This window comes from Pseudophryne corroboree, chromosome 10, assembly GCF_028390025.1.
Source record: "Pseudophryne corroboree isolate aPseCor3 chromosome 10, aPseCor3.hap2, whole genome shotgun sequence".
Taxonomy (NCBI): Eukaryota; Metazoa; Chordata; class Amphibia; order Anura; family Myobatrachidae; genus Pseudophryne; species Pseudophryne corroboree.
This window is the reverse complement of record NC_086453.1, coordinates 165,477,691-165,549,779: the sequence shown is the minus strand read 5'-3', so window position 1 is coordinate 165,549,779 and position 72,089 is coordinate 165,477,691. Positions and strand designations below refer to the sequence as shown.

At 44.6% G+C, this 72,089-nt stretch overlaps 1 long non-coding RNA gene across 1 annotated transcript; it reads left to right on the top strand.

Annotated features, from left to right (window-relative positions):
* The first annotated feature begins 20,318 nt into the window (after positions 1 to 20,318).
* On the top strand, positions 20,319 to 40,625 carry LOC134965118 (uncharacterized). Its single transcript, XR_010188327.1, has 3 exons — positions 20,319 to 20,473; positions 40,389 to 40,467; positions 40,565 to 40,625. It is a non-coding gene; the product is annotated as an uncharacterized LOC134965118 (long non-coding RNA).
* Positions 40,626 to 72,089: the final 31,464 nt, after the last annotated feature.

The window sequence follows — 72,089 nt, the reverse complement described above, 5'->3', positions numbered from 1 at the left end:
CACCAAAATAAGGACTGCTATGGGTGAGGGGTGATGGTGCTGGGAAAGAGGTGCAAGGTCAGATGCGGAACCAGCGGTGGTGCTAGGGGGCACCAGCCAAAATCTTGCCTAGGGCATCATATTGGTTAGGGCCAGCTCTGACTGCATCCCTTTGCTGAGCGGCTAGCGCCGGCCTGCTTATATGTGTCTAGTTGCACCCAGCAATTACAACACAGGATGAATGGCAAGTGTGCAGGTTTTCTTTTAGTGCACAGTTCATCAGCTACACATTCAGCCATGCATGCACGGTATCCAGACTATAGATCTACACTAAAAAGGTCTACAGTCAATTGGGTAAATTTACTAAGATGGGAGTTCTATTTAAGATGGGATATTGCCCATAGCAACCAATCAGATTCTACTTCTCATTCATCTAGCACCTTCTAGAAGATAATACCTGGAATCTATTAGGTTGAACTCCTATCTTAGTAAATTTACCCCAAAATGTCTACCACAAATGGTAGACATGCATTACTGTAGGTCAACAGGGTCAAAAGGTCACCAGGGTCAAATGATCAACATGTAAAAAGGTAGACAGTTCAACAGGTTGACAGGGTCAAAAGGTTGACATGACAATGGTCAACACACATATGGTAGACACAAGTTTTTTTAATGTTTTGGGTTGTTTCTTTTTTCAACTTTTTCATACTGTACCATCCACATGGTCTACGATAAGTAATAGTCACCTGTGCTTAGCGCAGCAGTAGTGGAGCGATGCCACTTGCCAGAAGCATGGTGAGTGAAGCGAGCCATGCGAGGGAACGCAGTGCACTAATGGGGCTTGTTTGTGGCAGAAAAGTGACAAAACACCCTCCCCCCCAAAAAATTGTGTCTACCTTTGTTGTGTCAACCATTTCTGTGTTGACCATTTAACCCTGTTGACCTTTTGACACTGTCAAACTTAAGTACTGTCTACCTATTCTAAGTTGACCTTTTTACCCTGTCAACCTTATGAAGCTGTCGACCTAATGCATATCTACCATTATTGGTAGACCTATTGACTGTAGACCTTTTTAGTGTACAGTAGATGTAATAATTCACACCTGCATGCACACTACAGACAGGAGACAGATGGGTGCAATGCTTCTCAGTAGAGATGAGTGAGTTCGGTTCTCGGGTTTTCCCGCCTGACTTGGAAACCAGAACGAGGTAAAACATCATCATCCCGCTGTCGGATTCTCACGGGGTTTGGATACCATATAAGGAGCCGCATGTCGCCTCCATTTTCACTCCAGTCCTGGAGAGTGTAGTGAGAGGACGTGTCTCTGTCCTCAGTATCTATGCAGGTGGGAAAGTGGGGTGACAATTATAGTGCTGTCTTGTGCTGCTCAGTCCAGTGTCTTATGCAGCATCAGTCAGTCGAGTGACCAGTCACAGTGGTGGTGTCCTCTGCTGCCATATGTCCAGTGCTGCTGTATAAATCCCTTACAGTGTTGCTGTGTTGTCCTGCATCAGACCAGTGGTAGTGTGCTGTGCATCAGTCAGTCCAGTGATCAGTCACAGAAGTGGTGTCCTCTGCTGCCATATGTCCAGTGCGGCTGTATATTAAGACCCCTAAAGTGTTGCTGTGTTGTCCTGCATCAGACCAGTGGTAGTGTCCAGTGATCAGTCACAGTGGTAGTGTCCAGTGATCAGTCACAGAGGTGGTGTCCTCTGCTGCCATATGTCCAGTGCTGCTGTATAATAAGACCCTTAAAGTGTCGCTGTGTTGTCCTGCATCAGACCAGTGGTAGTGTCCTGTGAATCAGTCAGTCCAGTGACCAGTCACAGTGGTGGTGTCCTCTGCTTCCATATGTCCCGTACTGCTGTATAATAAGTCCCTTACAGTGTTGCTGTGTTGTCCTGCATCAGACCAGTGGTAGTGTGCTGTGCATCAGTCAGTCCAGTGACCAGTCACAGTGGTGGTATCCTCTGCTGCCATATGTCCAATGCTGCTGTTTAATAAGCCCCTTACAGTGTCGCTGTGTTGTCCTGCATCAGACCAGTGGTAGTGTCTTGTGCATTAGTCAGTCCAGTGATCAGTTACAGTGGTGCTGTTCTCTGCTGTCGTATGTCCAGTGCTGCTGTATAATAAGTCCCTTACAGTGTCGCTGTGTTGTCCTGCATCAGTCCGGTGGTAGTGTCCTGTGCATCAGTCAGTCCAGTGATCAGTCACAGTGGTGGAATCCTCTGCTGCCATTTGTCCAATGCTGCTGTATAATAAGCCCCTTACAGTGTCGCTGTGTTGTCCTGCATCAGACCAGTGGTAGTGTCTTGTGCATTAGTCAGTCCAGTGATCAGTCACAGTGGTGGTGTTCTCTGCTGTCGTATGTTCAGTGCTGCTGTATAATAAGTTCCTTACAGTGTCGCTGTGTTGTCCTGCATCAGACCAGCGTTAGTGTCCTGTGCTGTATATTATTTACTCCAAATAAAGGGGTTATTACCATGTAATCCAAATATAATTTTTACAGGGTTAGCCCTGTGTGGTGTAGGGGTATGCTCTCCTGTGCAGCATATTGTGTTATACAATATAACTCCAGAAAAATAACGGAGAACAAAAATTTGGATGATAAAATAGGGAAAGATCAAGAACCACTTCTTACTAGTGCCGAAGCTGCTGCCACTAGTCATGACAAAGATGATGAAATGCCATCAACGTCGTCTGCCAAGGCCGATGCCCAATGTCATAGTAGGGGCCATGTCAAATCCAAAAAGCAAAAGTTCAGTAAAATGATCCAAAAAAATTAAATTAAATGGTCTGAGGAGAAACGTAAACTAGCCAATATTCCATTTACGACACGGAGTGGCAAGGAACCGCTAAGGCCCTGGCCTATGTTCATGACTAGTGGTTCAGCTTCACATGACGATGGAAGCCCTCATACTCCCGCTACAAAAATCTAAAGAGTTAAGATGGAAAAAGCACAGCAAAGAACTGTGCGTTCTAAGATGGTATCACAAATTCCCAAGGTGAGTCCAAGTGTGTTGGCGGTTGCGAAGCCTGACCTTCCCAACACTGGATGGGAAGAGGTGGCTCCTTCCACCATTTGCACACCCTCTGCAAGTGCTGGAAGGAGCACCCACAGTCCAGTTTTTGATACCCAAATTGAAGATGTCACTGTTGAAGTACACAAGGATGAGGATATGGGTATTGCTGGCGCCGAGGAGGAAGTTGATGAGGAGGATTCTGATGGTGATGTGGTCTGTTTAAATCAGGCACTGGGGGAGACCCCTGTTGTCCATGGGATGAATAAGCCCATTGTGATGCCTGGGAAGAATACCAAAAAAGAGGTAATGACGTTAACCACCTAGGAACATCCTCCCTTATACGTCACCTGCTGCACATTCATCAGAAGTCAGTGTCAAGTTGTGAAACTTTGGGTAAGAGCTAAGCAGTCCACTGACACCAAAATCCCTTCTTCCTCCAGTACCCAAGCTGCTGCAAGCCACACCACCAACTCCCTCAAGATCAACTTCCCCCTCAGTCAGGAACATCAGTATCCTGCAGGCCATGTCACTGGCAAGACTGAGGAGTCCTCTCCTAACCGGAATTCCTCCGGAGGATCCTTGAGTGGTACGCCTACTGCTGCTGTTACTGCTGCTGTTACTGCTGCTGGGCATCAATCGTCATCCCAGAGGGGAAGTCTGAAGACCACTTGTACTACTTCCAGTAAGCAAATGACTGTCCAACAGTCCTTTGTGAGGAAGATGAAATATGACAGCAGTCATCCTGATGCAAAACGGATAACTGAGGCCTTGACAAATATGTTGGTGTTAGACGTGCGTCCGGTATCTCCCATTAGTTCAGCGGGACTTATAGAATTGTTTGAGGTAGTGTGTCCCCTGAAGGGTATCGATTATCCACTCCTTTGGTGATTGAAAGAAACCGCTATAGGAACATACTCTGCACACTTCAAGTAAGCATACGTGTAAGTATGTCATGTTAGAAGATACCTGTTTTTTGTGGATTTCACACAAGTCTGAAAGATACCTTTATATGCGTATACCTGCCTGTGTTTATGTAAGCAAAAGTAAGCTTTGTCTGTATTTGTGATCCATCAGACAATTCGGGTGGTCCTTTAAAAACTCATAAGACACAAAGGAGAAAGGGTCAGAACATCACCCGTATATCTCATTTACCTATAATACAAGGTTCAGGAAAACCATTACACATTGGAATTGTTTATCTTTTTTCTTTATATACCACTGTTGAGAGATACATCTATAAAAGCAAGTGAAAAGGGTGCACTTTGGAAAAATTGAAAGAAACCTTTATAGGAGTTCGTTCATGTATTATAAAGTAAGCAAGAAAGTGAGCATTCTGTGTTTTTAATCAAAACACTCTCCGGGTGGTCCCATAATACCATATAAAGACACAAAGGAGTGGATAATCGATACCCTTCAGTTACGCCATATTCCTCACATTTTGAAAAGAACTACTACACATTGGAGATTTTTGTTTTTGTTTTTTCTTTTACATGTACCTGTTCATGGAGAAATCATATTGAGACTGCAATTGCGATCTTTGGGACACTCAAAAACAAACCGGTCTGACATTTTGTGTTTATATACCCATCAAGTGTTGTAGCGCATATGATATAACCTTTTACATTGTGACGTCAGAAAAAGTGCCCTCAGTGTCCTAAAAAATTCAGTTGTACCCACTGTCCACTTAACCATGGACATGTGTACAAGTGGAACAGGGCAGACTAAGGACTATATGACTGTGACAGCCAGGGCCGGATTAACAATGGGGCGGATGGAGCTGCAGCTCCAGGCACCCCATCAAAATAGGCCCACAGTATAAGCTGTGCAGCAGACAGGAAAATGTTTTCCTGCTACAGCAGCTTGGCACTGTCTGTCCGAAATCTCCCCGCACCACCGAAAGAAGGCAGTGACCACCCCTCCTGCGGCGCCGCCTGATTAAACACCCGTCACGGCTGTAGGCGGCACAGTGAAAGGCTTCACTCCCCTGCGCCGCATACGATTAGAGGATGCGCCGAGTGACATCAGAATGCGCAACCGCGGCCGCGCAGCATTCCCTGAAGGAGGCATCGGGACTGACGGCTCAGCAGCAGACAGGGAGCAGAACCGTGAAGACTAGGACTTTTAGCAGGCTGACCGATCCTCCTTAGGTGAGGTGTCACGCAGACTGCTATTGCGCTGCATAGAATGTCATGATGTACTAGCTTTTAATGTACTGTAATTGACTAGTCGTTTTTTGTGTAAGATGCTTTTCTACCTGCTACAGTATATACTCTAATTGCAACTTGCTAATTGCTCTGTAAGCCAAATATACAAGATAACATTTACTGTATTGCAGCTATAAGTTTCAAATGCAATAGATTAGTACTATAGTCAGTAAGTGCTATCTTGTTTTGTTTGATTTATGTATTGGATTGCATCCAAAGACACTGCACCATGTGCTACTAGCGATGTACCTGCCAGGCAATAACATGTCCATTTTGATGTTAGTATTTCTACATTGCTAGCTAAAAGGATTTTATATATATATATATATATATATATATATATATATATAAATACACACACACAGACATACACCCACCCACACACCCACACACCCTATTAATGCAATTTGACCAGGTACCCACATAGCAGCCATGTAAACCATAGCATATCATTCACAGTACAGCAGTACTCTTGCCAATAATTTCACCTTCAAACTATATAATGTATGTCAGTGTGGAGGTGGAATTATGCTGCTGTAATGTTATATATACTGGCACTCAATCCCAAATGTAATGATCAAAAACCTCTGTGCCCTCCATCTACTGCATCAACCAGACTATATAGCCAAAAATATATAGCAGCACTTGTAGGACTTAGATCCGTAAAATAAAAATTTGGTGTCTAGCAGAGATTAACTTGTGGGTGCTGGACACAGTATTTTTATCTTCAGATCTAAGTCCTACGAGTGCCGCTATATATTTTTGTCTATATTACTAAATATCTATCTATCTATCTATCTATCTATCTATCTATCTATCTATCTATCTATCTATCTATCTATCTATCTCTTTGTTTTGGCTGGTACTCCTTTGAAAAATGATTAGCTGCATCCTGGTGCCCTCCTATTGCGTCTCCAAAGTAGACGTACACAATATAACCTGACTTTACAAATGTGTTCATACTGATCCGGAGTCAGGATAGACTCGACTTCGGGTCAGCGTGAACACATTTGTTAAATCGGATGTTTATCTATCTATCTATCTATCTATCTATCTATCTATCTATCTATCTATCTATCTATCTATCAATCAATCAATCGCACAAGCAGGCTGGACTTCATTAAAAGTTCAATCATAATTGCCTTGGTTCCCTTCCAGGTGTCACAAAGGAGCTCATAAATAGAATAATAGCAAAGGTGGCACTCACGGGTCTCTCATTTAAACAAGACAACAAACAAAAGTCTTGTTCCGTTCAACTTTTTGCCGTGGAATGCCGGCCTGCTTGTGTTATATAGATAGATAACTGACCACTTAACAAATGTATTCACGCTGACCCGTAGTTCAGTGTATCCTGATGAAAATCATTTCCCAGTGACCGCACACCTCAGGCCTGATCTACTACCAACTGTAATTTGAACCTTATCACAAAGCCACAGCTGTATCACTCCACAATTGTACACAGTACCAGCTCCCAGAGAGACGCTGCTCACAGGGCAGCAGGGGCGGATCCAGAAGAAAATGAAAGGGGGGCACCATGATTGGGTAATGGTAATAGTCATATTTACATGTACCTAAGGCACGTGTGCTCCCAGATAAGGGGTGTGGTATCACAGGGGGCGTGGCCTCACAGAATACGCCATCAGGTAATGATTGGCTGTAGGAGTGCATCCTGGTTTATTGCCAATGTTTCACCCTGATGAAAAGGCTGATTGGGCCTTGAAATGTTGGTCACCTGCTCCATTAGTTATGGGAGCCTGGAAGGTTGGTGGTGGTAGGTGCACCATACCTTGTTATGGGCACTGCAGTGAGACTCAGACTGCAGGACACGAACTGCCCATCTTTGATTAGCAGAAGCAGCCAGCTGGATCTCCAACAAGCAGCATAAGACTTTTGCAGGACAGCCCTGTCACAATCACACGGGCCGCCTTCTCAAAGCTGAGTCTGAGTGTGACTGCACCTAGCATGCTGGTAAAGGAAGTGGAGGTGGAAGCGCTGGGAAACTGTGCGATGCAGTGAGGGCTAATGAAGCCTTCTGCGCCGTCATAAGTAACAGTCTTACTCGATGCGGGCATTTGAACCCGCGCCTGGGCTGGACTCTGGCCGGCTGGCAGTGGGGGAGGTAGGTTGCGGTGTGAGCATGAGGAGGCTGGAGCTGCAGCTCCAGTCTCCCCATTGGTTACCACACGGACTTGCTGTTAGAGCAGCGGCGGGTCCTAGTGCCTGCCGGCTCTTTTAACAAATCTGACTGACAGAAATAGCAGTAGTGCTGCTGCTGTTCTCTTTTTGAAAAAAAAGAAAGAAGTCAGAAACGACACGCCCCCCCCCCCCCCCCCCCAGATCCGCCTATGCAGGGCAGCAGCACATCACTGCCTCACTATGGGGGTAATTCCAAGTTGATCGCAGCAGGAAATTTTTTAGCAGTAGGGCAAAACCATGTGCACTGCAGGGGGGGGGGGGCAGATATAACATTTGCAGAGAGAGTTAGATTTGGGTGAGCTATTTTGTTTCTGTGCAGGATAAATACTGGCTGCTTTATTTTTACACTGCAATTTAGATTGCAGATTGAACTCACCACACCCAAATCTAACTCTCTCTGCACATGTTATATCTGCCTCCCCTGCACTGCACATGGTTTTGCCCAACTGCTAAGAGATTTCCTGTTGCGATCAACTTGGAATTGCCCCCTATGACTGATATTTATGACAGAAACATTTCCCAAAATGATATCACATCAGGCCTCATCACACATGACTTATACAATGATCTATAAACCTCACACAGCCAGATGCATACACACATCACTCATATCCACACTTATCCAAAATAAAGACACCAACAACCGAATTATGGCATGAAAGGGGTTGTCTTTTATTTAAGAAGAGAAAGGCCTATTTAAACTATACTTAGTAAAAAGTCGCTCTTCTAAACTATGGTGGCAGGGAGAAGAACGGTTAAAAATATGCTCAGCAAAAAATATGGAAAAATATGTTACAGTATATCTTTTACATATACACATACACACACAGATATTTTGGATGAAACGCACTGTGTCCTTGAACATAGTGGGGGGAATTCAATAGTTTCTTGTGTGCCTATAAGTATTGGGTACCTGGCAGCTATTCAACTTTAATGCAAATGGAAGTGAGTGTCGCTGGTGTCCATTACTTATCATGCCCTGGGTTTAGCTTCATAAAGTTGCTAAAACCATCTAAACTATCGACATGCTGATGAAACTGCAGTTTGGGCGCTTCGACAGCCAACTTTTCTCAGATTTCTACAAGGCTGCGGGCAGAAATCATGCCGTCATGCCCAATCGGCAAAACAATAGTTCTGTCAGGTGCTCAAAAAACAATTGAATTCCCCCCCCCCCCCCGTGACTCTCTCCTTCCTCTCTGTCTGTATATCTACAGATTTATATATCTATATTCTCTTTATCTATCTTTCTTGAAATATACAGTATATACAGTATTTCAGGGCTAGACATACTTTTCTAAAATCTAGTGGCCAGGCTGAAAGTGTAGGTGCCAGACCACACCTTCCCCCTACCAAAAAAATAAAATATCCCTGCATCGCTATCCCCTCTGAAGCTGCAATCCCTGGCCATGCACAAACCCTCTTATCAGAGAGCTCTATGCAGCTGGAGTTTGGAGACAGCAGACAGAGCAGGCTGCGATGGACATGAGAAGTCAGCGCAGGCTGGGACGGACACTCAGCACCTGCACACATGTGCATGAAAAGGCCACTGCAATACATGCATGCCCACTAATCTCTGCTGGGGATGAAGAGAATCTGATTCCTCCCTCCCTGCATAATCTGTTAGCGACGCACCAAAATCTAGGGGGCCATAGCGACCTGGCTCCTGGGATTTGTTGAGTCCTGATATATATAGATATATCAATAATGATTTATATAGATAGATTTTTATGTTTTTCAAACACGTCTACACACATAAATATAATACAAATACGGCACTGGTCACACACACATTTCAGTAGCCTCCCACTCTCCACCCCACACGGTGCTGGTCACACCCCACACATCCTGCACCAGCACACAATAGGCCCTTCATAAATTTCAGCTCCAGGCCCATGAGAACCTTAATCTGGTCCTGGTGACAGCTCACTGGGTAGATGCATTGCCTCCCGCAGCAACAACAGCAGTGGCACCAGTAGCAGCATCTTGCAAACGACAACTTGTTACTAGACAGGCTATGCTATGTATCACCGCTTTCCGTAAGAGGCACACTGCTGACAACCTCTTACAGACACTGAGGGACATCATCGCGCAATGGCTTACCCCAGTTAGACTTTCCTGGGGATTTGTGATATTGGACAACGCCACCAATATTGTGCGTGCATTACATCTGAGCAAATTCCTGCACGTCCCATGTTTTGTACGTACTATTAATTTAGTGGTGCCGATTTTTTTTTTCAAAATGACAGGGGCATGCAGGAGATGCTGTCGGTGGCCCAAAAAATTGCGGGCCACTTTCGAAATTCAGCCACCATGTGCCAAAGACTGGAGCGCCAGCAAACACTCCTGAACCTGCCCTGCCATCACCTGAAGCAAGAGGTGGTAACAAGGTGGAATTCAACACTCTATATGCTTTAGAGGATGGAGGAGCAGCAAAAGGCCATTCAAGGCTTTACATCCACCTACGATACAGGCAAAGGAGGGGGAATTCACCTGACTCAAGTGCAGTGGAGAATGATTTCAGTCTTGTGCAGGGTTCTCCAACCCTTCAAACTTGCCACACGTGAAGTCAGTTCAGACACTGCCAGCTTGAGTCAGGTCATTTCCCTCATCAGACTTTTGCAGAAGCAGCTGGGGAAATTGAAGGAGGAGCTAAGACGGAGCGATTCCACAAAGTATGTGGGACTTGTGGATGGAGCCCTTCATTTGCTTTCAAGGGTGGTCAATCTGTTGAAATCAGAGCACTACATTTTGGCCATCGTGCTCGATCCTAGGTTTAAAGCCTTAGTTGTAGCTTTAATTCCAACAGACACAAGTCTGCAGAGGTTCAAAGACCTGCTGGTGAGAAAGTTGTCAACTCAAGAGGAACATGACCTGTCAACAACTCCTCCTTCATTTTCTCCTGCAACCGGAGCTGTGAAGAAAAGGATAAGATTTCCTAGCCAACCCACTGGTGGTGATGCAGGGCAGTCAGGAGCAAGTGCTGACATCTGGTCCGGACTGAAGGACCTGCCAACGATTGCTGACATGACTACTGTCACTGCATATGATTCTGTCACCATTGAAAGCATCCAAGTAGACATATCAGACAGTCCGTATGTATACTGGCAGGAAAAAAGGCAATTTGGATGCCCTTGCACAAACTGTATTTATTTTACCTAAGTTGACCCCCCTCCAGTGTGTACTCCGAAAGAGTGTTTAGTGCAGCCGGTAACCTTGTCAGCGATCGGCATAGGAGATTACTTCCACAAAATGTGGAGAGGATGATGTTCATTAAAATTAATTATAAATTCCTCAGTGAAGAGTTTTACTAGCAATTGCCTCCAAAAAGTACACAGGGACAAATTAATACTCTGTGAGGAGGATGATGTACACACTGAAATGGGTGAGGAATCAGAGGATGAGGATGAGGTTGACATCTTGCCTCCGTAGAGCCAGTTTGTGCAAGGAGAGAATAATTGCTTCTTTTTTGGTGGGGGCCCAAACAAACTAGTCATTTTAGCCACAATCGTGTGGCAGACCCTGTCGCTGAAATGATTGGTTTGTTAAAGTGTGCATGTCCTGTTTATACAACATAAGGGTGGGTGGATGGGCCCAAGGACAATTCCATCTTGCACCTCTTTTTCATCTTTGCATCATGTGCTGTTTGGGGACTAGTTTTTTAAAGTGCCATCCTGTCTGACACTGCCATACAACTCCAGGGGTACTGCCGTATAAGTCCAGTCCAGTGGTGCTGTCTTGTGCTGCATCAGTCCAGTGGTGCTGTCTTGTGCTGCCATAAGTCCAGTGGTGGTGTCCTGTGCTGTATATTATTTACTCCAAATAAAAGGGTTATATACATTACTTATATAATTATCCAAATAATTTTTACAGGGTTTGCCCTGTGTGGTGTAGGGGTACGCTCGCCTGTGCTGCATATTATTATAATAGCTCCAAATAAAAGGGTTATTATCCAAATAAATTTTTCATGCTTTGCCGTGTGTGTGTGTGTGTGTGTGTGTGTGTGTGTGTGTGTGTGTGTGTGTGGTTTAGGGGTACACTCTCCTGTGCCACCAATATGGTGTGTGTATTACATCTGGGCAAATTCCAGCGCGTCCCATGTGTTTGTGCCGCACACTTGTGTCGCTTAGCTTAGCAGTCATACAACTACCTCATTGCATCTCATTTTCTTCTTTGCATCATGTGCTGTTTAGGGACTAGTTTTTTTAAGTGCCATCCTGTCTGCCACTGCAGTGCCACTCCTAGATGGGCCAGGTGTTTGTGCCGCACACTTGTGTCGCTTAGCTTAGTCATACAGCTACCTCATTGCACCTATTTTTCTTCTTTGCATGATGTGCTGTTTGGGGCCTAGTTTTTTTAAGTGCCATCTTGTCTGCCATTGAAGTGCCACTCCAAGATGGCCTGGGTGTTTGTGCCGCACACTTATGTTGCTTAGCTTAGCCATCCAGCTTCCTAATTGCAACTCTTTTTCTTCTTTGCATCATGTGCTGTTTTGGACCTATGTTTTAAATCAGCCATTCTGTCTGCCACTGCAGTGCCACGCCTAGATAGGCCAGGTGTTTGTGCCGCACACTTGTGTCGCTTAGATTAGTCATCAAGCCACCTCGGTGCAACATTTTGGCCTAAAAACAATATTGTGAGGTGTGAGGTGTTCAGAATAGACTGGAAAGGAGTTGAAGTGAATGTTATTGAGGTTAATAATACAGTAGGATCAAAATTACCCCAAAATTATGTGATTTTAGCAGTTTTTGTATTTTTATGGGTTTTTTTCAAAAATCACCCAGATCTAAAACCAAAACATGAAAGGATGGTTTTGGCAAAACCAATCCAGATCCAAAACACGAGCATGGAACCAGAACCAAAACACGAAAAGTGCCCGCCGCACATCTCTACTTCTCAGTGATGAGTAGTCTAGTGAGCTACAGTTAACAGCTTGTGAAGAGATTTGGCTGCTATACACAATCTCACATTGGCATACAGTTACACACGCAAGTTCTGGGGAAAAAAATATCTTTGAGACCTTGATGACTGACATAATTTCCAAGTCTCCATACAAGAATCGGGAATGTGAAAATTACCAAGGGAGAATTGTAATCAGAAGATAATTGTGATATCTCCTGAAATGTAAAGCTTTACCTACTTTTTTTTTAGAAATTAAGGACTGGTGAATAGACCTCATAGCCACTGGATCAAAGATAGAATGTACATTTATGCTACTAAAACTAAGTTCAGGTGTCTTGATAAATCTGGTGGGATTTTGTTATAATTAGAGATGTGCAGCTGGCATTTTTCGGTTTTTGTGTTTTGGTTTTGGATTCGGTTCCGCGGTCGTGTTTTGGACTCAGACGCATTTTGGCAAAACCTTCCTTAGAATTTTTGTCAGATTCGGGTGCGTTTTGGATTCAGGTTTTTAAAAAAAAAAAAACCTCAAAAACAGCTTAAATCATAGAATTTGGGGGTAATTTTGATCCTATAGTATTATTAATATCAATAACCATAATTTTCACTCATTTCCAGTCTATTCTGAACACCTTAAACCTCACAATATTATTTTTAGTCTATTTTATGACTAAGCTAAGCGACCCAAGTGGGCGGCACAAACACCTGGCCCATCTAGGAGTGGCACTGCAGTGTCAGACAGCAGGGCACTTAAAAAAATTGTCCCCAAACAGCACATGATGCAAAGATAAATAAAATAAAAAAAGAGGTGCAAGATGGAATTGTCCTTGGGCCCTCCCACCCACCCTTATGTTGTATAAACAGGACATGCACACTTTAACAAACCCATCATTCAGCGACAGGGTCTGCCACACGACTGGCTGAAATGACTGGGTGGTTTGGGCCCCAACCAAAAAAGAAGCAATCAATCTCTCCTTGCACAAACTGGCTCTACAGAGGCAAGATGTCCACCTCCTCCTCATCGTCCGATTCCTCACCCCTTTCACTGTGTACATCTTCCTCCTCACAGAGTATTAATTCGTCCCCACTGGAATCCACCATCACAGGTCCCTGTGTACTTTCTGGAGGCAATTGCTGGTAAATGTCTCCATGGAGGAATTGATTATAATTCATTTTGATGAACATCATCTTCTCCACATTTTCAGGAAGTAACCTCCTACGCCGATCGCTGACAAGGTTACCGGCTGCACTAAACACTCTTTCGGAGAACACACTGGAGGAGGGTCAACTTAGGTAAAATAAAGCCAGTTTGTGCAAGGGCCTCTAAATTGCCTCTATTTCCTGCCAGTATACGTACGGACTGTCTGACATGCCTACTTGGATGCTGTCACTCATATAATCCCCCACCATTCTTTCAATGGTGACAGTAGACGACATGTCAGTAATCATTGGCAGGTTCTTCAGTCTGGACCAGATGTCAGTTTTCGCTCCTGACTGCCGTGGCTGGGTGTCCCTGGGGCATCGCAATTTAACACTGTTTCATCACTCCATGGCCCTTATAGTTTGTTTTATATATATGTAACACCTTCACATAATTTTCTTTTACTCCTCACATTATTCACACATGCAGCAACAGCTGCTCCTACCTCTTTAACCCTATATTTTTATCACCCCTGCGATGCCCTGGGGTTGTCTGGCTGGGTGGCTCTGGGGTGTCCTGCCCCCCGGACCTGAACCCCTATAGTTAGTGTTAGGGACTTACCCAATGAGAGGCTACCTTGATGCGGTGGGTAAGCTCATAGACCTGGCCAGGAATATGCTAAGTGCCTCTGGTTACTACAGGTTGAGCTAGTGTGAGATAGTGCACCTGCTACCTTTTCCCTCTGTACACTTTACTAAGTCTCAAGCAGAGTAGCACCTCACTACCTAATTAAGGTGTGCAAATTGGGACCCTTTTCCCTTCGCTCCTGATTGCCCTGCATCACCGCCAGCGGGTGGTTTTGGAAATGTTATCCTTTTACTGGCAGCTCCAGAGGCGGCAGAAAATGAAGGAGGAGCTGTTGGCGGGTCATGTTCCGCTTGACTTGACAAGTGTCTCACCAGCAGGTCTTTGAACATCTGCAGACTTGTGTATGAGAGAGATACAACGTAGGCTTTAGATCTAGGATCGAGCACGGTGGCCAAAATGTAGTGCTCTGATTTCAACAGATTGACCACCCATGAATCCTGGTTAAGCGAATGAAGGGCTCCATCCACAAGTCCCAGATGCCTAGCGGAATCGCTCCATTTTAGCTCCTCCTTCAATCTCTCCAGCTGCTTCTGCAAAAGCCTTATAAGGGGAATGACCTTCTTAGGCTGGCAGTGTCTGAACTGACTTCAAAGGGTTGGAGAACCTTGCACAAGACGGAAATCTTTCTCCACTGCGCTTGAGTCAGGTGCATTCCCCCTCCTTAGCCTATATCTTAGGTGGATGTATAGGCTTGAATAGCCTTTTGCTGCTCCTCCATCCTCTGAAGCATATAGAGGGTTGAATTACACCTTGTTACCACCTCTTGCTTCAGCTGATGGCAGGGCATGTTCAGGAGTGTTTGCTGGTGCTCAAGTCTTCGGCACGCGGTATCTGAATTTCGATAGTGACTTGCAATTCTTTGGGCCACCGACAGCATCTCCTGCATGCCCCTGTCATTTTTTTTTATTCTGCACCACCAAATTAATTGTATGTACAAAACATGGGACGTGCTGGAATTTGCCCACATGTAATGCACGCACAATATTGGTGGCGTTGTCCGATGTCACAAATCCCCAGAAGAGTCCAATTGAGGTAAGCCAATCTGCGATGATGTTCCTCAGTTTCCGTAAGAGGTTGTGAGCTGTGTGCCTCTTATGGAAAGCGGTGATACAAAGCATAGCCTGCCTTGGAACGAGTTGGCGTTTGCGAGATGCTGCTACCGGTGCCTCCGCTGCTGTTCTTGCTGCGGGAGGCAATACATCTACCCAGTGGGCTGTCACAGTCATATAGTCCTGAGTCTGCCCTGCTCCACTTGTCCACATGTCCGTGGTTAAGTGGTTAAGTGGACAGTGGGTACAACTGCATATTTTTAGGACACTGGTGACTCTTTTTCTGACATCTGTGTACATTCTTGGTATCGCCTGCCTAGAGAAGTGGAACCTAGATGGTATTTGGTACTGGGGACACACTACCTCAAGCAATTCTCTAAGTCCCTGTGAACTAACGGCGGATACCGGACGCACGTCTAACACCAACATAGTTGTCAAGGCCTCAGTTATCCACTTTAAAACAGGATGACTGCTGTGATATTTCATCTTCCTCGCAAAGGACTGTTGGACAGTCAATTGCTTACTGGAAGTAGTACAAGTGGTCTTCCGACTTCCCCTCTGGGATGACGATCGACTCCCAGCAGCAACAACAGCAATGCCAGCAGCAGTAGGTGTTACACTCAAGGATCCATCAGAGGAATCCCAGTTAGGAGAGGACTCGTCAGACTTGCCAGTGACATGGCCTGCAGGACTTTTGGCATTCCTGTCTAAGGAGGAAATTGACATTGAGGCAGTTGGTGGTGTGGTTTGCAGCAGCTTGGGTACAAGAGAAAGAAGGGATTTAGTTGTCAGTGGACTGCTTCCGCTGTCACCCAGAGTTTTTGAACTTGTCAATGACTTCTGATGAATGCGCTCCAGGTGATGTATAAGGGAGGATGTTCCTAGGTGGTTAATGTCCTTACCCCTACTTATTACAGCTTGACAAAGGCAACACACGGCTTGACACCAGTTGTCCACATTTCTGTTGAAATAATTCCACACCGAAGAGGTGATTTTTTTTTTGTATTTTGACCAGGCATGTCAATGGCCTTATTCATCCCACGGACAACAGGTGTCTCCCCGGGTGCCTGACTTAAACAAACCACCTCACCATCAGAATCCTCCTTGTCAATTTCCTCCTCAGCGCCAGCAACACCCATATCCTCATCCTGGTGTACTTCAACAGTGACATCTTCAATTTGAATATCAGGAACTGGACTGTGGGTGCTCCTTCCAGCACTTGCAGGGGGCGTGCAAATGGTGAAAGGAGACACCTCTTCCCGTCCAGTGTTGGGAAGGTCAGGCATCACAACCGACACAATTGGACTCTCCTTGGGGATTTGTGATTTAGAAGAACGCATAGTTCTTTGCTGTGATTTTACCAGCTTAACTCTTTTCATTTTTCTTGCGGGAGGATGGGTGCTTCCATCCTCATGTGAAGCTGAACCACTAGCCATGAATGTAGGCCAGGGCCTCAGCCGTTCCTTGCCTCTCCGTGTTGTAAATGGCATATTGGCAAGTTTACGCTTCTCCTTTTAGTTTATATTTTTGGGTCATTTTACTTAACTTTAGTTTTTTGGGTTTTACATGCTCTCTACTATGACACTGGTCATCGGCCTTGGCAGACGACGTTGATGGCATTGAATCATCTCTGCCATGACTAGTGGCAGCAGCTTCAGCACTAGGTGGAAGTGGATCTTGATCTTTCCCTATTTTACCCTGAAAATTTTTGTTCTCCATTTTTTAATGTGTGGAATTATATGCCAGTAATATATCTGGAATTAGACGGCAGTAATGTCTGGGATTAGATACCACTAGATAGATACCAAATACCACAGTGACTGGAATGATGGTGACCTATGCACAGTGACAGGAGACTAACACAGCACCCTACAGCAGCAAGATGCAGCACAAGACACTGGACTTTTAGTAATGTACTGTAGTATACTGGTCACCACATTGCAGCACAAGACAATGAGTAGTGATACTGAGCACTAATGAGGATACTATAACTGACACTGGGCTGCGAGAACAGCACTAGACTATTGTACTGTAGTATACTGGTCACCACAATGCAGCACCAGACAATGAGTAGTGATACTGAGCACTGATGGGGATACTATAACTGACACTCGGCAGCGAGTACAGCACTGGACTATTGTACTGTAGTATACTGGTCACCAGAGCCGGCCCTAAGCATAGGCAAACTAGGCAAATGCCTAGGGCATTTGGTATGCCATGGGGCACCAGTAGCTTCTGCTGATTAAAATGATATGCGGCATGCCTATATTCTGTGTGTAGCATTTTCTATGCAGATACAGCCACAGTCAAACACAGTATATAGGCATGCCGCATATCATTTTAATCAGCAGAAGCTGCTTGTGCATCTTAGCCACATAGCAATTCGAATAAGATGCATTTTCATAAAAAAAGGAGCCGGACATTAGCAGTGGTGCCAGCTGACTCACACCAGACATCTCTTTCTGCATGGCGCATTGAGGCAAGATGTATGAGGACATATCTGTATCCAAGCAGAGGTGGAGGTCACAGTGTTAGCAGCTGTGTGAGTGCTGTGTGTGAGTGGGCTGTGCAATAGAGTACAGCATATGTGTAAGGGTCATTATGGGTGTCATGTGTATAAATGCATTAATAATGTGCAGCAAATGTATAAGGGGCACTGTGTGTCATTATGTGTATAAGGGCATTAATAATGTGTGTCATATGTGTAAGGGGCATTGCTGTGTGGTATTATGTGTATAAATGCAGTACTAATGTGGCATTATGTGTATAAAGTGCTCTACTGTGTAGAGTTACGTATAGAAAGGGCACTACTGTGTAGTCTGATGTGAATAAAGAACAATATGGTGTGGTGTAATGTGAATAAGGGGCACGACTGTGAGGAGTAACATATATAAGGTAAAGTGGTACTATTGTGTTATGTAACGTGAATTAGGGACACTATCGCATGATAAAATGTGAATAAAGTTGCAGTACTGTGTGGCGTAATTTGAATTGGGTGTACTATTGTGTGGCCATGCCCCTTGTCAGTAAAAACACACCCCTTTTTGGGCTGTGTGCTGAATGTGCACACTGTTCCTATATAAAATGTATGGGGTAGGAGTACCAAAATAAGGACTGCTATGGGTGAGGGGTAATGGTGCTGGGAGAGGGATGCAGGGTCATATGTGGAAGTAGGGGTGATGGTAGGGGGCACCAGGCAAAATCTTGCCTAGGGAATCATATTGGTTAGGGCCGGCTCTGCTGGTCACCACAATGCAGCACAAGACAATGAGTAGTGATACTGAGCACTGATGAGGATACTAGAACTGACACTGAGCAGCGAGATGCAGTACTGGACTATTGTACTGTAGTATACTGGTCACCACAATGCAGCACAAGACAATGAGTAGTGATACTGAGCACTGATGAGGATACTAGACCTGACACTGGGCAGCGAGAACAGAACTGGACTATTGTACTGTAGTATACTGGTCACCACAATGCAGCACAAGACAATGAGTAGTGATACTGAGCACAGATGAGGATACTAGAACTGACCCTGAGCAGCGAGATGCAGCACTGGACTATTGTACTGTAGTACAGTGGTCATCACAATGCAGCACAGATACTGAGCACTGATATTGAGCTTTCCACTCAGAGAACGTAGCCACGTCCTCTCGCTCTCACGGCAATGCACGAGTGAAAATGGCAGCGATGCACGGCTCTTTACATGGAATCCGAAACTCGCGAGAATCGGACAGCAGGATGATGACGTTTTCCCTCGTTCGGGTTTTCCGAGTAAGGCGGAAAGAACCGAGGCTGCCTCGGACCCGTGTAAACTACGTGAAGTTCGGGGGGGGGCTTCGGTTCTCGGAAAACCGAACCCTCTCATCTCTAGTTATAATAGTAGTAGTATCCTTTATTTATATGGTACCACAAGGGTTCTGCAGTGTCTAACAAAGGGCCTGTTTCAGGTTTGTTAGCAAAGCAAAATAAAACAAGAAACACACAACTGGGCAAAACCATGTTGTAGTGCAGGTGCGGCAGGTGTAACATGTATGGAGAGATTTAAATTTTGGTGGGTTATATTGTTTCTGTGTAGGGTAAAGAAAGGCTTCTTTTGCATGGAGCCCACAAATGTTAAACATCTTTATTTTTACATTGCAATTTAGATTTCAGTTTGAATATACCGGTCACGCCTGAGGGTTGAGGCTGACCTGGGGAAGCCTCAGGCGTAGGGGCAAACATGTAGGTAAACCTTGAAGAGTGTATGAGCTTCCTGGACATGCAAGATTCTTAGCAAAGACGCCTGAAGGTGTGACCAGAATAACAGTGGAGTAAAAGTGTAAGCTTTTTTATTGTACACACAGTTCAGGCAGTCACAACGGCAGATGATATATGTCACTGTACTCAGCAGGCAGTATTCACAGTGAACTCAATGCAGTAAAGTTCCTCAGATATAGTGGTAATGAAAAATGCTGTTAGGCATAGTATGGCATCAATATGGTACAGTCTTGGAAGACACAATGATGGTATAGTCCACAGATACAAAACAGCTAACCACTTGTACTGAAGAGATGAACCAATACTGACCGGGAGATGAAACACTGGAAGTGGGAGTTGATGGCAGAGCACCGTGGTAGGCTGAGAGCTGGATGGACTGCCAAGGATGCTGAGAGGAACTGGCACAGATGGTGAGAGCTCGATGGAAGCACACCGATGGTAGCAGAGGTCGATGTTGGAACACCAATGGTAACAGAGGTCGATGTTGGGACACCGGTAATAACTGGAGTCAAAGTTGTAACACCAATGACATCGGGAGACAATGTTGGAACACCACTGGAGTCAGGCAGCACCACAGGATTGAAACTGGTGCAGGTCTCTTTAAGTGGAGCAAGATCACAGGAGCTGGAATACCTGGAGACAGCAAGCAGAAAGACCCACCGAATGCAGAGACATCCAACACTGTGTTAGAAAACCATAGCACTGACGATTTCTGAGAGCCAGAGGATGAAAGATAAACCCCTGGATTAACTGGGATAGGCTGAATGGAATCAGGTGGTGCAGGAAAGCTCAGACAGTCACATGATTGGCTGTGCTACAGTCAGGTGATCAGGACTAGTCACAGCAGGATTATGCTCTGATGTGGATTGAGGTCTAGTAAGCCCAAACACTAGGAAGCAGACAATATGAATAGACAGAGTTAGAATTTATACACATTATGCTGAGAGTGCTATGCAGGAAAAGCATGAACAGACTTTACTGCCAGCTGGGTGTGATGAACAGAGAGCCCAGTTGCTGAACACTGGATCTTGGCAATTACTCACACAGAGGAATTCCTACTCAGGTGCCAATCAGTAAGTAATCAAGACTGTAGTTCGTATGTGAAGCAGATGCATGTTTGCAGAATATGCTGAGGTAAGTCACAGAACATAAGAAATTCAGTAAGGATTGTGACAATAGCCCACCCAAATCTAAATTTCTCTATACATATTTCATCTGTCCAATGTTTAGTGCAGCATGCTATTGCTTAGTTGTGTGATTTTTTTGTTTTGCTGAATCAGGCCCAAAGTACATAAACAAATGATCAAAACAAGAAAACAGTGACTTACAGTACAAGATAATGTAGGACAAGTACTTGGTATATAAACATTTCTGCATCAGTGTACATGACACTAAAGGCCAGTACTCACCAGCAGATCAGGGGAGAGATGTGTGCTGAGCGAACCGCTCAGCACACATCTTTCCCCCCGCTCAGCACAGCACGATGTGTGGTGAGCGTGCGGGGGGGTGCTCATTTCACCCGCTGGGCAGTCCTGCATGCAGGACAATCTAGCAGCAGCGATAGCGACGTGCGGTACCGTGCATCGATATCGCTGTGGGGGGTACACACTGAGAGATCTTGCTGAAAATCTAAGCAATCTAGTCAGATTGCTTAGATTATCTCTCCGTGAGTACCCCGATTAAATTGAGCACCAGGGAGACAGGAAATGAGGATTAGGAGCTGTTGTAGGGAGTATGGAGTAGATCAGGGTTTCTCAAACTCGGTCCTCAGGACCCCACACAGTGCATGTTTTGTAGGTAACCCAGCAAGTGAACAGGTGTATTAATTACTCACTGACCCATTTTAAAAGGTCCACAGGTGGAGCTAATTATTTCACTAGTGATTCTGTGAGGAGACCTGCAAAACATGCACTGTGTGGGGTCTGAGGACCTAGTTTGAGAACCTGTGGAGTAGATGATAGTCTAAGTAAGAGAAGGAAAAGCCCTGAGGGGAGGGGGCACTGCACAGGAGAGCAATTATTCTAGAGCAGTGGTTCTCAAACTCGGTCCTCAGGACCCCACACGGTTCACGTTTTCCAGGTCACCCAGCAGCTGCACTGTGTATCACCAACTGTCACATTTAAAAAAATCTACAGGGTACCTGCAAAACATTCAGCGTGTGGGTTCCTGAGGACCGTGTTTGAGAGCCTGTGTTCTAGAGGAGAGGCAGATCAACTGAGGTGACACAGAAGGGGTAGGAATGAGCAAATAACAGCGGGATAGGAAGATTGATGGCTGGGTTTTATAAAGTTGTGGGTCTTGAGTGCCCATTTGAAGTTTTGTAGAGAGGTGAATAGTCTGATAAAGAAAGGTAAAGAATTCCAGAGATAGGGAGCAGCACATACAAAATCTTGGTAGGTGGGATGCAGTAATCAGTTGGCAGAAGAGCCGGCATACATTTGTGAAATTAAGAGGGTGGGGGGCAGATAGGGTCAAAGCTGTTAATGGTAAAGGAATTGGTGAAAGTTTTGTAAGTGAGTGTGAGATGCTTGAATTGGATTCTGAAGGGGAAGGGGAGCCAGTTTAGGGCTTGTAAGAGAGATGGCAAAGGTAGGTAATTTGGTGCGGAAGATGAGTAAGACAGCAGCATTGGATATAGATTGGAGAGGAGGAGGTAGTAATTAGGGAGGTGAGAGAGGAAGAGATTACACTACTCCAATATGGAGATGGCCAGTGAGTGGACAGGGATATGTCAGGACTGTGAAAGATACAAATGTTTTGTTTGAAGAAGAGAGAGGAGTCAAGGATATCTCCAAGAATGTGTACTTGGGGGCTAGAGGAGATAGTTGAGCCATCAATAGATAAGGACATTCTGGGAGAGGTTATTTGAGAGGGTGGGAAGATGATCAGCTGAGTCGTAGACATGATAATATTAAGATAGCTCTGGCACACCCAGGAAATGATAACAGAGAGAAAGTTGGAGATATAAAGAAGAGAGAGAGCAAGGTCAGGGGAGGAAGGGTAGAGCTAAGAATTATCAGTATAGAGATGATATTGGAGGTTAAAAGAGCTAATGAGCTCACCTGAAGAGGACATTTGTGGCATAATGTAATGCAGTCCCAGATCGCCGGAGGTGCGGGTTGCCGGTGATCTCGGACTGGATTACATCCCGTTGATCGAGTGAAAATAGGAGAGGTCCAAGAGCAGAACACTGGGAGACACCTACCGTTAGTGGAAGTGGGGGAAATGGAGTCATGAGAGGAGACAGAGAAGAAACATTTAGAGAGGTAGGAGACTAGCCAGCATATGGCAGTAAAATGTAGATCAAGAGAGTGAAGCATTGGCAGGAGGGAGAGTGGTTCACAGTGTCAAAAGCCGCATAAAGGTCAAGGAAAATAAGCATAGAGTAGTGGCCCTTGGATTTGCAGCAAAGACGTCATTCCTGAATTTCATGAGCACAGTTTCAGTGGAGAGGATGAAACCAGATTGAAATGGGTCAAACAGGTAGATGAAGGTAAGGTGGTTTTAAACAATATGCTCAAGGATATTGGAGACAAAAGGGAGAAGAGAGATGGGTCAGTAGTTGTAAAGAGTGTTATTATGAAATGTAGTTTTTTAAGACTGGGGAAGACAAGGACATGATTGAAAACATAGGGCACAGTGCCTCATGAGAGGGAGAAATTGAGGATTTGGACAAATATGGGAAAAGGCAGAATGAGAGGAATAGTGGAGAAGCTGTAAGGTAAAGGTAAAGTGGGGAGGTGAAGGGAGGGGCAGACCAGATGATGATGATGACTTCATCTCCAGAAAAAAAGAAAAATAGAAGTCACAGTTGGTACGATGAATGGGGAGGGGTGGTCGGCGAAAGAGGGTGCATTTTGCTGATGAGATGTGATTTCTTGACATATGGAGTTCATATTGGATGTGAAGTAGGTAGCAAAGTCAAGGGCAAAGAGTGAGGAGGGGAGTCAAAGCAGGGGTGGATAGAGGAGGGAGTTGAAGGTGGTGAAGAGATGCTGGAAATTTGAGGTACTGTACAGGTGGAAATGAGGTTATTGAAATATAACTGTTTAGAGAGGGAAAGGGCAGCACTGTAAGATCAATTTGAAATGGAGGAAGTACACCTTAGAATGTGATTTCCTCCACTGTTCCTCTGCAGTATGTGAACACTATTGTAGATATCTGGTGAATTTGGAATGCCAGTGTTGAGGTGATGATCTGTGAGCATGAATAGTAGTCACTGAAGAAGAGTCAAGAGCAGAAGAATATAGGGTAGTAGCTTGTTCAGGGCAGGAGAAAGAGAATATGAGCTAAAAGTGAGTTGGGATAAGGATATTGTGTAGATAGCCTCAATGTTATGCTTAGTGATGGTAACCTTATGAGGTAGAGATGGAAAAGCAGAGACGGATAAGTTAAAGAGATAAGGTAATCACCAGAGAGGGGGAATGGGGAATTGGAGTAATCAGAAACATCACAACAGTGACTGAAGACCAGATCAAATGAGTGCCCACTCACATGGGAGGGCTAAAAGGTCCATTGGGAGAGACAAAAAGATAATGTGAGGTTGAGAAATGAAGAGGCAGAGGATTCTGTGGGGATATCAGTTAGGATGTTGTAGTCATCTAAGATAATGAAGGGAAAATCTGAAGAGAAGAATTGAGAGAACTACAAAGCAAAGTTGTCAAGGAATTTGGAGGGAGAGCCAGGGGGATGCTTAATGACAGTTACCCAAAGGTGAACAGGTTGGAAGAGGCATATAGCCTAGACCACAAATTTAGAGAATGTAAGGGACCGTTTTAAGTGTATGAGCTAGTAGAAGTAACCAGACAATAGAATTACCACAAGAATGATGATAAAAACACCCCAACAGCACTTCCATGGTGACCACCAGGCTTGGGGGTTGTGAGAATTTGAGTCCCTTAAACTAAAGAGCAGTGAGAGAAGTGGCATCAGAAGGGGAAATCCAGGTTTTTGTAATAGCTAGAATATTCAGGGTGTTGGAGATGAAAAGATCATAGGTGGGTATCAGTTTGTTACAGACAGATATGACATTCCAGAGGGCACAGGAGAGATGCAGAGAGTTTGTGGGACAGACATGAATTATATTATCAGGGTTGCTGCAGCATTAAGGTGGGATTAATTTTGAAATCAGGGATAAAGAATGTGTAGTGATGGTGTGGACTTCTGAGCTAGGAAGGGAAAATGCAGGAGATGGGCAGAGAGGGATATGAATGTAGGTGAGATATGATCACTGGGAGAGGAGGGATTGAGCAGGTCTTAGTGGTGGGGTAGTAGGTCCATGCTGGGGGAGAGGTGAATAAACGTTTGGTAGTGGGAGAGGAGGGGAAGAGAAGCAGATGTATAAAAGGGAGATAGGAAGGGAGAGAGGAGATGTAGGAGGATATGGGGAAAGGATAGAGGTGGGAACAGGGGCAACATGGTTGGATTTGAAGAAATCCTGGACATAGGACCTTATTCAGGTTTGTTAGCAAACCAAAAAAAAGTTAGCAATTGGGCAAAACTCTGATGCACTGCAGGTGGGGAGAGATTTAGATTTAGGTTGTTGTGTTCAAACTGAAATCTAAATTGCAGTGTAGAAATTAAGTATCTACCATGCACAGAAACAATATAATCCACCCAAATATAAATCTCTCTGCACATGTTACATCTGCCCCACCTACATCCCCATAGCGTGGATGAGACAAATAGGGGGAGGAAAACTTAATAAGCATGGCGTCTCTTAGAGAGACAGAGCAGTAGATTTGCAGAAATGCAGGTGAAAGTACAGTGTTGCTCAACAGCAATAATTTAGTTCAAGCTAAATAAAAGTGTAGATTATATGGGTATAAAATGTAATTTTAAGGTAAGCTGTGTTCAAAATGAGAGGAGTCACAAACGTCCGTCACTCACCGCCAGCGCCGGGATCCTGCTGCTGGATGCTACATAACATGCGTACAGTGGTGAGTGGCTGCTGCTCCAGCCTCATGGTAAGTGTAACTAGGGGACCTACCGGTGGTGGAGGGCTGGAGGAGGGAGCCCAGCACTGGTGGGTGCACATACTAGATACTGTAGATAGAGTTTTATATATATATATATATATATATATATATATATATACACAGTATATATATATATATATATATATATATATATATTTATACTCGGGTCTGGCATTCCACACTTACACCATATCTGCGCCAGTGCTTCCACAGTGAGAAACAGATACATGCAATGAGTGCCCCACCGTTGCATGTGTGTTTAAGTGTGTGTGTTTGAGTGTGTGTGTGTGTGTGTGTATGTATATAAATATATATATATATATATATATATATATCTCAATAAAACATATATAGGGGGCGCTCCATAGTGCATAAACCTTTTTTATTTTAAAAACACACAAAGTGCTTAAAACAACTGTTTCACATTTGTACCAGACGGCAACCAGTGTGGGCTGGTTATCACGTGATTCCAAACAAGGGTCAACGAGTAAAAGCTGGAACAAGTGTCAGTCAGTCGCAACGGAAACCTCCACCGCCGGCAGCTGATTTCCCTGGAACTCACGGGCAGGAATCACATACGTCCGCGACTCCTCGTTCGGCAATTACAATGATCCTCAACGTCACTAGACTCCGTCCCAACGCGTTTCGTCATCGACTTCGTCAGAGGGCTGGAGTCTGTGACGTTCCGGTCCATTTTAAAGGGTCAGATGCCTCATTTACATGAATGTCTAATTTAATACACCCGAGCGGCAAGCTGGAGTCACATACAAGTGTACGGATAGTTGGCCTCTATGTATATATAAACATAAAGTGCCTAATAATAACTATCTTTCACTTACTACATTCTTAGAAGGTGGTTTTTAAAAAATATAGTTAAAATATATATATAGTTAAAAAACTACACACCGCCGATGAATATATCAAATAAAGGCGGGAGGTAAAACAAAGGGCTATCTCATATAATCAGTAATCGTATATATATATATATATATATATATATAAAGCCAGGCCCTAGATATAAATAATTCAATAAATAGACAAATAAGCATTCATTACCTCCATACACTACATATTTCACACCTGTTGAAAACCACAGTCCGCCGCTCAGTTTACAATATACCCAATAATAAAAATACAATAACTTATACTTCATATAATTAATTAACATAATACAGGAGCTCAGGAAGTACAATTTCATACTAAAAGAAGTACAAGCATGATTTCAAACATTTTTCTATATATGAATAGATATTATATAATTATCTCAGAACTTCCATATAAAGAAGGAAATAGAAAAATGAGCACAACAATTCTTAGGCAAACCATCAAAAGATATTAGTTCAAAAACCTCATTTCAAGAAAGGGGTGACTTCAAATCCCTCATTTAACCCCTCTGGTTTAAGTGTTTTGAGAGTGAGTATCCAAAACGTTTCTCTTCGTTCTAATTCTAGATCCCTATCTCCACCATTCTTATTGACACTCACGTGTTCGATACCTTTGAATCGTAACCTCGTAGGGTCACTACAATGATGTTCCTTGAAATGCCGTGGAACACTATGGTTTGTAACTTGGTTTTTTTATATTTCGGGTATGTTCAAGGATACGGATTTTTAACATTCTTTTAGTTTTTCCTATGTATCTGTATCCACAAGGGCATATAATCATGTACACCACATGAGTGGAATTACAATTGATAAAGCTGTTAATCTGATATGTTCTGGTTTTATTTTTATCATACAAAACAGTTTTCTCCTTGTCTAATAATTTACACACCTTACAACTTCCACACGCATAGCTACCTTTAATATCTTCCAAAAAATGTTTATCCTTCCTCTCTCTAAGGGATTCCAACCTGCTTCGTGATACCATTGTTTTAACATTTTTTGCTTTCCTATAGAAAACCCCTGGACAGTTGGGAAGATGTTCCCCCAACACGGGATCTAACTGTAGAATGTGCTAGTTCTTTTTGAGAATCGTTTTTATAGCGGCTGCTTCATTATTATAGTCTGTGAAAAAAACGGACATAGACCTTTGTTCGTCTCTTGCCCCATATTTCCAGCTTTATCCTTATAAATTAATAAATCTTTCCTATCCTTTCCCCTCGCTCGATTTCTGGATTGTTCAATTAAACTTACTGGATAGCCCCGATCAAGAAATCTCTCTGTATATATTGAGGCCTGTTCATCAAATTTATCCAGGTTTGCACAGTTTCGTCTAAGCCTGGTAAACTGAGAAAATTGAATGTTTATTTTCCAGCTTGGTAAATGACAGCTGGAGAAATCAAGGTAACTATTACAATCAACTTTTTTTTAAAATGTACATGTATTGATTTTTCCAGTGATCAAAGACTCTGAACTATCAAGAATAAAATCCAAAAATTCTATTTTATGTTTATCTGCTTTGTGTGTAAATTTCAAGTTATATTCATTGATGTTGATGGTATTGATGAATGTTTGCAGCAATTCCTCACCCCCCTTCCACACTATCAGAATATCGTCAATAAATCTTTTAAACAAGACTATATGATCCGCAAATTGCCCCAATGAAGAACTTTCCCACTCACCCATGTAAATATTTGCCAGACTCGGTGCGCAAATCGTGCCCATCGCCGTCCCGCATGGCTGGATGTACCAGTCATCCAGGAATGTGAAGTAGTTGCGCACCAATACAAAATGGAGACAATCACAGATGAAGCTCACTAACGGACTGTTTAATTCCGGATCGCTTGAAAGTATATTCCTCACACTATTAATACCCTTCAAATGGGGGATTTCCGTATATAAAGACTGCACATCTAGAGTACACCACATGTAACTACTTTCCCATTTTACATTTTCTAAAATCTGGAGGACATGAGTGGAGTCACGTATATGGGATGGAAGATTAGAAACATATTTCTTTATATAAATATCCACAAACTCGGACACATGTGAGGTCAACGAGTCTATACCCGCTACTATCTGCCGACCCGGTGGCTTAATTGGATTTTTATGAATCTTGGGTATATGATAGAACGTGGCAATTTTGGGATGTACATTGTATAGATAATTGTATTCCTCTTGTGATATACATTTATTCTCGATACCCTTGTCTAATATAATTTTTAATTTACCAACAAAGCTCCCTGTAGGATCCTCGCTTAATTTACAGTAAGAAGCATTATCATTAAGCAAATTATATGTTTCCTCTATATAATAAGACCGATCAAGTACTACTACACCTCCCCCCTTGTCTGCACTTTTAATCACAATATCTGAATTATCAGAAAGACTTTTAAGTGCTAGAAACTCAGATTTTTTTAAATTACGAGATTTAAAACTCATATTTCTCTGGAGTTTCTCAATGTCTTTCCTACAGGTCTGAGCAAATTTCTATGTGTGGACCCTTAGATTCTAAGGGGAAGAACGTGGATTTAAGCTTTAGACCCAAGGAGTTAACCCTATTTTCATTCTGCCAATTTATTATGGGAGCATCATTTTTTCGAAAAAGTGCCTTTTAAGGGTTAAATTTCTAACATACAAGCTTAAGTCGATTTGTAAATTAGTTTTATTTACATGACAGGATGGGGCAAAGGATAAACCTTTTTTAAGTACACTTTTTTGTGTGGCATTCAGTTCTACTTTAGATAAATTATAGATGCCCACATCATGTTTATCTATTACATATTGCGTTTCTTTGAGTCGCGTGTTAGTAGTTCCTGCCCCTCTTCTTCCTCTAGACGTCTTTTTCGACCTAATGGGGAATGAACCCTCGCGGTGTGATACTTCTCTGTTCGATCCTTTAACCTCGGAGGTCTTTGATGCTCCTGAAAATCCAACTGATCAATATTCTGATCCTCCCTCATAGATGCAAGACGTTCATATCTATTCTTATGAACGTATCCATTAGTATCAGTTCTAAACCTCTGATTCCCCTGATTATGTCCATAATGATTATTGGTGGCATATTGCCGTTGTTTGTACCTGACCTGCTGCCAGCCTGCATCTCTACGCGAGGTATATAAATAATGCCCACCACCATTGTACCCATGAAATTCTCGGGGGGCAGTTGTCTGTTTTTAAAATAAAAAAGGTTTATGCACTATGGAGCGCCCCATATATATGTTTTATTGACAGATATCTTGCTCCGGTGGAGTTCGGAATGCTTGAAGGGGAGCTGCGGTCCTGAAAACTAATAGGAGGATCTAGTGCTTATTTGAGCATCTATTGAAGCTGCTGTGATTCCATTTTAGAGACACACGTGTATAAGTATATATTTTATATGCGCTAATACTCCGGACTGCATTAACCAGCGCTATATCATACATGTTTGTATATATATATATATATATATATATTAGAGGTGAGCGGGTTCGGTTCGTCGAGATCCGAACTTCACCTATTTTACACGGTTCTGAGGCAGCCTCGGATCTTCCCACCTTGCTCGGTTAACCCGAACGCGCCCGAACGTCATCATCCCGCTGTCGGATTCTTGCGAGATTTGTATTCTTTATAAAGAGCCACGCGTCGCCGCCATTTTCACTCGTGCATTGGAGATAGAATGGAGAGGACGTGGCTGCGTCCTCTCCCTGAAAAGCTGCGTATCTGTGCTCAGTGTGCTGCAAATGTCTGTGCTCAGTGTGCTGCAAATATCTGTGCTCAGTGTGCTGCAAATATCTACGTTCTCTGCCTGAAAACGCTCCATATCTGTGCTCAGTGTGCTGCATTGTGGGGACCACCAGTATATATTATATTTATAGTAGTACAGTACAGTAGGCCATTGCTGTATCTTGCAGCTCTGTGTCAAGTATACTATCCATATCTGTGCTGCATTATTGTGAGCAGTATATAGTAGGACAGTGCAGCATTTTGGTGACCAGCAGTATACATATAGTACAGTACAGTAGGCCATTGCTGTATCTTGCAGCTCTGTGTCAAGTATACTATCCATATCTGTGCTGCATTATTGTGAGCAGTATATAGTAGAACAGTGCCGCATTTTGGTGACCAGCAGTAAACATATAGTACAGTACAGTAGGCCATTGCTGTATATTGCAGGTTTGTGTCAAGTATACTATCCATGTCTGTGCTGCATAATTGTGAGCAGCATATAGTAGGACAGTGCAGAATTTTGGTGACCAGCAGTATACATATAGTACAGTACAGTAGGCCATTGCTGTAGCTTGCAGCTCTGTGTCAAGTATACTATCCATATCTGTGCTGCATTGTTGTTGTGAGCAGTATATAGTAAAACAGTGCAGCATTGTGGTGACCACCTGTATACATATACAGTAGTACAGTACAGTAGGCCATTGCTGTAGCTTGCAGCTCCGTATCACTTCAAGTATCCATATCTGTGCTGCATTGTTGTGAGCGGTATATAGTAGGACAGTGCAGCATTTTGGTGACCAGCAGCAGTAGTACAGACAGTACAGTAAGCCATTGCTATTGATATATTACTGGCATATAATTCCACACATTAAAAAATGGAGAACAAAAATGTGGAGAGTAAAATAGGGAAAGATCAAGATCCACTTCCACCTTGTGCTGAAGCTACTGCCACTAGTCATGGCCGAGATGATAAAATGCCGTCAACATCGTCTGCCAAGGCCGTTGCCCAATGATATAGTAGAGAGCATGTAAAATCCAAAAAACTAAAGTTCAGTAAAATGACCCAAAAATTAAAAGCGTCTGAGGAGAAGCTTAAACTTGCCAATATGCCATTTACGACATGGACTGGCAAGGAACGGCTGAGGTCCTGGCCTATGTTCATGGCTAGTGGTTCAGCTTCACATGAGGATGGAAGCACTCATCCTCCCGATAGAAAAATGAAAAGACTTAAGCTGGCAAAAGCACAGCAAAGAACAGTGCATTCTTCTAAATCACCTTCCACCATTTGCACGCCCCCTTCAGGTGCTGGAAGGAGCACCCACAGTCGAGTTCCTGATAGTCAAATTGAAGATGTCACTGTTGAAGTACACCAGGATGAAGATATGGGTGTTGCTGGCGCTTAGGAGGAAATTGACAAGGGGGATTCTGATGATGAGGTGGTTTGTTTAAGTCCGGCACCCGGGGAGACACCTGTTGTCCATGGGATGAATATGGACATTGACATGCCTGGTCAAATTACAAAAAAAATCACCTCTTCGGTGTGGAATTATTTTAACAGAAATGTGGACAACAGGTGTCAAGCCATGTGTGCCTTTGTCAAGCTGTAATAAGTAGGGGTAAGAACATTAATCACCTAGGAACATCCTCCCTTATACGTCACCTGGAGCGCATTCATCAGAAGTCATTGACAAGTTCAAAAACTTTGGGTGACAGCGGAAGCAGTCCACTGACAACTAAGTCCCTTCCTCTTGTACCCAAGCTCCTGCAAACCACACCACCAACTCCCCCAGTGTCAATTTCCTCCTTAGACAGGAACGCCAATAGTCCTGTAGGCCATGTCACTGGCAAGTCTGACGAGTCCTCTCCTAACTGGGATTCCTCTGATGAATCCTTGAGTGTAATGCCTACTGCTGCTGGTGCTGCTGTTGTTGCTGCTGGGAGTTGATTGTCATCCCAGAGGGGAAGTCGGAAGACCACTTGTACTACTTCCAGTAAGCAATTGACTGTCCAACAGTCCTTTGCGAGGAAGATGAAATATCACAGCAGTCATCATGCTGCAAAGCGGATAACTCAGGCCTTGGCAGCTGTGTTGGTGTTAAACGTGTGTCCGGTATCCACTGTTCATTCACAGGGAATTAGAGAATTTCTTGAGGTAGTGTGTCCCCAGTACCAAATACCATCTAGGTTCCACTTCTCTAGGCAGGTAATACCGAGACTGTACACAGACCTCTGAAAAAGAGTCACCAGTGTCCTAAAAAATGCAGTTGTACCCAATGTCCACTTAACCACGGACATGTGGACAAGTGGAGCAGGGCAGACTCAGGACTATATGACTGTGACAGCCCACTGGGTAGATGTATTGCCTCCCGCAGCAAGAACAGCAGCGGCGGCACCAGTAGCAGCATCTCGCAAACGCCAACTCGTTCCTAGGCAGGCTATGCTTTGTATCACCGCTTTCCTTAAGAGGCACACAGCTCACAACCTCTTACGGAAACTGAGGAACATCATCACAGAATGGCTTACCCCAATTGGACTCTCCTGGGGATTTGTGACATCGGACGATGTCACCAATATTGTGCGTGCATTACGTGTGGGCAAATTCCAGCACGTCCCATGTTTTGCACATACATTGAATTTGGTGGTGCAGAATTTTTTTAAAAATTACAGGGGTGTGCAAGAGATGCTGTCGGTGTCCCGAAGAATTGCGGGCCACTTTCGGTATTCAGCCACCCGTGCCGAAGACTGGATCACCAGCATATAGGCAAAGGAGGGGGAATGCACCTGACTCAAGCGCAGTGGAGAATGATTTCAACATTGTGCAAGGTTCTGCAACACTTTGAACTTGCCACACGTGAAGTCAGTTCAGACACTGACAGCCTGAGTCAGGTCATTCCCCTCATCAGGCTTTTGCAGAAGCAACTGGAGAGACTAAAGGAGAAGCTAAAATGGAGCGATTCCGCTAGGCATGTGGGACTTGTGGATGGAGCCCATAATTCGCTTAACCAGGATTCACGGGTGGTCAATCTGTTGAAATCAGAGCACTACATTTTGGCCACCGAGCTCCTCCTTCACATTCTCCCGCAACTGGGGCTGCGAGGAAAAGGCTAAGAATTCCGAGCCCACCCGCTGGCGGTGATGCAGGGCAGTCTGGAGCGAGTGCTGACATCTGGTCCGGACTGACGGACCTGCCAACTATTACTGACATGTCGTCTACTGTCACTGCATATGATTCTGTCACCATTGAAAGAATGGTGGAGTATTATATGAGTGACGGCATCCAAGTAGGAAGAAGAGGCAATTTGGAGGCCCTTGCACAAACTGGCTTTATGTTACCTAAGTTGCCCCCCCCCCCTCCAGTGTGTACTCCGAAAGACTGTTTAGTGCAGCCGCTCACCTTGTCAGCAATCGGCGTACGAGGTTACTTCCAGAAAATGTGGAGAAGATGATGTTCATCAAAATGAATTATAATCAATTCCTCCGTGGAGACATTCACCAGCAATTGCCTCCAAAAAGTACACAGGGACCTGAGATGGTGGATTCCAGTGGGGACAAATTAATACTCTGTGAGGAGGGGTATGTACACAGTGAAAGGGGTGAGGAATCGGAGGATGATGATGAGGTGGACATCTTGCCTCTGTAGAGCCAGTTTGAGCAAGAAGAGATTGATTGCTTTTTTTTTTGGTGGGGGCCCAAAGCAACCAGTCATTTCAACCACAGTCGTGTGGCAGACCCTGTGGCTGAAATGATGGGTTTGTTAAAGTGTGCATGTCCTGTTTATACAACATAAGGGTGGGTGGGAGGGCCCAAGGACAATTCCATCTTGCACCTCTTTTTTTATTTTATTTATCCTTGCATCATGTGATGTTTGGGGCCAATTTTTTTAAGTTCCATCCTGTCTGACACTGCAGTGCCACTCCTAGATAAGCCAGGTGTTTGTGCCGCCCACTTGGGTTGCTTAGCTTAGTCTTCCAGCGACCTCGGTGCACCTCTTTTTTTCTTTGCATCAAATGCTGTTTGGGGACTATTTTTTTAAGTGCCATCCAGTCTGACACTGCAGTGCCACTCCTAGATGGGCCAGGTGTTTGTGTCCGTCACTTGGGTCGCTTAGCTTAGCCATCCAGCGACCTTGGTGCACCTCTTTTTTTCTTTGCATCATGTGCTGTTTGGGGACTATTTTTTTAAGTGCCATCCTGTCGTGCACCGTGCTCGCTCCGTTTTAGCTCCTCCTTCAATCTCTCCAGCTGCTTCTGCAAAAGCCTGATGAGGGGAATGACCTGACTCAGGCTGGCAGTGTCTGAACTGACGTCACGTGTGGCAGGTTCAAAGGGTTGCAGGACCTTGCACAGCGTTGAAATCATTCTCCACTGCGCTTGAGTCAGGTGCATTCCCCCTCCTTTGCCTATATCATAGGCAGATGTATAGGCTTGAATGGCCTTTTGCTGCTCCTCCATCCTCTGAAGCATATAGAGGGTTGAATTCCACCTCGTTACCACCTCTTGCTTCAGATGATGGTGGGGCAGGTTCAGGAGTGTTTGCTGGTGCTCCAGTCTTCGGCACACGGTGGCTGAATGCCGAAAGTGGCCCGCAATTCTTCGGGCTACCAACAGCATCTCTTGCACGCCCCTGTTGTTTTAAAAAAAATTCTGCACCACCAAATTCAATGTATGTGCAAAACATGGGACGTGCTGGAATTTTCCCAGATGTAATGCACACACAATATTGGTGGTGTTTTCCGGTGTCACAAATCCCCAGGAGAGTCCAATTGGGGTAGGCCATTCTGCTATGATGTTCCTCAGTTTCCGTAAGAGGTTGTCAGCTGTGTGCCTCTTATGCAAAGCTGTGATACAAAGCGTAGCCTGCCTAGGAACGAGTTGACGTTTGCGAGATGCTGCTACTGGTGCCGCCGCTACTGTTCTTGCTGCGGGAGGCAATACATCTACCCAGTGGGCTGTCACAGTCATATAGTCCTGAGTTTGCCCTGCTCCACTTGTCCACATGTCCGTGGTTAAGTGGACATTGGGTACAACTGCATTTTTTAGGACACTGGTGACTCTTTTTCAGAGGTCTGTGTACATTCTTGGTATCACCTGCCTAGAGAAGTGGAACCTAGATGGTATTTGGTACTGGGGACACACTACCTCAAGAAATTCTCTAATTCCCTGTGAATGAACAGTGGATACCGGACACACGTTTAACACCAACACAGCTGCCAAGACCTGAGTTATCCGATTTGCAGCAGGATGACTGCTGTGATATTTCATCTTCCTCGCAAAGGACTGTTGGACAGTCAATTGCTTACTGGAAGTAGTACAAGTGGTCTTCCGACTTCCCTTCAGGGATGACGATCGACTCCCAGCAGCAACAACATCAGCGCCAGCAGCAGTAGGTGTTACACTCAAGGATCCATCGGAGGAATCCCAGTTAGGAAAGGACTCATCAGACTTGCCAGTGACATGGCCTACAGGACTATTGGCGTTCCTGTCTAAGGAGGAAATTGACACTGAAGGAGTTGGTGGTGTGGTTTGCAGGAGCTTGGGTACAAGAGGAAGGGATTTAGTTGTCAGTGAACTGCTTCCGCTGTGATCCATAGTTTTTGAACTTGTCAATGACTTCTGATGAATGCGCTCCAGGTGACGTACAAGGGAGGATGTTCCTAGGTGGTTAACGTCCTTACCCCTACTTATTACAGCTTGACAAAGGCAAAACATGGCTTGACACCTGTTGTCCACATTTCTGTTAAAATAATTCCACACCGAAGAGGTGATTTTTTTTGTAATTTGACCAGGCATGTCAATGGCCATATTCATCCCATGGACAACAGTGGACGTGCAAATGGTGGAAGGTGCCACCTCTTCCCGTCCAGTGTTGGGAAGGTCAGGCATCGCAACTGACACAATTGGACTCTCTTTGGGGATTTGTGATTTAGAAGAACGCACAGTTCTTTGCTGTGCTTTTGCCATCTTAACTCTTTTCAGTTTTCTAGTGGGAGGATGAGTGCTTCCATCCTCATGTGAAGCTGCACCACTAGCCATGAACATAGGCCAGGGCCTCAGCCGTTCCTTGCCACTCCGTGTCGTAAATGGCATATTGGCAAGTTTACGCTTCTCCTCATACGCTTTTAATTTTGATTTTTGGGTCATTTTACTGAACTTTAGTTTTTTGGATTTTACATGCTCTCTACTATGACATTGGGCATCGGCCTTGGCAGATGACATTGATGGCATTTCATCATTTCGGCCATGACTAGCGGCAGCAGCTTCAGCACAAGGTGGAAGTGGATCTTGATCTTTCCCTATTTTACCCTCCACATTTTTGTTCTCCATTTTTTTAATGTGTGGAATTATATGCCAGTAATATATCAATAGCAATGGCCTACTGCACTGTACTATATGTATACTGCTGGTCACCAAAATGCTGCACTGTCCTACTATATACTGCTCACAATAATGCAGCACAGAGATAGTATACTTGACACAGAGCTGCAAGATACAGCAATGGCCTACTGTACTGTACTATATATGTATACTGCTGGTCACCAAAATGCTGCACTGTCCTATAATGTTTTCACCTGCTGATGTACTTAATACTTTGCTCTGCCTGATTTGGGACACTTGTAATTTTAGTAAAATATGGCATGTTGCCCCTAGTAACCAAACAGCTTCGTGGCAATATATTGTGTTTGGACCCACAGACAAGTGTTGTGAATGCACACCATTTAGAGCTATGCAAGATGCAATGATTGTGGGGTTTGTCCCCAAGGCTTATATTAGTTATACAAATTTTTATCTCAACCCAAAAAAAAACCACAATAAGAAATACACAATATCCACATAAATAAGATTTGTTTAAAGTACTTTTACTTTTCTTGTGACTTACACTTTAAACAATAAAATAAACAAACATGGCATAGCAACAAACACCTGCCAGTGCAGAAATTAGGAAGCCAGTAGTCAGGGCCCCCCATCTTCTGGTCAGCAAACACTAAAAGAGACTGTCATGAACCTGGCTGAGGATCATGTGGGTCAAACTGAGGACGATTCGGGTCACAATACACAAACCCAACTAGCCATACCACTATATGAAGAGGAAGGTGGAGAAAGTTCATCATAGCATCATCATAGTTCATCATAGCCTAATAACAAAAAGAGAACCCAGCCAACCCCATTCAGCTTGAGGGATTTCAGCATTCTTGACCCACAATCCATAGCAAAATAATTTTGAGAACAGAATAAACATGGGTGCTGGGAAATGTGTCCGCATCTGGAGAGAAATTACTTTTTCTTCTTTTTACGCCCCGCCTGAAGAAGATGGTCACTGATTGGTCTGCGAAGTGACCTTTGAGGGCCGTGCCTAGTGGAATCTTCCTGGGCAGGGGTAGGGGATGGGCCAGGTGTTGGTTCCTCCCTGACACTGTGTGAAAGAAGGGCAGTGATGGCCTGTAGACCTTGTCCAACTGTGTTGCTGAATTGTTGGACAGAGGAGGTGAGGTCGGAAAGACCGTTCCTGATTTCGGCCACACTTTGCCAAACACAGGTGGTCAGATCAGTGAGCTGAAAGGACATCTCACGTAACTCCTGGGTCACCACGTCATTGAATTGGGTGATCCGATCTCTATGACTGGAGATTTCCCTATTAATTGCCAGGAGAGAGGGTTCGGTGGGGTGGGGGGGGGGGGGGGGGGGCAGTGTGTGGCTGGCCTGGTGGAATATCCTGCCCCACACTGGAGGTGTCACTACTTCCCCCTGCCTCAGCATCCGCAAGATGCTCCTCCTGTGACTCACCAAGCTGCCCCTCCTGTGCTGTGTTATGGATCAAACAAATATATTAATGTGAAACAAAAGGGGGGGGGGACCAAATTAGTATCAATGTCTAAAAATACTCACAAAACACTTGACTATGGCCCTCATTCCGAGTAGTTCGCTCGCAAGCTGTTTTTAGCAGCTTTGCTCACGCTAAGCCGCCGCCTACTGGGAGTGAATCTTAGCTTCTCAAAATTGCGAACGAAAGATTAGCAAAATTGCGAATAGACACTTCTTAGCAGTTTCTGAGTAGCTCCACACTTACTCGGCATCTGCGATCAGTTCAGTGCTTGTCGTTCCTGGTTTGACGTCACAAACACACCCAGCGTTCACCCAGACACTCCCCTGTTTCTCCGGCCACTCCCGCGTTTTTCCCAGAAACGGCAGCGTTTTTTCGCACACGCCCATAAAACGACCAGTTTCCGCCCAGAAACACCCACTTCCTGTCAATCACATTACAATCACCAGAACGAAGAAAAAACCTTGTAATGCCGTGAGTAAAATACCTAACTGCATAGCAAATTTACTTGGCGCAGTCGCACTGCGGACATTGCGCATGCGCATTAGTGACTTATCGCTCCGTTGCGACAAAAAAATACAGAGCGAACAACTCGGAATGAGGGCCTATATATGTTATTCAACTTACTGAGCAAGTCATGTGTGCATAACATCTCAGGCATGTCTGTGTCCATTTGTGACACACCAGCCACCTCCTCATAGGTCATACAGACCATCGCTTGCTCCTCTAGATCTGTGTGCTCCACAGTGTCAGGGGCTGGTCCTCTCCCTGTTGCCTTCGAAGCAGTTAACTCCGCAGACCTTTTCTACTTCAGGCGGGACTTGAAGTCGGCCCATCTATATATGTTGTTTGGTTTGGGGGAAAGGTGAAGAAAAGAAAAAACAATAAATGTCACGGTAACTTTTTGGGCGGCACATGTCATGCTTTAGGTTGCTATAGGCAACCACACATTGTTTACAAAAAAAAATTGTGTGTCAGTATGTACTTACCGTCTTCGCACTTCCTGTGAGGTATGTCCTTTTTGGCCCACTTCATTAATGCGGTCAGTTATCTCTCTCCAGATGCAGTCTTTTGCCGCAGCACCCATGTGTTTGCTGCCATAATGTATTTGCTCTATGGCTTGTGGGACCAATGGGGTTATTCCGAGTTGATAGCTAGCTGAAAATGTTCGCTGCTCTGTGATTAAGTAAAAAAACAGCACTTCTGTGCATTCGTATGCAGCGCAGTGCGCACGCGCGACGTACTTTCACAATGGACTATGTATTTTTACACAAGGTCTAGCGAAGCTTTTCAGTCACAATGGCCACCGCAGAGTGATTGACATGAAGAGGGCATTTCTGGGTGTCAACTGACCGTTTTCAGGGAGTGTTGGAAAAAACGCAGGCATGCCAGGAAAAACGCAGGCGTGGCTGGGTGAACGCAGGGTGTGTTTGTGATGTCAAAACAGGAACTGAATGGTCTGAAGAGATCGCAAGCGTTGAGTAAGTCTGGAGCTACTCTAAAACTGCACAATATTTTTTGTAGCCGCTCTGCGATCCTTTTTGCACTTCTGCCAAGCTAAAATACACTCCCAGAGGGCGGCAGCTTAGCATTTGCACGACTGCTAAAAACTGCTAGCGAGCAATCAACTCGGAATGACCCCACAATATCACCAACTCCCTCTTTGAAAATGGGGGCTGCCGCTTTCTCTTTTTGTTTTGTGCCTTTGATGCATCAGCCTGCAAATTCTCACCACCTTCCTCTTCACTTTGGCCATGGCTTTGCTGGGTTTGAGTATTGACCCCAGAATCTCCCTCAGTTTGTGCTTCTTCTTCCTCTGGCAGGGCACTCACACCAGCCTCTTCTGTTTGGTGAACAGCAGATGGGTGGGTTTGACTACTGGCTCCTGCTCCTTCATCCTCTGCACTGGCAGGTCTAGGAAATATTTGTTGCTTTTGTAGGCTCCGTTTCCTTGCTACCATCTCACTAATCTGCTTCTGCAGCTCAGCCACCTCCGCATCAATTTCAGAGATAGAAGCCATATTGGTGATGGCATGTGCGTCTGAATGTGTGTAGGGTTTTTATACCTGCATATGTATCTTTTTATGGGAAATTGCACAGGTGATGCAAACACAATTTTTGGGTGTACTTTGATTACTATTTAAATGGCCTCCATGCGGCCTGTGTTTGTGGGTGTATGCAGGAGTTATTAAGGAGTGTTGTGGCATGGAGAGAGAGTAAGAGTGACTGTTCTGAAGGAGAGATGGCGTGAGAGGTAAGAGCTGTTTATTATAGTGATTTATGCAAACATGCTTTTATGCGCTTTGGATGATGCAAATTATTGTATTGCATATGCACAGCATTTTTCTTTAATTTTTTTGTATACTATAAAAAACTATTGTGCTCATTTATTTATAATGTAGCAAGTTACTGAATGTTATGAAAAATAGTTGTGGTGGGGTTGTCCTTCATTCTAATTGAAATATGTTGTCCTTTATTCTAATGTGATCAACAGGATATTTATATGTGCTGGTATGTCCATGTTGCTTGCTGTGTTTTGGGTTGAGGAGTGTAGTGTCTGTGTTATTGTAACATCGATTCTGATTAGGATTGTTCTTCTGTAGGGTGCATATTTCTGTTCTTTTCCTCCCTGCCAAGTGAGGCCTTTTTTGAGTTTATAAGACCCCTTTCTTCTATTTGCTGGTAAGTATGTTCATTTGTTTGCTGTGTTTTGGGTGGATGAGTGTAGTGTTGTCTGTGTTATTGTAATATCGATTATGATTAGGATCATCTTCTGTAGGGTGCATATTTCTGTTCTTTCCCCACCCTGCCAAGTGAGGTTTTTTGAGTTTATAAGACCCTTTTCTTCTATTTGCTGGTAAGTATGTTCATGTTGCTTGCTATGTTTTGGGTGGAGGAGTGTAGTGTTGTCTGTGTTACTGTAACATCAATTCTGAATAGGATTGTTCTTATGTAGGGTGCATAGTTCTGTTATTTTCCCCACTGCCAAGTGAGGCATTATTCTGATTTGTTAAGTCTCCTTTCTTCTATTTGCTGGTAAGTATGTTCATGTTGCTTGCTGTGTTTTGGGTGGTTGCCGTTTGGCTTGTATGTCTTATTTAAGTAATGCATATATGTATCTTTGTGTGTTAATTCTATGTTTAAGGCAAGTATATCCCTGCAAAGTGTGTTTTTTTCAGTGTTTGGGGTGTGTGTTGAATCTGTGTCATATGTACTGGTTCCTCTTTCAGGCTAATTTATGATTTTTCTAGCCTGCTGGTGTCCAACATTTAGATATGGGTTACGTGCCAGAAGTAAGTTTTATTTGTGTAGGAGCCATATATGTCAATGTTGAAATGTTGTTAACACATTGGATGTTGTATTGATACATTTTTTGATCATTTTTAAGATGCTGGTTGCCACATATCTAGCCTCCGAAGCTGCTCAACCCCAACCTGCCCCTCATCCTCGAAGGCTACGGAGGCGTGCAAGGCCTTGTATTTTCCGAACCCATGTCATCCTTTTTGGTATGCCAGATGATGAGGTGGTACGCTGCTACAGGCTACCCCCTCATGTCATCCTAGAAACTCTCTCCATAATAGAGAGTGATCTAGATATATCAATTCAGTATCCTACAGCAATACCAGCATTGACACAATTCCTTGGTGTGTTACATTTCTGTGCCACGGGTTCCTACAAGCACGTCATGGGTGTGCTGGTAGGAATCTCGCAGGGGGCATTTTATAAAGTCTTTAGGTGCAAGCGAATCAAGCAGTTCATATCAATGCAATTGGATGCTGGGGCTCTGGCTGTGGGGAAGTGGCAATTCCAGGAAGGGGTTAGTTGCTTCCCACACGTTATTGGGGTTGTGGATGGGACACATGTTCCACTTATGGCTCCAAAACATAATGAGGAAATCTATAGGAACAGGAAACTGTTCCACTCTCTGAATGTGAAGGTTGTTTGTGGCCCATCCCTCCAGATCCTGTCCCTGAATGCAAAGTTTCCCGGTAGTGCCCATGATGCCCATGTCATTCGGCAATCAGGGATCTGGCAAAAATTAAGAATGATGGAAGGCCAAGACATGTGGCTATTGGGTGAGTATTATGTGCATTATGTTTGATTTTTGTTTTTGTGGTGATGTCCTTTAAATTTGATACTTATGATTGTAATGTGTTTTTTCAGGAGATCGTGGATATCCTTGCACCCCCTGGCTCATGACTCCTTAGAGCACACCCAGGCCAGGGCCATAGTCTGAATTTAATTCCGCGCTTACTGCCACTAGGCAGCTGGTGGAGCGCAACATTGGTGTCCTGAAAGGATGCTTCCGTGTGCTCCACCGCACTGGTGGCAAGCTTATGTATTCGCCGGAAATGGTAAGTAAAATTGTGGTCCTGTGTGCAATCCTGCAAAATATTGCTGTGAGGAGTCGGTGGAGCTTCCTCGAGCAGAGGAATTGCCCAGAGAGGATGAGGAGCCAGGGGTTGGGTGGACATTCAGGCCAGACAGGGAGGCCCAACGTGGCCATGCCCTTAGGGCAAGAATAGTTTGGCAATATTTCAGGTATGCTTATGCTATTAACACCTTATAGTAATCATTCTGGTAATATTGTGTAAAATGTTGTGAGGTTGAACATATGTGAATGTAGCTTAGAGGTGTAACAATTCCAAATCTAGTCTACCAAACATTTGGTTAACATGGCTTTCCTTAAAGTATGCTGTGTATGTGTTTTGAGTAGATTCATAAGTGACTGTGAACTAGAGTCGTCTGTAATTGGCCAGTGTACATCCGTTTAGTTGCGTGTTGTCTACATATAATTTAAAGTACTATTGTATTTGGCTTGTTTAGCTAAAAGTTGTTTATGATGTTTTTTGTTTGTGGTTCAGTTATGTAGTATTGTCATTTTAAAAAAAAAGCCATTTCTAATGTTTTTTTTTATTTTCCCTTTTTTCATAAAACTTTGCTAAAAAAAAAAAACGCCACCCTCTGACTACAGTAATTCTACAATCTGGGCTTGTGTGGCTGATTGCTGCCTCCAAACGTGGTGAGTTAACACCCCCCCCCCCCCCTCTCTCTCTCTCTCTCTCTCTCTCTCTCTCTCTCTCTCTCTCTCTCTCTCTCTCTCTCTCTCTCTCTCTCTATATATATATATATATATATATATGTGTTTAATTTATTAGATTAGATTTTTTTATGTACAGTATAATGTGTGCATAGATGTGTGAATTTTAGCTTTGATAGGTGCGAAGATTCGCATCTGCGAACACAAAAAACCACCTGTCAATGTACTGATATTAATAAAGTTTATCAATAATAGAGATGAGCGGGTTCAGTTTGTCAAGATCCGAACCCCCCGAACTTCATCTATTTTACAAGGTTCCGAGGCAGCCTCGGATCTTCCCGCCCTGCTTGGTTAACCCGAACGCGCCCGAACGTCATCATCCCGCTGTCGGATTCTCGCAAGATTCGTATTCTATATAAAGACCCGCGCGTTGCCGCCATTTTCCACTCGTGCATTGGAGATTGAACGGAGAGGACATGGCTGCATTCTCTCCCTGAAAAGCTCCGTAGTCTGTGCTCAGTGTGCTACAAATATCTGTGCTCCAGTGTGCTGCAAATATCTGTGCTCAGTGTGCTGAAAATATCTATGTTCTCTGCCTGAAAACGCTCCATATCTGGGCTCAGTGTGCTGCAAATATCTGTGCTCAGTGTGCTGCATTGTGGGGACTGGGGACCACCAGTATTATAGTAGTACAGTACAGTAGGCCATTGCTGTGTATCTTGCAGCTCTGTGTCAAGTATACTATCTCTGTGCTGCATTATTGTAACCAGTATGTATACTGTACTGTGCGACGTGTGTTATACACCTGGTGATTTTATACATCCTGTAATCTGTACTGAGCGATATGTGAGATACACCTTGGGATGATACACCATATATTATTATTATTATTATCCTTTATTTATATGGTGCCACAAGGGTTCCGCAGCACCCAATTACAGAGTACATAAATAATCAAACAGGAAAACAGCAATTTACAGTTGATGACAGTATAGGACAAGTACAGGGTAAATAAATAAACATAGTTACATCAGCAGATGACACTGGAATAAGTATCAGGTGGCAGAAGACTGCTGGATGTGGAACAGTTGAAGATTATTAAAGTAAGACAAAGGATAAGCACATGAGGGAAGAAGGCCCTGCTCGTGAGAGCTTACAATCTAAAGGGAAGGGGTAGACAGACATGGGTGACACAGATGGGGTACATAGAGAACGTGGAACAGAGGGTTAGGATGAGATTTGGCTGGGTTTGGTGAATACTTAACATTGCAACATTTTACTGGGCTATGCAGGAGAAAATTAAAAATAGGGGGAAATAAAAATAAAAAAAAAATCGATAACTTCTACTGCTTTCAAAAAGGTCAATGGAAGCTGAAATAATGGACAACTACCTCATGGAAGCCAGATTCAGTATACCAAACAGTACTTAGCAGAGTTAGGAATGAGATCTTATGAAATACAGTAACATTTTGTCATAATATTTCAGAAACTGCATGGCTGGTCTCTTGCACTCTTTTGCTCTAATACACCACCTGCTTTAGGATTTATATTAAAAAACATTATGTCTCCATAATCCCAAAAACGTCAGTCTTCTTGGAAAGTGGTTTGTTCCTTTGTAAGGGAAAGAGAACAAACGTTCTCAAACAATGGTTTCTCAATTTCTTTTTCCTCTGGGAAGGGATTGTGGATTTGCAGGAATATCTGAGCATTTCTGTAATCAGAAAGCAGTGACTTTCTACAAATGTTTACGAATAATTCCAGTCATTTTGTCATTTTCTTCCAGTGATTTGGACCAAAAATACCATTGATTAGTACGAATAATTCCAGTGATTTTGTCATTTTCTTCCAGTGATGTGGACCAATAATACTATTGATTAGAACGAATAATTCCAGTGATTTTGTCATTTTCTTCCAGTGATTTGGACCAATAATACCATTGATTAGAACAAATAATTCCAGCGATTTTGTCGTTTTCTTCCAGTGATGTGGACCAATAATACCATTGATTAGAACGAATAGTTCCTGTGATTTTGTCATTTTCTTCCAGTGATTTGGACCAATAATACCATTGATTAGAATGAATAATTCCTATGATTTTGTCATTTTCTTCCAGTGATTTGGACCAATAATACCATTGATTAGAACAAATAATTCCTGTGATTTTGTAATTTTCTTCCAGTGATTTGGACCAATAATACCATTGATTAGAATGAATAATTCCTGTGATTTTGTCATTTTCTTCCAGTGATTTGGACCAATAATACCATTGATTAGAACAAATAATTCCTGTGATTTTGTCATTTTCTTCCAGTGATTTGGACCAATAATACCATTGATTAGAACGAATAATTCATGTGATTTTGAGGTGTTTGTGTCGCTTAGCTTAGCTTAGCTGTCCAGCGACCACAGTGCACCTCTTTTTCTCTTTTCTTTGCATCATGTGCTGTTTGGGGACTATTTTTTTAAGTGCCATCCTGTCTGACACTGCAGTGCCACTCCTAGATGGGCCAGGTGTTTGTGCCGGCCACTTGGGTCGCTTAGCTTAGCCATCCAGCGACCTTGGTGCACCTCTTTTTTTCTTTGCATCATGTGTTGTTTGGGGACTATTTTTTTAAGTGCCATCCTGTCTGACACTGCAGTGCCACTCCTAGATGGGCCAGGTGTTTGTGCCGGCAACTTGGGTCGCTTAGCTTAGTCATCCAGCGACCTCGGTGCAAATATTAGGACTAAAAATAATATTGCGAGGTGTTCAGAATAGACTGGAAATGAGTGGAAATTATGGTTATTGAGGTTAATAATACTATGGGATAAAAATTTCCCCCAAATTCTATGATTTAAGCTGTTTTTGAGGTTTTTTTTAAAAAAAAAACACCCAAATCCAAAACACACCTGAATCCAACATAAAAAATTCAGGGAGGTTTTGCCAAAATGCGTCCGAATCCAAAACATGGCCGCGGAACCGAATCCAAAACACAAAACCTGAAAAATTTCCGGTGCACATCTCTAATCAATAATGATGACAACGTCACATTTGGCCCAATCAACATTTAGGATACACTATAAATATATGCCCATGTAAGGAAAACGCCATTGGCACCATGCGAGCTGCCGCAATCTCGAGGAGGGAGCTGCGGGTACTCACAGCTGTAATGGACCACCGCATAGGCAGCGCGGGACCATACATTTTGATCTGGCGAAGCTTGCAGCCTATGTGGAGGTCCGCAGAATACTGCATGCGAGGGTCTGCACTAATCGGACTATAGTCCAATTGGAGCGGCGGTGGTCAGACCTCCGTCACCGTCAGCCTGAATTGCTGGCACAGCTGCGCCAGCAAATCCGCCAATGTAAGTAATATGCAATTAAAGCTGTGTTTGCGTGAGTGAGATTTTTAGCATTACAAGTCAAAACATATTTGCAAACACCATTACACATCACAATTGTACTGTATGTTTATAGACTGTGTGGGGTTAGGGCTTGCAGGACACACTGGGGTACAGAGTGGTTAGGGGATCATGTGTAGGGGTGTGGACAGTCACCTGGCTGTAGGCTGTAGACAGACAGTACTTTGGTTTTACAGAAACGGTTACAGTCCATGGAGTGTGTTCCTTCATGAATACATACAGGAATTACAGGAAGCAGGATCATCACAATGTGTACAATTACAATGGATATAGTCCTGCGTAGTGTGGATTAACATTTGTGTTATGGACACTGAAATTGGATAAGCAGGATCGTGAAACCTATAGGGCCAGGTGGTAGGGCAATGCACAGTGGTACGCCACACAACTCCCGTGTACTCTTGTGGCACAGTACATTCCAATATGTGTGCAATTTTAGTTTACTCAATATGAGAAATGCCAAAGGGTTACAAAATAACAAGGGCACAAAAAAATAGTGTCAAAAAAATAAAAAAATATGTTCAATAACCCATATGACAGTAACATTTACAGTATGTTTTGTTGTTTTTTGTGAAAACAAATATTTTAATCTCTCTTTTTAGGCTGAGCACAATGCCAACCACCACAGGAGGAAGACGGAGCCTCCCCCTCACCATCCCGACCCCCATCACACATCATCTTCCTCCTCAGAGAACCCCCCTCTCCCTCTCAAGAACCAACCCCCATCAAACACCATCCTCTTCCTCCTCCTAATCAGAACCCCCTCTCAAACCCCCTCCCCACTCAACAACCCACCCCCATCAAACCTCTTCCTTCTCCCTATCAGAACCCCCCTCCCCCCATCACTCAGCAGCCTCCTCTTCCTCCTCCTCCTCCCCCTCTCAATCCCCCTCTCAATCTTACTCCCGCTCTCAACTCCCCTCCCCCTCTCAATCTCACCACCCCTCTCAAATCCCCTCACCCATCCATCCTCCATCCCCCTTTCAAGCCTTTTCCCTCATCCAAAGTAACCACTCGGAGTGGTGGAGGGTGCTGCACATCTGTCAGGGGAGAGTAAGTAATTTCTACCACATAAATGTATTTGTAAGTTGTTTGTAATTTACATACAGGTACATGTGTTTTCAAACTGTGATCCTGCAAATGGTGTTCTGAATCACATACCAACATTTCATTTTATGTATTAAGGGCTGCTATCACTGAGTCAGGAAATGCTTGGATATGTAGTTCACCAGCAGATGTACAGACGCAGTCTGCTGAGGCTGGGCCTACGCCAGAAATGGGGAGCCCTGGCCGCTCAAAATGTGGCTGAAGTACACATCCAAGCATGGCCTGCACCAGTTTTAGAATGGCTATTTTTTTTTATTACATTGCAGGCCATGCTGGTATGTATAGTTCATCAACAGCTGGAAGGCAAAACGAACGAATCCCTGACGTAGCTAGTGACAGCTTAAATTGTGTTTTGAGCCTTGCTTCTATAATGTGTAATGTGAGTAAGTAATGAATGTAGTTTGTTTGACATTCATTTCAGATGATGCAGTTGGAGATCCCAATGCCCTGATTGGGCAAAGCCTTCAGAGAATGGAGGACCACTGTAGGGGCATGGTGGCTGAAATATTGTTTCTTAAACAATATTTTTGATTTTTGATTTGATTATTTGTTATGTTAAAAAAATTAAGACTAAAAGACTAAAACAACAAAAATATAAACAATTTAAACCCAAATTTTGTTTTGTGTTGTGTTATTTGGACAAAACATAGGTACAGATGTTTTTACACATGAAAATGGGGACATTAAAGAGTGTAAAACGGCCAGTTAATGAACTAAGAAACGACACTTCAACACCAAAGAGTGTGACCTGACAGTTAGGAGCTGATTGTTTTGTTATTTCACAAACCTCATTTTAACACACACTACACCACACACACACACACACAAAAAAAAGGAATGTACATTATGACAGGGATGGATAATACACTTTTTTATTATGTGGTATTGAAAAAAACAACAACAAACACTTGGTAACTTTAACAAATAAAACAAATACGATTGTTATTGGGCAATTAGGCTGACAAACTCTTCTGTTTGAAGTCTTTGAAGACTTAATTGTCCAATCACATTAAAAATTATTTTAAAGTATGTCAGTGAAAAAAAACAAGTACTTTGCGAATATTTGCAAAGTTACATAAGCATGAGTACTCCTGCAAAGGCATTGCACATATGCGACGGGGTATGTGTTGCTAGAGATGTGTTTGGCACTCATGCGAACGGATCGCTGCCATGCGACGCTACATAATACACACCTACTTTGTGCATTGGTGCATGGGTGGTCATTCCGAGTTGTTCGCTCGCTAGCAGTTTTTAGCAGCCGTGCAAACGCTATGCCGCCTCCCACTGGGAGTGTATTTTAGCTTAGCAGAAGTGCGACTGAAAGGATCGCAGCGCGGCTACACCATTTTTTCTGCAGTTTTAGAGTAGCTCAAAACCTACTCAGCGCTTGCGATCACTTCAGACTGTTCAGTTCCTGTTTTGACGTCACAAACACGCACTGCGTTCGCCCAGCCACACCTGCGTTTTTCCTGTCACGCCTGCGTTTTTTTTAACACTCCCTGAAAACGGTCAGTTGACACCCAGAAACGCCCTCTTCCTGTCAATCACTCTGCGGCATCCAGTGCGACTGAAAAGCATCGCTAGACCTTGTGTGAAACGACATAGTTCGTTGTAATAGTACGTCACGCGTGCGCATTGCACCGCATATGCATGCGCAGGAGTGTCGTTTTTTTGCCTCATCGCTGCACAGCAAACGAATGCAGCTAGCGAACAACTCGGAATGACCACCATAGTCGTTTGCAGTAGTGTGTGGTGGGCGTTTGTTCGCTGTTCACTGTGTTCGCTGCTGTGCGAATGCTGATTGCATGCGAACCAAATTGTGAACAATTCGGAATGTGGGCCAATATCTCCAGATTCTTCCTGGCATCTCCAGCAGAGATCAGGTTGATCTGGCAAGATTCTATGCATCTTAGCTGGGGTAAATACATACGATAGAAAATCTTCATACAGTATATATTTCAATATGAGTAATTGATTTGGACATTTGGTGTACTGAGTGAAACAGTTGGGCCGATTGCAACTTATCCATTGAAATGTTTAGATCTTGTTCCCATCTCTTTTGCCATTCTGTTTTATCTTCTCCTTTACTTCTTGACAAAACTTTGTACCAAAATGCAATTCCCACCTTTTTCATTGGTGTAGAGAACTGAGTCAAGATCTTCCTTGGCAACACTCTCTCCACCTTCTGAAATAATAGGGTACGAGTATATCCAATGTCTAATTTGTAGAAATGTATAAAACTCTCCTGTTGCAATCTCATATTTTTCTTTAATCTGTTCAAAAGACATAAGGACATTCTTTAAGTACAAGTTGTTCAATCTATTTATGCCCTTCTCCCTCCAACTATCCAATTTCAAATTGGTGCTGATTTTTGACAGTGCTCCCAGTGATAAGTGCCTTATCGGGGCACCAGAGAGGCCCTGCTGTTCTATAAAGCCATCCCATGCTTTCAATGTTGCACCTATTGCTTTCAATGTCAATATATTTTGTAGGTAATAAGTGTGTGGTCCAAAGACTGACCAGGCCTTTCACTGCTTAGCTTCAAAGATCAGATGAGATTGGGCATCACCAGTGAAGTATGGACGTACTGATTATAATTAGAGATGAGCGCCTGAAATTTTTCGGGTTTTGTGTTTTGGTTTTGGGTTCGGTTCCGCGGCCGTGTTTTGGGTTCGAACGCGTTTTGGCAAAACCTCACCGAATTTTTTTTGTCGGATTCGGGTGTGTTTTGGATTCGGGTGTTTTTTTCAAAAAACACTAAAAAACAGCTTAAATCATAGAATTTGGGGGTCATTTTGATCCCAAAGTATTATTAACCTCAAAAACCATAATTTACACTCATTTTCAGTCTATTCTGAATACCTCACACCTCACAATATTATTTTTAGTCCTAAAATTTGCACCGAGGTCGCTGTGTGAGTAAGATAAGCGACCCTAGTGGCCGACACAAACACCGGGCCCATCTAGGAGTGGCACTGCAGTGTCACGCAGGATGTCCCTTCCAAAAAACCCTCCCCAAACAGCACATGACGCAAAGAAAAAAAGAGGCGCAATGAGGTAGCTGTGTGAGTAAGATTAGCGACCCTAGTGGCCGACACAAACACCGGGCCCATCTAGGAGTGGCACTGCAGTGTCACGCAGGATGTCCCTTCCAAAAAACCCTCCCCAAACAGCACATGACGCAAGGAAAAAAAGAGGCGCAATGAGGTAGCTGACTGTGTGAGTAAGATTAGCGACCCTAGTGGCCGACACAAACACCGGGCCCATCTAGGAGTGGCACTGCAGTGTCACGCAGGATGTCCCTTCCAAAAAACCCTCCCCAATCAGCACATGATGCAAAGAAAAAGAAAAGAAAAAAGAGGTGCAAGATGGAATTGTCCTTGGGCCCTCCCACCCACCCTTATGTTGTATAAACAAAACAGGACATGCACACTTTAACCAACCCATCATTTCAGTGACAGGGTCTGCCACACGACTGTGACTGATATGACGGGTTGGTTTGGACCCCCCCCAAAAAACAAGCAATTAATCTCTCCTTGCACAAACTGGCTCTACAGAGGCAAGATGTCCACCTCATCTTCACCCTCCGATATATCACCGTGTACATCCCCCTCCTCACAGATTATCAATTCGTCCCCACTGGAATCCACCATCTCAGCTCCCTGTGTACTTTGTGGAGGCAATTGCTGCTGGTCAATGTCTCCGCGGAGGAATTGATTATAATTCATTTTAATGAACATCATCTTCTCCACATTTTCTGGATGTAACCTCGTACGCCGATTGCTGACAAGGTGAGCGGCGGCACTAAACACTCTTTCGGAGTACACACTTGTGGGAGGGCAACTTAGGTAGAATAAAGCCAGTTTGTGCAAGGGCCTCCAAATTGCCTCTTTTTCCTGCCAGTATAAGTACGGACTGTGTGACGTGCCTACTTGGATGCGGTCACTCATATAATCCTCCACCATTCTATCAATGTTGAGAGAATCATATGCAGTGACAGTAGACGACATGTCCGTAATCGTTGTCAGGTCCTTCAGTCCGGACCAGATGTCAGCATCAGCAGTCGCTCCAGACTGCCCTGCATCACCGCCAGCGGGTGGGCTCGGAATTCTGAGCCTTTTCCTCGCACCCCCAGTTGCGGGAGAATGTGAAGGAGGAGATGTTGACAGGTCGCGTTCCGCTTGACTTGACAATTTTGTCACCAGCAGGTCTTTCAACCCCAGCAGACCTGTGTCTGCCGGAAAGAGAGATCCAAGGTAGGCTTTAAATCTAGGATCGAGCACGGTGGCCAAAATGTAGTGCTCTGATTTCAACAGATTGACCACCCGTGAATCCTTGTTAAGCGAATTAAGGGCTGCATCCACAAGTCCCACATGCCTAGCGGAATCGCTCCCTTTTAGCTCCTTCTTCAATGCCTCCAGCTTCTTCTGCAAAAGCCTGATGAGGGGAATGACCTGACTCAGGCTGGCAGTGTCTGAACTGACTTCACGTGTGGCAAGTTCAAAGGGCATCAGAACCTTGCACAACGTTGAAATCATTCTCCACTGCACTTGAGACAGGTGCATTCCACCTACTATATCGTGCTCAATTGTATAGGCTTGAATGGCCTTTTGCTGCTCCTCCAACCTCTGAAGCATATAGAGGGTTGAATTCCACCTCGTTACCACTTCTTGCTTCAGATGATGGCAGGGCAGGTTCAGTAGTTTTTGGTGGTGCTCCAGTCTTCTGTACGTGGTGCCTGTACGCCGAAAGTGTCCCGCAATTTTTCTGGCCACCGACAGCATCTCTTGCACGCCCCTGTCGTTTTTTAAAAAATTCTGCACCACCAAATTCAAGGTATGTGCAAAACATGGGACGTGCTGGAATTTGCCCATATTTAATGCACACACAATATTGCTGACGTTGTCCGATGCCACAAATCCACAGGAGAGTCCAATTGGGGTAAGCCATTCCGCGATGATCTTCCTCAGTTGCCGTAAGAGGTTTTCAGCTGTGTGCGTATTCTGGAAAGCGGTGATACAAAGCGTAGCCTGCCTAGGAAAGAGTTGGCGTTTGCGAGATGCTGCTACTGGTGCCGCCGCTGCTGTTCTTGCGGCGGGAGTCCATACATCTACCCAGTGGGCTGTCACAGTCATATAGTCCTGACCCTGCCCTGCTCCACTTGTCCACATGTCCGTGGTTAAGTGGACATTGGGTACAACTGCATTTTTTAGGACACTGGTGAGTCTTTTTCTGACGTCCGTGTACATTCTCGGTATCGCCTGCCTAGAGAAGTGGAACCTAGATGGTATTTGGTAACGGGGGCACACTGCCTCAATAAATTGTCTAGTTCCCTGTGAACTAACGGCGGATACCGGACGCACGTCTAACACCAACATAGTTGTCAAGGACTCAGTTATCCGCTTTGCAGTAGGATGACTGCTGTGATATTTCATCTTCCTCGCAAAGGACTGTTGAACAGTCAATTGCTTACTGGAAGTAGTACAAGTGGGCTTACGACTTCCCCTCTGGGATGACCATCGACTCCCAGCGGCAACAACAGCAGCGCCAGCAGCAGTAGGCGTTACACGCAAGGATGCATCGGAGGAATCCCAGGCAGGAGAGGACTCGTCAGAATTGCCAGTGACATGGCCTGCAGGACTATTGGCATTCCTGGGGAAGGAGGAAATTGACACTGAGGGAGTTGGTGGGGTGGTTTGCGTGAGCTTGGTTACAAGAGGAAGGGATTTACTGGTCAGTGGACTGCTTCCGCTGTCACCCAAAGTTTTTGAACTTGTCACTGACTTATTATGAATGCGCTGCAGGTGACGTATAAGGGAGGATGTTCCGAGGTGGTTAACGTCCTTACCCCTACTTATTACAGCTTGACAAAGGGAACACACGGCTTGACACCTGTTGTCCGCATTTCTGGTGAAATACCTCCACACCGAAGAGCTGATTTTTTTGGTATTTTCACCTGGCATGTCAACGGCCATATTCCTCCCACGGACAACAGGTGTCTCCCCGGGTGCCTGACTTAAACAAACCACCTCACCATCAGAATCCTCCTGGTCAATTTCCTCCCCAGGGCCAGCAACACCCATATCCTCCTCATCCTGGTGTACTTCAACACTGACATCTTCAATCTGACTATCAGGAACTGGACTGCGGGTGCTCCTTCCAGCACTTGCAGGGGGCGTGCAAATGGTGGAAGGCGCATGCTCTTCACGTCCAGTGTTGGGAAGGTCAGGCATCGCAACCGACACAATTGGACTCTCCTTGTGGATTTGGGATTTCAAAGAACGCACAGTTCTTTGCGGTGCTTTTGCCAGCTTGAGTCTTTTCAGTTTTCTAGCGAGAGGCTGAGTGCTTCCATCCTCATGTGAAGCTGAACCACTAGCCATGAACATAGGCCAGGGCCTCAGCCGTTCCTTGCCACTCCGTGTGGTAAATGGCATATTGGCAAGTTTACGCTTCTCCTCCGACAATTTTATTTTAGGTTTTGGAGTCCTTTTTTTACTGATATTTGGTGTTTTGGTTTTGACATGCTCTGTACTATGCCATTGGGCATCGGCCTTGGCAGACGACGTTGCTGGCATTTCATCGTCTCGGCCATGACTAGTGGCAGCAGCTTCAGCACGAGGTGGAAGTGGATCTTGATCTTTCCCTAATTTTGGAACCTCAACATTTTTGTTCTCCATATTTTAATAGGCACAACTAAAAGGCACCTCAGGTAAACAATGGAGATGGATGGATTGGATACTAGTATACAATTATGGACGGGCTGCCGAGTGCCGACACAGAGGTAGCCACAGCCGTGAACTACCGCACTGTACTGTGTCTGCTGCTAATATATAGACTGGTTGATAAAGAGATAGTATACTCGTAACTAGTATGTATGTATAAAGAAAGAAAAAAAAACCACGGTTAGGTGGTATATACAATTATGGACGGGCTGCCGAGTGCCGACACAGAGGTAGCCACAGCCGTGAACTACCGCACTGTACTGTGTCTGCTGCTAATATATAGACTGGTTGATAAAGAGATAGTATACTCGTAACTAGTATGTATGTATAAAGAAAGAAAAAAAAACCACGGTTAGGTGGTATATACAATTATGGACGGGCTGCCGAGTGCTGACACAGAGGTAGCCACAGCCGTGAACTACCGCACTGTACTGTGTCTGCTACTAATATATAGACTGGTTGATAAAGAGATAGTATACTCGTAACTAGTATGTATGTATAAAGAAAGAAAAAAAAACCACGGTTAGGTGGTATATACAATTATGGACGGGCTGCCGAGTGCGGACACAGAGGTAGCCACAGCCGTGAACTACCGCACTGTACTGTGTCTGCTGCTAATATATAGACTGGTTGATAAAGAGATAGTATACTCGTAACTAGTATGTATGTATAAAGAAAGAAAAAAAAACCACGGTTAGGTGGTATATACAATTATGGACGGGCTGCCGAGTGCCGACACAGAGGTAGCCACAGCCGTGAACTACCGCACTGTACTGTGTCTGCTGCTAATATATAGACTGGTTGATAAAGAGATAGTATACTCGTAACTAGTATGTATGTATAAAGAAAGAAAAAAAAAACACGGTTAGGTGGTATATACAATTATGGACGGGCTGCCGAGTGCCGACACAGAGGTAGCCACAGCCGTGAACTACCGCACTGTACTGTGTCTGCTGCTAATATATAGACTGGTTGATAAAGAGATAGTATACTCGTAACTAGTATGTATGTATAAAGAAAGAAAAAAAAACCACGGTTAGGTGGTATATACAATTATGGACGGGCTGCCGAGTGCCGACACAGAGGTAGCCACAGCCGTGAACTACCGCACTGTACTGTGTCTGCTGCTAATATATAGACTGGTTGATAAAGAGATAGTATACTCGTAACTAGTATGTATGTATAAAGAAAGAAAAAAAAACCACGGTTAGGTGGTATATACAATTATGGACGGGCTGCCGAGTGCCGACACAGAGGTAGCCACAGCCGTGAACTACCGCACTGTACTGTGTCTGCTGCTAATATAGACTGGTTGATAAAGAGATAGTATACTCGTAACTAGTATGTATGTATAAAGAAAGAAAAAAAAACCACGGTTAGGTGGTATATACAATTATGGACGGGCTGCCGAGTGCCGACACAGAGGTAGCCACAGCCGTGAACTACCGCACTGTACTGTGTCTGCTGCTAATATAGACTGGTTGATAAAGAGATAGTATACTACTAATATTATATATACTGGTGGTCAGGTCACTGGTCACTAGTCACACTGGCAGTGGCACTCCTGCAGCAAAAGTGTGCACTGTTTTAATATAATATTATGTACTCCTGGCTCCTGCTATAACCTATAACTGGCACTGCAGTAGTGCTCCCCAGTCTCCCCCACAATTATAAGCTGTGTGAGCTGAGCAGTCAGACAGATATATAATATATATAGATGATGCAGCACACTGGCCTGAGCCTGAGCAGTGCACACAGATATGGTATGTGACTGACTGAGTCACTGTGTGTATCGCTTTTTTCAGGCAGAGAACGGATATATTAAATAAACTGCACTGTGTGTCTGGTGGTCACTCACTATATAATATATTATGTACTAGAGATGAGCGGGTTCGGTTTCTCTGAATCCGAACCCGCCAGAACTTCATGTTTTTTTTCACGGGTCCGAGCGACTCGGATCTTCCCGCCTTGCTCGGTTAACCCGAGCGCGCCCGAACGTCATCATGACGCTGTCGGATTCTCGCGAGGCTCGGATTCTATCGCGAGACTCGGATTCTATATAAGGAGCCGCGCGTCGCCGCCATTTTCACACGTGCATTGAGATTGATAGGGAGAGGACGTGGCTGGCGTCCTCTCCGTTTAGAATAGATTAGAGAGACACTTGATTTACTAATTTTGGGGAGCATTAGGAGTACTCAGTACAGTGCAGAGTTTTGCTGATAGTGACCACACCAGTTTTATTTATAATCCGTTCTCTGCCTGAAAAAAGCGATACACAGCACACAGTGACTCAGTCACATACCATATCTGTGTGCACTGCTCAGGCTCAGGCCAGTGTGCTGCATCATCTATTATCTATATATAATATTATATATATCTGTCTGACTGCTCAGCTCACACAGCTTATAATTGTGGGGGAGACTGGGGAGCACTACTGCAGTGCCAGTTATAGGTTATAGCAGGAGCCAGGAGTACATAATATATTATATAGTGAGTGACCACCAGACACACAGTGCAGTTTATTTAATATATCCGTTCTCTGCCTGAAAAAAGCGATACACACAGTGACTCAGTCAGTCACATACCATATCTGTGTGCACTGCTCAGGCTCAGGCCAGTGTGCTGCATCATCTATATATATTATATATCTGTCTGACTGCTCAGCTCACACAGCTTATAATTGTGGGGGAGACTGGGGAGCACTACTGCAGTGCCAGTTATAGGTTATAGCAGGAGCCAGGAGTACATAATATTATATTAAAATTAAACAGTGCACACTTTTGCTGCAGGAGTGCCACTGCCAGTGTGACTAGTGACCAGTGACCTGACCACCAGTATATATAATATTAGTAGTATACTATCTCTTTATCAACCAGTCTATATTAGCAGCAGACACAGTACAGTGCGGTAGTTCACGGCTGTGGCTACCTCTGTGTCGGCACTCGGCAGCCCGTCCATAATTGTATATACCACCTAACCGTGGTTTTTTTTTCTTTCTTTATACATACATACTAGTTACGAGTATACTATCTCTTTATCAACCAGTCTATATTAGCAGCAGACACAGTACAGTGCGGTAGTTCACGGCTGTGGCTACCTCTGTGTCGGCACTCGGCAGCCCGTCCATAATTGTATATACCACCTAACCGTGGTTTTTTTTTCTTTCTTTATACATACATACTAGTTACGAGTATACTATCTCTTTATCAACCAGTCTATATATTAGCAGCAGACACAGTACAGTGCGGTAGTTCACGGCTGTGGCTACCTCTGTGTCGGCACTCGGCAGCCCGTCCATAATTGTATATACCACCTAACCGTGGTTTTTTTTTCTTTCTTTATACATACATACTAGTTACGAGTATACTATCTCTTTATCAACCAGTCTATATATTAGCAGCAGACACAGTACAGTGCGGTAGTTCACGGCTGTGGCTACCTCTGTGTCGGCACTCGGCAGCCCGTCCATAATTGTATATACCACCTAACCGTGGTTTTTTTTTCTTTCTTTATACATACATACTAGTTACGAGTATACTATCTCTTTATCAACCAGTCTATATATTAGCAGCAGACACAGTACAGTGCGGTAGTTCACGGCTGTGGCTACCTCTGTGTCGGCACTCGGCAGCCCGTCCATAATTGTATATACCACCTAACCGTGGTTTTTTTTTTCTTTCTTTATACATACATACTAGTTACGAGTATACTATCTCTTTATCAACCAGTCTATATATTAGCAGCAGACACAGTACAGTGCGGTAGTTCACGGCTGTGGCTACCTCTGTGTCGGCACTCGGCAGCCCGTCCATAATTGTATATACCACCTAACCATGGTTTTTTTTTTCTTTCTTTATACATACATACTAGTTACGAGTATACTATCTCTTTATCAACCAGTCTATATATTAGCAGCAGACACAGTACAGTGCGGTAGTTCACGGCTGTGGCTACCTCTGTGTCGGCACTCGGCAGCCCGTCCATAATTGTATATACCACCTAACCGTGGTTTTTTTTTCTTTCTTTATACATACATACTAGTTACGAGTATACTATCTCTTTATCAACCAGTCTATATATTAGCAGCAGACACAGTACAGTGCGGTAGTTCACGGCTGTGGCTACCTCTGTGTCGGCACTCGGCAGCCCGTCCATAATTGTATATACCACCTAACCGTGGTTTTTTTTTCTTTCTTTATACATACATACTAGTTACGAGTATACTATCTCTTTATCAACCAGTCTATATATTAGCAGCAGACACAGTACAGTGCGGTAGTTCACGGCTGTGGCTACCTCTGTGTCGGCACTCGGCAGCCCGTCCATAATTGTATATACCACCTAACCGTGGTTTTTTTTTCTTTCTTTATACATACATACTAGTTACGAGTATACTATCTCTTTATCAACCAGTCTATATATTAGCAGCAGACACAGTACAGTGCGGTAGTTCACGGCTGTGGCTACCTCTGTGTCGGCACTCGGCAGCCCGTCCATAATTGTATATACCACCTAACCGTGGTTTTTTTTTCTTTCTTTATACATACATACTAGTTACGAGTATACTATCTCTTTATCAACCAGTCTATATATTAGCAGCAGACACAGTACAGTGCGGTAGTTCACGGCTGTGGCTACCTCTGTGTCGGCACTCGGCAGCCCGTCCATAATTGTATACTAGTATCCAATCCATCCATCTCCATTGTTTACCTGAGGTGCCTTTTAGTTGTGCCTATTAAAATATGGAGAACAAAAATGTTGAGGTTCCAAAATTAGGGAAAGATCAAGATCCACTTCCACCTCGTGCTGAAGCTGCTGCCACTAGTCATGGCCGAGACGATGAAATGCCAGCAACGTCGTCTGCCAAGGCCGATGCCCAATGTCATAGTACAGAGCATGTCAAATCCAAAACACCAAATATCAGTAAAAAAAGGACTCCAAAACCTAAAATAAAATTGTCGTCGGAGAAGCGTAAACTTGCCAATATGCCATTTACCACACGGAGTGGCAAGGAACGGCTGAGGCCCTGGCCTATGTTCATGGCTAGTGGTTCAGCTTCACATGAGGATGGAAGCACTCAGCCTCTCGCTAGAAAAATGAAAAGACTCAAGCTGGCAAAAGCAGCACAGCAAAGAACTGTGCATTCTTCGAAATCCCAAATCCACAAGGAGAGTCCAATTGTGTCGGTTGCGATGCCTGACCTTCCCAACACTGGACGTGAAGAGCATGCGCCTTCCACCATTTGCACGCCCCCTGCAAGTGCTGGAAGGAGCACCCGCAGTCCAGTTCCTGATAGTCAGATTGAAGATGTCAGTGTTGAAATGCGGACAACAGGTGTCAAGCCGTGTGTTCCCTTTGTCAAGCTGTAATAAGTAGGGGTAAGGACGTTAACCACCTCGGAACATCCTCCCTTATACGTCACCTGCAGCGCATTCATAATAAGTCAGTGACAAGTTCAAAAACTTTGGGTGACAGCGGAAGCAGCCCACTGACCAGTAAATCCCTTCCTCTTGTAACCAAGCTCACGCAAACCACCCCACCAACTCCCTCAGTGTCAATTTCCTCCTTCCCCAGGAATGCCAATAGTCCTGCAGGCCATGTCACTGGCAATTCTGACGAGTCCTCTCCTGCCTGGGATTCCTCCGATGCATCCTTGCGTGTAACGCCTACTGCTGCTGGCGCTGCTGTTGTTGCCGCTGGGAGTCGATGGTCATCCCAGAGGGGAAGTCGTAAGCCCACTTGTACTACTTCCAGTAAGCAATTGACTGTTCAACAGTCCTTTGCGAGGAAGATGAAATATCACAGCAGTCATCCTACTGCAAAGCGGATAACTGAGTCCTTGACAACTATGTTGGTGTTAGACGTGCGTCCGGTATCCGCCGTTAGTTCACAGGGAACTAGACAATTTATTGAGGCAGTGTGCCCCCATTACCAAATACCATCTAGGTTCCACTTCTCTAGGCAGGCGATACCGAGAATGTACACGGACGTCAGAAAAAGACTCACCAGTGTCCTAAAAAATGCAGTTGTACCCAATGTCCACTTAACCACGGACATGTGGACAAGTGGAGCAGGGCAGGGTCAGGACTATATGACTGTGACAGCCCACTGGGTAGATGTATGGACTCCCGCCGCAAGAACAGCAGCGGCGGCACCAGTAGCAGCATCTCGCAAACGCCAACTCTTTCCTAGGCAGGCTACGCTTTGTATCACCGCTTTCCAGAATACGCACACAGCTGAAAACCTCTTACGGCAACTGAGGAAGATCATCGCGGAATGGCTTACCCCAATTGGACTCTCCTGTGGATTTGTGGCATCGGACAACGCCAGCAATATTGTGTGTGCATTAAATATGGGCAAATTCCAGCACGTCCCATGTTTTGCACATACCTTGAATTTGGTGGTGCAGAATTTTTTAAAAAACGACAGGGGCGTGCAAGAGATGCTGTCGGTGGCCAGAAAAATTGCGGGACACTTTCGGCGTACAGGCACCACGTACAGAAGACTGGAGCACCACCAAAAACTACTGAACCTGCCCTGCCATCATCTGAAGCAAGAAGTGGTAACGAGGTGGAATTCAACCCTCTATATGCTTCAGAGGTTGGAGGAGCAGAAAAAGGCCATTCAAGCCTATACAATTGAGCACGATATAGTAGGTGGAATGCACCTGTCTCAAGTGCAGTGGAGAATGATTTCAACGTTGTGCAAGGTTCTGATGCCCTTTGAACTTGCCACACGTGAAGTCAGTTCAGACACTGCCAGCCTGAGTCAGGTCATTCCCCTCATCAGGCTTTTGCAGAAGAAGCTGGAGGCATTGAAGAAGGAGCTAAAAGGGAGCGATTCCGCTAGGCATGTGGGACTTGTGGATGCAGCCCTTAATTCGCTTAACAAGGATTCACGGGTGGTCAATCTGTTGAAATCAGAGCACTACATTTTGGCGACCGTGCTCGATCCTAGATTTAAAGCCTACCTTGGATCTCTCTTTCCGGCAGACACAGGTCTGCTGGGGTTGAAAGACCTGCTGGTGACAAAATTGTCAAGTCAAGCGGAACGCGACCTGTCAACATCTCCTCCTTCACATTCTCCCGCAACTGGGGGTGCGAGGAAAAGGCTCAGAATTCCGAGCCCACCCGCTGGCGGTGATGCAGGGCAGTCTGGAGCGACTGCTGATGCTGACATCTGGTCCGGACTGAAGGACCTGACAACGATTACGGACATGTCGTCTACTGTCACTGCATATGATTCTCTCAACATTGATAGAATGGTGGAGGATTATATGAGTGACCGCATCCAAGTAGGCACGTCACACAGTCCGTACTTATACTGGCAGGAAAAAGAGGCAATTTGGAGGCCCTTGCACAAACTGGCTTTATTCTACCTAAGTTGCCCTCCCACAAGTGTGTACTCCGAAAGAGTGTTTAGTGCCGCCGCTCACCTTGTCAGCAATCGGCGTACGAGGTTACATCCAGAAAATGTGGAGAAGATGATGTTCATTAAAATTAATTATAATCAATTCCTCCGCGGAGACATTGACCAGCAGCAATTGCCTCCACAAAGTACACAGGGAGCTGAGATGGTGGATTCCAGTGGGGACGAATTGATAATCTGTGAGGAGGGGGATGTACACGGTGATATATCGGAGGGTGAAGATGAGGTGGACATCTTGCCTCTGTAGAGCCAGTTTGTGCAAGGAGAGATTAATTGCTTCTTTTTTGGGGGGGGGTCCAAACCAACCCGTCATATCAGTCACAGTCGTGTGGCAGACCCTGTCACTGAAATGATGGGTTGGTTAAAGTGTGCATGTCCTGTTTTGTTTATACAACATAAGGGTGGGTGGGAGGGCCCAAGGACAATTCCATCTTGCACCTCTTTTTTCTTTTCTTTTTCTTTGCATCATGTGCTGATTGGGGAGGGTTTTTTGGAAGGGACATCCTGCGTGACACTGCAGTGCCACTCCTAGATGGGCCCGGTGTTTGTGTCGGCCACTAGGGTCGCTAATCTTACTCACACAGTCAGCTACCTCATTGCGCCTCTTTTTTTCTTTGCGTCATGTGCTGTTTGGGGAGGGTTTTTTGGAAGGGACATCCTGCGTGACACTGCAGTGCCACTCCTAGATGGGCCCGGTGTTTGTGTCGGCCACTAGGGTCGCTAATCTTACTCACACAGCTACCTCATTGCGCCTCTTTTTTTCTTTGCGTCATGTGCTGTTTGGGGAGGGTTTTTTGGAAGGGACATCCTGCGTGACACTGCAGTGCCACTCCTAGATGGGCCCGGTGTTTGTGTCGGCCACTAGGGTCGCTTATCTTACTCACACAGCGACCTCGGTGCAAATTTTAGGACTAAAAATAATATTGTGAGGTGTGAGGTATTCAGAATAGACTGAAAATGAGTGTAAATTATGGTTTTTGAGGTTAATAATACTTTGGGATCAAAATGACCCCCAAATTCTATGATTTAAGCTGTTTTTTAGTGTTTTTTGAAAAAAACACCCGAATCCAAAACACACCCGAATCCGACAAAAAAAATTCGGTGAGGTTTTGCCAAAACGCGTTCGAACCCAAAACACGGCCGCGGAACCGAACCCAAAACCAAAACACAAAACCCGAAAAATTTCAGGCGCTCATCTCTATTATGTACTCCTGGCTCCTGCTATAACCTATAACTGGCACTGCAGTAGTGCTCCCCAGTCTCCCCCACAATTATAAGCTGTGTGAGCTGAGCAGTCAGACAGATATATATAATATTATATATAGATAATAGATGATGCAGCACACTGGCCTGAGCCTGAGCAGTGCACACAGATATGGTATGTGACTGAGTCACTGTGTGCTGTGTATCGCTTTTTTCAGGCAGAGAACGGATTATAAATAAAACTGGTGGTCACTATCAGCAAAACTCTGCACTGTACTGAGTACTCCTAATGCTCCCCAAAATTAGTAAATCAAGTGTCTCTCTAATCTATTCTAAACGGAGAGGACGCCAGCCACGTCCTCTCCCTATCAATCTCAATGCACGTGTGAAAATGGCGGCGACGCGCGGCTCCTTATATAGAATCCGAGTCTCGCGATAGAATCCGAGCCTCGCGAGAATCCGACAGCGTCATGATGACGTTCGGGCGCGCTCGGGTTAACCGAGCAAGGCGGGAAGATCCGAGTCGCTCGGACCCGTGAAAAAAAACATGAAGTTCTGGCGGGTTCGGATTCAGAGAAACCGAACCCGCTCATCTCTAATTATAATGCCACAGACGAGAGAGTGTGGTTAACAACTGTTGAGCAGCAGGGTGTACTTTTACTTTCCAGGTATTATGTGGTTAGAATCCCTGTTACATTTGCATTGCAGGGATTAGTAACTGGCACCCTGGATGAGAGAGTAGACGGAAGTGGAGAGTAGTATAAATTAGAGATGAGCGGGTTCGGTTTCTCTGAATCCGAACCCGCCAGAACTTCATGTTTCTCGGATCTTCCCGCCTTGCTCGGTTAACCCGAGCGCGCCCGAACGTCATCATGACGCTGTCGGATTCTCGCGAGGCTCGGATTCTATCGCGAGACTCGGATTCTATATAAGGAGCCGCGCGTCGCCGCCATTTTCACACGTGCATTGAGATTGATAGGGAGAGGACGTGGCTGGCGTCCTCTCCGTTTAGAATTAGAATAGATTAGAGAGACACTTGATTTAATAATTTTGGGGAGCATTAGGAGTACTCAGTAGTGTACAGTGCAGAGTTTTGCTGATAGTGACCAGTGACCACCACTTTTATTTATAATCCGTTCTCTGCCTGAAAAAAGCGATACACAGCACACAGTGACTCAGTCACATACCATATCTGTGTGCACTGCTCAGGCTCAGGCCAGTGTGCTGCATCATCTATATATATTATATATCTGTCTGACTGCTCAGCTCACACAGCTTATAATTGTGGGGGAGACTGGGGAGCACTACTGCAGTGCCAGTTATAGGTTATAGCAGGAGCCAGGAGTACATAATATTATATTAAAATTAAACAGTGCACACTTTTGCTGCAGGAGTGCCACTGCCAGTGTGACTAGTGACCAGTGACCTGACCACCAGTATATAATATTAGTAGTATACTATCTCTTTATCAACCAGTCTATATTAGCAGCAGACACAGTACAGTGCGGTAGTTCACGGCTGTGGCTACCTCTGTGTCGGCACTCGGCAGCCCGTCCATAATTGTATATACCAGTGACCTAACCGTGGGTTTTTTTTCTTTCTTTATACATACATACTAGTTACGAGTATACTATCTCTTTATCAACCAGTCTATATATTAGCAGCAGACACAGTACAGTGCGGTAGTTCACGGCTGTGGCTACCTCTGTGTCGGCACTCGGCAGCCCGTCCATAATTGTATATACCACCTAACCGTGGTTTTTTTTTCTTTCTTTATACATACATACTAGTTACGAGTATACTATCTCTTTATCAACCAGTCTATATATTAGCAGCAGACACAGTACAGTGCGGTAGTTCACGGCTGTGGCTACCTCTGTGTCGGCACTCGGCAGCCCGTCCATAATTGTATATACCACCTAACCGTGGTTTTTTTTTCTTTCTTTATACATACATACTAGTTACGAGTATACTATCTCTTTATCAACCAGTCTATATATTAGCAGCAGACACAGTACAGTGCGGTAGTTCACGGCTGTGGCTACCTCTGTGTCGGCACTCGGCAGCCCGTCCATAATTGTATATACCACCTAACCGTGGTTTTTTTTTCTTTCTTTATACATACATACTAGTTACGAGTATACTATCTCTTTATCAACCAGTCTATATATTAGCAGCAGACACAGTACAGTGCGGTAGTTCACGGCTGTGGCTACCTCTGTGTCGGCACTCGGCAGCCCGTCCATAATTGTATATACCACCTAACCGTGGTTTTTTTTTCTTTCTTTATACATACATACTAGTTACGAGTATACTATCTCTTTATCAACCAGTCTATATATTAGCAGCAGACACAGTACAGTGCGGTAGTTCACGGCTGTGGCTACCTCTGTGTCGGCACTCGGCAGCCCGTCCATAATTGTATATACCACCTAACCGTGGTTTTTTTTTCTTTCTTTATACATACATACTAGTTACGAGTATACTATCTCTTTATCAACCAGTCTATATATTAGCAGCAGACACAGTACAGTGCGGTAGTTCACGGCTGTGGCTACCTCTGTGTCGGCACTCGGCAGCCCGTCCATAATTGTATATACCACCTAACCGTGGTTTTTTTTTCTTTCTTTATACATACATACTAGTTACGAGTATACTATCTCTTTATCAACCAGTCTATATATTAGCAGCAGACACAGTACAGTGCGGTAGTTCACGGCTGTGGCTACCTCTGTGTCGGCACTCGGCAGCCCGTCCATAATTGTATACTAGTATCCAATCCATCCATCTCCATTGTTTACCTGAGGTGCCTTTTAGTTGTGCCTATTAAAATATGGAGAACAAAAATGTTGAGGTTCCAAAATTAGGGAAAGATCAAGATCCACTTCCACCTCGTGCTGAAGCTGCTGCCACTAGTCATGGCCGAGACGATGAAATGCCAGCAACGTCGTCTGCCAAGGCCGATGCCCAATGTCATAGTACAGAGCATGTCAAATCCAAAACACCAAATATCAGTAAAAAAAGGACTCCAAAACCTAAAATAAAATTGTCGTCGGAGAAGCGTAAACTTGCCAATATGCCATTTACCACACGGAGTGGCAAGGAACGGCTGAGGCCCTGGCCTATGTTCATGGCTAGTGGTTCAGCTTCACATGAGGATGGAAGCACTCAGCCTCTCGCTAGAAAAATGAAAAGACTCAAGCTGGCAAAAGCAGCACAGCAAAGAACTGTGCATTCTTCGAAATCCCAAATCCACAAGGAGAGTCCAATTGTGTCGGTTGCGATGCCTGACCTTCCCAACACTGGACGTGAAGAGCATGCGCCTTCCACCATTTGCACGCCCCCTGCAAGTGCTGGAAGGAGCACCCGCAGTCCAGTTCCTGATAGTCAGATTGAAGATGTCAGTGTTGAAATGCGGACAACAGGTGTCAAGCCGTGTGTTCCCTTTGTCAAGCTGTAATAAGTAGGGGTAAGGACGTTAACCACCTCGGAACATCCTCCCTTATACGTCACCTGCAGCGCATTCATAATAAGTCAGTGACAAGTTCAAAAACTTTGGGTGACAGCGGAAGCAGCCCACTGACCAGTAAATCCCTTCCTCTTGTAACCAAGCTCACGCAAACCACCCCACCAACTCCCTCAGTGTCAATTTCCTCCTTCCCCAGGAATGCCAATAGTCCTGCAGGCCATGTCACTGGCAATTCTGACGAGTCCTCTCCTGCCTGGGATTCCTCCGATGCATCCTTGCGTGTAACGCCTACTGCTGCTGGCGCTGCTGTTGTTGCCGCTGGGAGTCGATGGTCATCCCAGAGGGGAAGTCGTAAGCCCACTTGTACTACTTCCAGTAAGCAATTGACTGTTCAACAGTCCTTTGCGAGGAAGATGAAATATCACAGCAGTCATCCTACTGCAAAGCGGATAACTGAGTCCTTGACAACTATGTTGGTGTTAGACGTGCGTCCGGTATCCGCCGTTAGTTCACAGGGAACTAGACAATTTATTGAGGCAGTGTGCCCCCATTACCAAATACCATCTAGGTTCCACTTCTCTAGGCAGGCGATACCGAGAATGTACACGGACGTCAGAAAAAGACTCACCAGTGTCCTAAAAAATGCAGTTGTACCCAATGTCCACTTAACCACGGACATGTGGACAAGTGGAGCAGGGCAGGGTCAGGACTATATGACTGTGACAGCCCACTGGGTAGATGTATGGACTCCCGCCGCAAGAACAGCAGCGGCGGCACCAGTAGCAGCATCTCGCAAACGCCAACTCTTTCCTAGGCAGGCTACGCTTTGTATCACCGCTTTCCAGAATACGCACACAGCTGAAAACCTCTTACGGCAACTGAGGAAGATCATCGCGGAATGGCTTACCCCAATTGGACTCTCCTGTGGATTTGTGGCATCGGACAACGCCAGCAATATTGTGTGTGCATTAAATATGGGCAAATTCCAGCACGTCCCATGTTTTGCACATACCTTGAATTTGGTGGTGCAGAATTTTTTAAAAAACGACAGGGGCGTGCAAGAGATGCTGTCGGTGGCCAGAAAAATTGCGGGACACTTTCGGCGTACAGGCACCACGTACAGAAGACTGGAGCACCACCAAAAACTACTGAACCTGCCCTGCCATCATCTGAAGCAAGAAGTGGTAACGAGGTGGAATTCAACCCTCTATATGCTTCAGAGGTTGGAGAGGCAGCAAAAGGCCATTCAAGCCTATACAATTGAGCACGATATAGTAGGTGGAATGCACCTGTCTCAAGTGCAGTGGAGAATGATTTCAACGTTGTGCAAGGTTCTGATGCCCTTTGAACTTGCCACACGTGAAGTCAGTTCAGACACTGCCAGCCTGAGTCAGGTCATTCCCCTCATCAGGCTTTTGCAGAAGAAGCTGGAGGCATTGAAGAAGGAGCTAAAAGGGAGCGATTCCGCTAGGCATGTGGGACTTGTGGATGCAGCCCTTAATTCGCTTAACAAGGATTCACGGGTGGTCAATCTGTTGAAATCAGAGCACTACATTTTGGCGACCGTGCTCGATCCTAGATTTAAAGCCTACCTTGGATCTCTCTTTCCGGCAGACACAGGTCTGCTGGGGTTGAAAGACCTGCTGGTGACAAAATTGTCAAGTCAAGCGGAACGCGACCTGTCAACATCTCCTCCTTCACATTCTCCCGCAACTGGGGGTGCGAGGAAAAGGCTCAGAATTCCGAGCCCACCCGCTGGCGGTGATGCAGGGCAGTCTGGAGCGACTGCTGATGCTGACATCTGGTCCGGACTGAAGGACCTGACAACGATTACGGACATGTCGTCTACTGTCACTGCATATGATTCTCTCAACATTGATAGAATGGTGGAGGATTATATGAGTGACCGCATCCAAGTAGGCACGTCACACAGTCCGTACTTATACTGGCAGGAAAAAGAGGCAATTTGGAGGCCCTTGCACAAACTGGCTTTATTCTACCTAAGTTGCCCTCCCACAAGTGTGTACTCCGAAAGAGTGTTTAGTGCCGCCGCTCACCTTGTCAGCAATCGGCGTACGAGGTTACATCCAGAAAATGTGGAGAAGATGATGTTCATTAAAATGAATTATAATCAATTCCTCCGCGGAGACATTGACCAGCAGCAATTGCCTCCACAAAGTACACAGGGAGCTGAGATGGTGGATTCCAGTGGGGACGAATTGATAATCTGTGAGGAGGGGGATGTACACGGTGATATATCGGAGGGTGAAGATGAGGTGGACATCTTGCCTCTGTAGAGCCAGTTTGTGCAAGGAGAGATTAATTGCTTCTTTTTTGGGGGGGGGTCCAAACCAACCCGTCATATCAGTCACAGTCGTGTGGCAGACCCTGTCACTGAAATGATGGGTTGGTTAAAGTGTGCATGTCCTGTTTTGTTTATACAACATAAGGGTGGGTGGGAGGGCCCAAGGACAATTCCATCTTGCACCTCTTTTTTCTTTTCTTTTTCTTTGCATCATGTGCTGATTGGGGAGGGTTTTTTGGAAGGGACATCCTGCGTGACACTGCAGTGCCACTCCTAGATGGGCCCGGTGTTTGTGTCGGCCACTAGGGTCGCTAATCTTACTCACACAGTCAGCTACCTCATTGCGCCTCTTTTTTTCTTTGCGTCATGTGCTGTTTGGGGAGGGTTTTTTGGAAGGGACATCCTGCGTGACACTGCAGTGCCACTCCTAGATGGGCCCGGTGTTTGTGTCGGCCACTAGGGTCGCTAATCTTACTCACACAGCTACCTCATTGCGCCTCTTTTTTTCTTTGCGTCATGTGCTGTTTGGGGAGGGTTTTTTGGAAGGGACATCCTGCGTGACACTGCAGTGCCACTCCTAGATGGGCCCGGTGTTTGTGTCGGCCACTAGGGTCGCTTATCTTACTCACACAGCGACCTCGGTGCAAATTTTAGGACTAAAAATAATATTGTGAGGTGTGAGGTATTCAGAATAGACTGAAAATGAGTGTAAATTATGGTTTTTGAGGTTAATAATACTTTGGGATCAAAATGACCCCCAAATTCTATGATTTAAGCTGTTTTTTAGTGTTTTTTGAAAAAAACACCCGAATCCAAAACACACCCGAATCCGACAAAAAAAATTCGGTGAGGTTTTGCCAAAACGCGTTCGAACCCAAAACACGGCCGCGGAACCGAACCCAAAACCAAAACACAAAACCCGAAAAATTTCAGGCGCTCATCTCTATTATGTACTCCTGGCTCCTGCTATAACCTATAACTGGCACTGCAGTAGTGCTCCCCAGTCTCCCCCACAATTATAAGCTGTGTGAGCTGAGCAGTCAGACAGATATATATAATATTATATATAGATAATAGATGATGCAGCACACTGGCCTGAGCCTGAGCAGTGCACACAGATATGGTATGTGACTGAGTCACTATGTGCTGTGTATCGCTTTTTTCAGGCAGAGAACGGATTATAAATAAAACTGGTGGTCACTATCAGCAAAACTCTGCACTGTACTGAGTACTCCTAATGCTCCCCAAAATTAGTAAATCAAGTGTCTCTCTAATCTATTCTAAACGGAGAGGACGCCAGCCACGTCCTCTCCCTATCAATCTCAATGCACGTGTGAAAATGGCGGCGACGCGCGGCTCCTTATATAGAATCCGAGTCTCGCGATAGAATCCGAGCCTCGCGAGAATCCGACAGCGTCATGATGACGTTCGGGGCGCGCTCGGGTTAACCGAGCAAGGCGGGAAGATCCGAGTCGCTCGGACCCGTGAAAAAAAACATGAAGTTCTGGCGGGTTCGGATTCAGAGAAACCGAACCCGCTCATCTCTAATTATAATGCCACAGACGAGAGAGTGTGGTTAACAACTGTTGAGCAGCAGGGTGTACTTTTACTTTCCAGGTATTATGTGGTTAGAATCCCTGTTACATTTGCATTGCAGGGATTAGTAACTGGCACCCTGGATGAGAGAGTAGACGGAAGTGGAGAGTAGTATAAATTAGAGATGAGCGGGTTCGGTTTCTCTGAATCCGAACCCGCCAGAACTTCATGTTTCTCGGATCTTCCCGCCTTGCTCGGTTAACCCGAGCGCGCCCGAACGTCATCATGACGCTGTCGGATTCTCGCGAGGCTCGGATTCTATCGCGAGACTCGGATTCTATATAAGGAGCCGCGCGTCGCCGCCATTTTCACACGTGCATTGAGATTGATAGGGAGAGGACGTGGCTGGCGTCCTCTCCGTTTAGAATTAGAATAGATTAGAGAGACACTTGATTTACTAATTTTGGGGAGCATTAGGAGTACTCAGTAGTGTACAGTGCAGAGTTTTGCTGATAGTGACCAGTGACCACCACTTTTATTTATAATCCGTTCTCTGCCTGAAAAAAGCGATACACAGCACACAGTGACTCAGTCACATACCATATCTGTGTGCACTGCTCAGGCTCAGGCCAGTGTGCTGCATCATCTATATATATTATATATCTGTCTGACTGCTCAGCTCACACAGCTTATAATTGTGGGGGAGACTGGGGAGCACTACTGCAGTGCCAGTTATAGGTTATAGCAGGAGCCAGGAGTACATAATATTATATTAAAATTAAACAGTGCACACTTTTGCTGCAGGAGTGCCACTGCCAGTGTGACTAGTGACCAGTGACCTGACCACCAGTATATAATATTAGTAATATACTATCTCTTTATCAACCAGTCTATATTAGCAGCAGACACAGTACAGTGCGGTAGTTCACGGCTGTGGCTACCTCTGTGTCGGCACTCGGCAGCCCGTCCATAATTGTATATACCAGTGACCTAACCGTGGTTTTTTTTTCTTTCTTTATACATACATACTAGTTACGAGTATACTATCTCTTTATCAACCAGTCTATATATTAGCAGCAGACACAGTACAGTGCGGTAGTTCACGGCTGTGGCTACCTCTGTGTCGGCACTCGGCAGCCCGTCCATAATTGTATATACCACCTAACCGTGGTTTTTTTTTCTTTCTTTATACATACATACTAGTTACGAGTATACTATCTCTTTATCAACCAGTCTATATATTAGCAGCAGACACAGTACAGTGCGGTAGTTCACGGCTGTGGCTACCTCTGTGTCGGCACTCGGCAGCCCGTCCATAATTGTATATACCACCTAACCGTGGTTTTTTTTTCTTTCTTTATACATACATACTAGTTACGAGTATACTATCTCTTTATCAACCAGTCTATATATTAGCAGCAGACACAGTACAGTGCGGTAGTTCACGGCTGTGGCTACCTCTGTGTCGGCACTCGGCAGCCCGTCCATAATTGTATATACCACCTAACCGTGGTTTTTTTTTCTTTCTTTATACATACATACTAGTTACGAGTATACTATCTCTTTATCAACCAGTCTATATATTAGCAGCAGACACAGTACAGTGCGGTAGTTCACGGCTGTGGCTACCTCTGTGTCGGCACTCGGCAGCCCGTCCATAATTGTATATACCACCTAACCGTGGTTTTTTTTTCTTTCTTTATACATACATACTAGTTACGAGTATACTATCTCTTTATCAACCAGTCTATATATTAGCAGCAGACACGGTACAGTGCGGTAGTTCACGGCTGTGGCTACCTCTGTGTCGGCACTCGGCAGCCCGTCCATAATTGTATATACCACCTAACCGTGGTTTTTTTTTCTTTCTTTATACATACATACTAGTTACGAGTATACTATCTCTTTATCAACCAGTCTATATATTAGCAGCAGACACAGTACAGTGCGGTAGTTCACGGCTGTGGCTACCTCTGTGTCGGCACTCGGCAGCCCGTCCATAATTGTATATACCACCTAACCGTGTTTTTTTTTTCTTTCTTTATACATACATACTAGTTACGAGTATACTATCTCTTTATCAACCAGTCTA